Here is a 72089-nt window from a genome sequence, read left to right on the forward strand (position 1 = left end):
ATCACTCCTTGGACCAGCATAGTTGATCAGGCTATGCCATTTCCAAGACTGACCATACATCCCCGAGCTTACCAGTGATACTTAACAATCGTAATACTTTTGTTCTTGTCGTTGTGACACTGATATTAGTATGAATGCAACCTAGTATACTTAATTAAATATTTTGGTATTTAATGTATAGACTCCTGGTCAGAGTGTTTTAATCCCAAATGGGTTTATAGTTAGTATATCTTTTATGGGTTGATATACTTAATTCACTATAAACAATGCTCTGATACCAATCTGTCACACCCCAAAACCAAGAACGGCGGAAACGTTCTGGGGCGGAGGACGTCATGTAAAGTATCACAACACAGTAAATGTAAATAAGCAAACAACATCATCCATTGCATTAAATATATAATTTTAATACAAGTGTGTTCTGTACAGTATAGACACCAAAAAAATAATGTAAGTCAAAATAAAGAGATGAGTCCTGAATGTGCTCCATCTTCTCAAAAGCTGGTCTCGGTACCTGTCTACTGATGACCTGAGAATACAAGTTATTTTGAAAGAGTTTATCAGCATTAAGCTGGTGAGTTCATAAGTATTTTAGTGTCGGTGTTTGTTATCAAAACGTTTGAACATGTCTCAAGTGTAAGTTTGTAAAATGTATGTAAATGTTTGTAAGAGTTAGTAAAATGTATGTAAATGTTTGAATCCCTCAGAAAAACCTATATTTTCTATTAAAAGTAGCCTTCTTCCAAGGCGTAACTGTTTTGTATGCTCGTTTATTGTAAAAATGTGTAATTTCCCAAGTGTAACTATCATTTAACAAAATATAGTTTGTACATTAATGTTTAAGTGAGATAATCACTAAATATATGTAATGGGTAAATCATTATAGTACTGTAGTGTTGTATTATAGGAACTACTACTGTACTGACTACCTTAAACCGGATTTATATTAAGGTATTATGTGATTTAATTGCACCATACTATCGAATGGTAACAACGACATAATGAATGGTCGTAACACAGAATGATGTTTGGCACCCGCAGACCTGCAGGTCCGGCTGTAGCTAGCAGCAAGGTGTAGGATAGTCAATCCAGTATAGATCTATACGCAAACTCACGCTCTCCCTCCAAGAGAATTCTAGTAACAACTCGGGCCATGACATTTAAGGCATGCTCCGATACAGTGGATCACAATTGTAAACGTATTCATATATATATATATATATATATATATATATATATATATATATATATATATATATATGTATTGCATTGTTACTTGTTCTAGTATCGTTGTATGTGTTCTCTTCCTAGTATAGTTGTATATGTTCTTCTCTAGTATAGTTGTATATGTTCTCACAGTAATGTAATGTATATATTCTCATAGTAATGTAATGTATATATTCTCATAGTAATGTAATGTATATGACTCATGAATGAACTGACTCATAGATCTAGCAATAGTATAAATGTAATTCTGTGTTACCCCGATGGTAACCTACTAATGATGTAACTGATACACATGAATAGTGAAAGTACTTTTATGTCTATATATGCACACATTATATATAATTAATATTGAAACGACCCTCGGACGGCTACCCGAAATCCCACCAGACCACATCCAAATCGAGGAAAAGGAAATAGGGCGGACGGCCTTCCTAAGCCTTTTAAACATTTCTTATATATCTATACATATATGGACATGCAATTTATAAGAAGTATAATAAAGTTTAAATAAAAGTATTTGATAAGTAAAAGGGTTTGTAAAACATTTTGAAGTAAAACAGTTTGGTAAACAGTTTGAACAGTGAGGAAATCATTGGTTTTCTAGTTATTAATCACATGTGATTGATGTAATAACTATAAGTATTCAACTTGTATTCCCCCCCCCCCCCATAAAAGCATTTAAAACATTTAAAAGTATTTCAAAGGTTAATTAAAGGGGTATAAACTCACCTGTAGTGAGTGGTTCTGGTGACACTGTTGGATTAGACGCTAGGTGCCAAGTGGTGACTTGAGTACACGTGCGAATCCTATTTAGCATATATAGGCACATATATGGATTTAATTAGTGTTATGAACAACTAATTGATGATTTTGGGACCACCTTAGGGACTAGTAAACACTTATAATGAAGTGTTATAATCATATATGATTGTATAAGGGTTTATAAGGCTACACAAGAGAGTGTATGGCCAAAATACACACTATATGTGTGTGTGCGGCCAGGTGTGCGGCCTAGTGTGCTGCCAGCACATGTGTGCGGCCATGTGTGCTGCCAGGTGGTGTGTGCTGCCATGTGTGCTGCCAGATGAAGATCTTGGTGTTCTTGGTGTTCTTGGTACCTTTTATGAAGATCTTCAAGGATAATGGATGATACTTGAGAGGATTTTTGTGTTCTATGTTTGAAGAAATGAAAGAAGTGTGTAAAAATGATTCAAGGGTGGTATATATGTGGGGAGTGTGCGGTTGGGAAGGGGTGAGGCCGCAAACAAGAGTGTGTGGCCGCACACTCAAGTGTATGGCCGCACACTCCATGTGTTGGAGTGTTTGGACCGGTTTTGATCCCTACACTTTGAGTTAACCCCTTTTTAACACTCCTACCTTGATTATATCACATTTAACGCTTCATTAGACTTTAAAGGGGTATTACCATATAGTAAAATAAGTCTAATATTGGAAAGAATTGAAGAGTGCACGCGAGAAGTTTTTCGGGTTGTCACACTCCCGCAGCTAGTGATACCAATGCACCAGTTGTGCGTTGAGAGATTTCATCTGCTCCAGATCTTCTACCTGAGACGCAACTTACGAATACATTAGCTAAGAATCTCCAATATGGATGGAGCAGCTTTTTCAAAGTCGGCGGATATGTTCCCTCGTAACTCATCCTTCGTAGTATCCTTTGAACATCTTCGATACCAATTTCCGTCGGATAGTTAGGTTGATCGTCAATTAATAATGCCTCACGAACAAAGCTTTCATTGATCACAATGTCTCGACCTTGCACCTTTGCCGTAACTGTGAAATTGCTGTCGTCATCCATATGCGACCTGGCAGTCGCCCAAAATTCACGTATAAGATTCTGATAAATCACCGGGTTGACTGTTATTGCCGATGCTATACAACATTCACGTAGTCTGTGAATCATTGATCGCATGTCTGAATGTATGATCGGTGGATCCGCAAGAGCAATCGCCAGGTTGTGCATTTCCGCAAATTTGAGATTCGCCATAGTCTGCACTCAAACACAAGTGTAAGAAACCAAACCAAAAATAAAATTTATTTTGACCCAAAAAAAATATTATAATAAAAAATATGATCAAAATAAAAATTTATTTATCAACACATTTGAGAATTTACTGCTGTCAAACCCAAGAAAATCGTGACACAAGAAAACTGTAAAGCAGATCCAAAAATTAGTTCTTGGGCCGTAAACTGGAGTTTACGGCCTAAAGATCTTTTCGAAAAAAAATTGATACATGATGTCGAAAAATTGATACACGATGATTCCTGAATTATCTCAATCACATATGGGCAGCAAACACATGAATTCATGGGCCGTAAACATGGGGTTTACGGCCTATGAATATGAACTTCGATTAATTCCCAAAAACCGACTATTTGCTTTGAGTTAACAACCGATCTTTACATATTCGTGAATTTAAAGACAAATAGCACCACAATAAAATAAAACCAAGTCGAAAACTTCAAGTTTCGGAGTTTACGGCCTATGATTACAGCCGTAAACACCCTCGAATCGGTTTTTCTAACTTTTACACACAATGATATGGTAAAATGTGAAACAAAATACATATTTGTGATCTACAAGATATTACCTTTAAGATGATGTATTCGTTTTTCCGAAAATCGAAAAAAAATTTCAGCGAGTTTGGGAGTGAATTTGCGGCCGGAAACTCGTGAATGAGGAGTTTCCGGCAGTGAACTCCCTTTTTACCTTTTTACATTTCCTTACCTTCTTACCTGATAACAACCCAGTATATCCAACTTCCACCAATTAAATTAAATTAAAAACTTTTTGAGGATCAATTTAATTTCGAAAATAAAATAAACTAAAACAAAATAAATATAAAAATAAAAAATTAAAAATTGAGATAGCAAAAACCACAAAAATAAGATTAGAAATTAAAAATTAAAGTTAAAATTAACATTCTTTCAAAAATAAAATAAAATAAAAATAAAAATTAAATTAAATTAAAAACAAATTAAATTAAAAAATAAAATTAAAATAAAATTGAGAGAAAAATATTTTAACTAAAATAATTTTTACACACCAAATCTAACCACTTTAACCTTTGTGATGCTTGGATCAAAGTTGTTGGACGACCTTATTCCGCTTGTCGGTACCCTTATCTTCACATCTTCGTCTGACCGATTGCCAGTATTGTGGTTCACTTAAGCACGAAAGATTTGTGACATTTTTGGATATTTTACCAATGACACGATTCAGGCATATACCTAATTGTAAATTTCTGTAATTATGATAACTCCTAAATCTTAAATAAATTCACCTTATGACCATTTAACTGACTACTACCAGGGATATTGTTGTCCACCTAAATCGAGCAGCGAGAACTACAGACAATCTGTATGTGTTCAATTTTTAAGTGTACTAGAACGTGTTTCCCGCTTCCTGATATGCCCCAACCATCAAGAACTTCCAGAGTACTCGTTACACTGGGTGAGCAGACAACCATTCAGAGAGAGAAGAGATTCAGAATTCTATTTCTAACTACTTCAGAGGGGTTGAGAAGAAGAAGGTTGCATATGTTGTGTACCAGGTTGGATTAGAAGTCGCGCAAAGGAGACATCATATGGCTAACAGATGAGAAGTATTTCACACATATATTTCACACACACACACACACACACACACATATATATATATATATATATATATATATATATATATATATATATATATATATCCTGCAGAGAAATAGAGTCGCATATGTTGTTTACCAGGTCGGATTGGAAGTCACGCAAAGGAAACAACATATGACTAACAGACGGAAAGAAAGAAAATGATATTCTACAGACCTAATTTATCGGAATTTACCAGTCGCCCCATCCAACCGGAATTAAGGACAAAATCCGCACATCGAGGAAAAGTTAAGCCACGGTTCCAAGTACGGGTTCAATTAATGTGACGAGTAGATTCTCATGTTTATCTCCCTGCTCAACCTATCCGAGCGTCGTGACATCAGGTTAAACGGATCTAACTAGGTCAAAGTTTGTCGAGTCCTCAAATTCATTAGGTTCAACTTTCCTAGTCAAGTCCATTTTAAAATCTTTTGTGCCTACCAGCACATCGAGTACAGAGCATAGCCGATTCAACTTAGGTACGTTACGCCGATTCAGGTTGCCCTTTATCACTTGTTAATTTCATTTCCCATCACAGTACTTACAACCGAGGTTGTCAACAATAAATTTTAAAATGCTGAACAGAAATGACACTATTTTTGGATTTTTGTAATTTTTTTTTGTTGGTTTTGGATTTTATTTCTCTCCCTAAATTTGGGTGAGAATACGAAACAAAATAATGCGCAAATTTTAAACTATCCTGAAACAGAGATTAAAAAAATAAACTAACAAAAACCAAAAATAAATTGAGAAGAAAAAGAAAAAGAAATTCAAACTTAAAAAAACTTAATCCTCAAAACGTATCATTTTCAGAAATCCAACAAGCACATCGAAACGAGCTTTGTTAAAAGGCTTTGTGAACAAGTCTGCCACATTGTTATCAGTGTGGACTTGTTCGATTCGAATTAAAGATCGTTCATAACAGTCTCTGATAAAGTGAATTTTAATGTCGATGTGCTTGGTTTTAGAGTGTTGGACTGGGTTTTTAGCTATTTGAATCGCCGCTTCATTATCACAATAGATAGGGGTTTCGAAGTAATTCAAACCGTAGTCCAACAGCTGATGTTGGATCCAGATAACTTGAGAGCAGCAAGCTGATGCAACAATGTATTCCGCCTCTGCCGTTGAAGTCGAGACAGTGTGCTGTTTTTTGCATTACCATGAAACTAATCTGTCACCTAGGTATTGACATCCTCCTGAATTTGATTTCCTGTCAAGCTCACAACCTCCATAATTGCTGTCATTAAAAGCATAAAGATCAAATTCAGAATTCTTCGGATACCAAAGACCCAATTTAGGGCTTCCTTTGATATACCGAAAAATTCTTTTAACAGCAATAAGATGAGAGAGTTTAGGATTAGCCTGATAACGTGTGCATTGACAAACTGCAAACATAATGTCTGGTCGACTTGCGGTAAGATACATCAGGGATCCGATCATCGATCGATAGAGAGTTTGATCTATGGGTTCGCCTTCTGGATCTAGAGTCAGGAGAGGTCGTTCAGCCATCGGTGTAGAAGCAGATTTAGCATCGTGAAGTGCGAACTTCTCAAGAACATCCTCCACATACTTGGCCTGATGTAGTAAGATTCCGGTTGAATTTTGTTTAACCTGAAGCCCCAAAAACATGGTCATTTCTCCCAAAGAGCTCATTTCAAATCTTTTCTTCATTACACTTTCGAACTCCTTGCAAAGTTGTTGGCTGGTTGATCCAAAGATTATGTCGTCGACGTATATTTGAACAAGTATCTGGTCCTTGTCGACATGCTTTATGAACAATGTTTGATCGATAGTACCGCGGGTGTAACCATGTTCGAGCAAATGCTTTGTTAGAGTTGCATACCATGCTCTAGGAGCTTGATGCAGTCCATACAACGCTTTGTACAACTTGTAAACATGATTAGGAAACTTCGGGTCGACAAACCCTGGAGGTTGATCAATGTAGATTTCTTCCTTCACTTTGCCATACAAGAAGGCAGTCTTGACATCCATTTGAAAAACAGTGAAATTCATATATGAAGCATATGCTAGGAAAATACGAATTGCCTCCAAGCGAGCTACGGGAGCATATACTTCAGTGTAGTCAAGACCCTCGACTTGTCGAAACCCACGAACTACCAGTCTAGCTTTGTTTCACACAATAACCCCTGCATCGTCCTGCTTATTACGATAGACTCACCGTGTGTCAAGAGACTTTTTGCCCTTTGGTAGCTCAACTAACTTCCAAACACCGAGTTTTTCAAATTGATGCAATTCCTCATGCATTGCATCCACCCAGCTAGGTTCATTTAGAGCCATTTCTACATTCTTGGGCTCAATTTGTGAGATGAAACAAGAATACAGACATGTATTAACGTCTCCACTCTGGCTTCTAGTTTTAACCCCATCCTCTAGCTGGCCGATGACGTTTTCGATCGGATGATCGCGTTGAGCTCTTGAGGGTATTTCCTGGCTGATATCATTTAAGGAGACAGGGAGAGTGTGAATGTTGATCCCTCCTTCATTTGCTGGTTCGGCAGCACCAGATGGTTCTGCGACATAGTCATCTGCAATAAGATCAGGAAAGAGTAATTCCATGAATATTGAGAAGACAGCGGAAGCATCGTTTGGAGTTAACTCTTTCTCTATAGACATATGAGGTGTCGTTCCATCATTAGAAGAATCAGTATGGACTGATTGAGGACTATCATGTACCACGAACGGATACTCTTGAGGAGTAGAAGATGATTCCCCCGATAATGTTGAAGAAGACTCCCCCTCAGGTGTAGCAGGAGATCCTCCCTTATGAGAACCAGAGGTATCTCCCTCAAGTGAGGCTTTAGCTTTCCCTTTTGATGAACCAGAAGATTTGGATACATGCTTGTACACGACTTCTTCGTCTTCATCTTCAGAAATGCTCTTCCCATGCGAATCAGCTCGAGATACATTGTTTGAATACATGTCTAAGGATTTAAAAAGTGACGTATAATCAAACAACCAATCCGGACCCACTCTTGTGTCTGTCTCATTCTCTTCCAACCAACACACGTCATAGGATTCCACAATCTGCTTGGTTTTCTTATTATAGACTCTATAAGCGGTGCGAGCAGCGTACCCCACAAAATAACAGTCATCGGCTTTGGCATTAAACTTCGGGTTGGCATATAGGTGAAGAAGGGTGCAAGGACAGCCAAATACTCGAAAATGACTAACCGATGGCTTGTGACCATAGTAAATTTCATACGGGGTTTTCATTTGAGCTTTGCTGATGAGCACTCGATTCTGAACATAACAAGCAGTGTTTATCGCCTCCGCCCAAAAGAAAAGAGGTAGCTTGGAGTCACACAACATCGTTCTTGCAGCGTCTTTGAGTGTTCTGTTCCGCCTTTCAGCAACACCATTTTGTTGAGGTGTATGAGCTGAACTAAATTGACGCAAGATAGCCTTTTCAGCACAGAAGTGATTGAGAACAGAATTCTTAAACTTTGTTCCATTGTCGGTACGAAGCGCCTTCACCCTTTGATTGGTCTGATTCTCAACAAGTATGATGAACTTTTTGATCAATTCAGTGACGCCAGCTTTATTGGATAGAAAGAAAACCCATGTGAATCGAGAGAAATCATCAATCACAACTAAACAATAAGAACTTCTATTGATGCTTAGCACGTTCACTGGACCAAACAAATCCATGTGAAGTAGTTGAAGAACCTGACTTATGGAGTTAACCTGTTTCGGCAAATGTGGCTTTCGATGATGCTTTCCTTGAGCACATGACACACATTTTTCAAACGTGATCAAGTCTTTGACATGCAATCCACGGACCATCTCATTCTTTGCAAGACGATTTAGGTTCTTGGCGTTAGCGTGACCTAATCTTCGGTGCCACAGCATTGCAGTTTGCTCGGAGATCTTGGAGAACAAACAAGTAACTTGCTCTGGGAGATTGCTATTCATATCGATAATATAGGCGTTCCCATCCCTTTTCTACTTTACGAGAATCTATTCATCCGGGATGACAAAGCCTGGCTTTAAGATCATGCATTCCTTGTCAGTGAAATGCGGAGAATAGCCCTTGTCACAGATCTGAGAGACGCTTAACAGACTTTGTTTTAACTCGGGAGCGAAATTCACATTTTCAAAGCTTAGAACTCCATTTGACACCGTTCCCTTTTGTGTAATTTTTCCTCCATCTCCACCCGCAAAAGAGACATACCCCCATTAAATGATTGAATGTTGCGCAGTTGGGTGATATCTCCCGTCATATGCCGGGAACAGCCACTGTCGACAAACCAGGGTCTGACGACATTTCCCCGCAACTATCCCTACAAAATGTGCGGGTTTAATCAGATTTGGGCACCCAGGTTATGATCTTCCTGGGTGATCCCGATGCCTTTTCAGGTTTATTGCACTCAAACTTCTCTGAGGACACATATGATGTATTGGGAGCAGGTTTGGGCCTCCATTTATAATTAGGTTTTCTGAAAAACTCAGTCAACTTTGTCATTTTATGTCTAACAATTTGCTTAAAGCATGTGTTACTTCTACCAGAGTTGGTTGAAGATCCACTACTGCTTTGGGATGAGCTTGACCTTGGCGTGGCTATCCTCCTTTTTGGCAGACTGCTCGGGACAAGGTGATTAAAAACCTTTTTATGTCTGTGAAAAATATCCCTTTTTCTATTTCGTTCAGCTGCCCAATCATCATTTCGAGAGCGACTTCTAGAGGAATTTCTATTTAAAGACCTTCCTCTGAACTCGTTCTCCCCTCTTGGAAGATTATGACTCACAAACATTCGATTAAGACAATTTCTAGCAATATGACCTCTAGTACCACAATTAAAACAAATCTGCTTGTTATTGTTAGAACTTGTGCTGCATGTATCAGATTTGTTTTCCCTACAAACACCCTTGCTTGTCTCATAGAAACATGCAACGTTATTAGGTTTTGAGGCAAGTAAGGGTGCTATACTTATTGAGGGTTGTGAAACTAGTGGTGTCTCAACATTTTTATCACAAACATTCAAATTGTCAACCAAATTGTTCAAAAATTTATCAGACATATTAGAAACACTCAAAACTATATCAGAGGTAGTAGCTACTGTATCAAAATAATTAAAAACACCACAAGAAATATTGTCACTTAAAACATTTGAAAAAGAATTGTCTTTATTTAAAATGAAAGCTTCAGGTTTGGACTCGATTTTATTTTCAGAAACACATCCTTCAACTTTGTGCTTTGACTGATTCAAGGATTGATCTGCAGGAGAATTAGAAATGTTAGTACTTTCAATATTAATAAATCCTCCCGAAACAAAACCGGAGGGCTTGCCATAAATCATAAATGATTCATTGACAATCTCTTCTTTGGACAAAGGCTTGGACACATATGAATGATTGAAAGGAGGGGGTACATGATTATACCCTAGACCTTTTGATTGATTCCTTTTAAACTGCATACTTTGGTCTATCATATTTGCAACCACCTCACTTGAGAAATCATATTTTCTAACATCAAGTTTTGCGGTCTCAAATTTTCCTTTCAAAGATTCAACTTCAGCCACTAGCTCAGCATTTTGTTTGACTACATAATCATAGTTTTCACATTTGTTACTGTAGTCTTCCTGGAGTCTCCTAAAGTCTTTAATTTTTTATTCTAGTTGAGCTTTAAGTGGTTTTTGTCCTTTTCGAAGTCGGTACCCTTCATATCTAAGGTCTTCTATGTCTCTTATTAATTTGTCATTGAGTTCACGAAGAATCCTAAGATTTTCTACTTCATTGCCTAATGTCTCAATTTTATCCTGTAAAGTTTTCACATAATCTATACAAGCCTTAGAGCATGATGGGAGACTTACCTTGGACGAATTAGGTTCATGGGAAGAGGATACCATTAAAGCAAATTGTAGCTTCATCACACTATCTTCAGCTGCTTCAATCCCTGCAGTAGTATCATCCCTTACCTGTGCCAGATGAGCATTTTCTGGTCCTGATAAGTTGAGAGCTTGTATTTGATCATCCCAATCAAAAGATTGTGCAACCATAGCCTTTTCATTGTTTGCTTGACTACTGCTTCGGTTGTTCCCAACATCAACCATTGTTCTGTCATTATTAATCCTTCTATCGGGGTGAGGGCAATCATGAGCAAAATGCCCTGGCTCGTGGCAATTGAAACACCAAAGCTTTCCTTTGTTGAATCCAACTTTCTTGTCAGCACTCATTCCCCAATTGTTCTTCCCTGTCTTTTTGGCAAACTGTTTTGCCCTAAATACAGCCATGGCAATTTTCCATGTGATGTCCATTTCCTCAACGTCCTCTGGATGGATTTGATCAAGATCTGCAAATGACAATTGAGGCGGAAGCTCCCCAGCTACAAGTGCATTGTAGCAATTCACAAGCCCTGCTGCAAAGACAAGGTTTTCATCACCCTCCTTTCCTTTTGAAGAGGAAGCCACATTTGAGGATGGGGCAGTTTGGGTAGACACGAGAGGTTGACTTTGTGGGTAGGGAATGACTGGTGCAGAAGAAGATGAACCTGCATGGGTATAAGAGAAAGAAGAAAGAGCATTATTAGTTGAAATGCCAAGATTGGCAGCTGAGTAAGAGTTCACAAGATTGATCTCTCGCTGCTTGTCATTAATATCACACGCTTTGATGACAGCCATCACTTCAGCTAGAGAAAGGCGATTGAGATCCTTAGTCTTCTTAATCACAACTACATTCATGTCCCAAGATTTTGGGAGAGCATTTAGTAGCTTCTTATTAATTTCTGACTTTGTATAGAAGGTCCCTGCCACAATCATCTCTATGTTGAGAGTTGTGAATCGCTGCAGTTGAGCTTCGAGAGTCTCTCCGGGAACATAATTAAACATGTTGAAACGTTGCCTCAGCATATCTTGGCGGCTTTCTCGCATGTCTTCATTTCCCTCATATACTTCAATAAGGGCTTCCCACAGCGCTTTAGCAGAAGTATACTCTCTGAATCCTTGAGCAATGTCTGGAGATAAGGCTATAGTCAAAATGGCCAATGCCTTTTCTTGTTCTTCTACACTCTCAAAGTCTTCATCAGTGTAGTTTTCAATTTTCTTGTCAACCACCTGCCCCCCAACTGTAGTGGTGATTCTGACTGGATCCTTTATAACACATTTCCAAATCTTGAAGTCCTTCATCTTTATATATTTCTCAATTCTATATTTCCACTCGGGGAAACCATCAGCGGACATGAGTCTTGGAATGCGCGTGGTTGTTCCCATCACAGCATCGAGTTCTTGATATTGATTAGGACTTTGTGATTCCATTTTTAAAATAAAGTTAATTATTTATTTAATAAGACAAAAAATTTAATTAATTAATTTACTGTTATGAACTCCGAAAATTAATTAATTAAGATTTTAAAAACGAGTTTACTGCCGAGAAAAGGTTTACTGTCGAGAACTGTTTACGGCCGTAAACTCCTTGTTTACGGCCCGTGAAAAATTTGAATTCTGGAACAAAGAAATTGATGATGCAATTTTTAAAGTCGATTATCTGATAATCGATTTACGGCCAATGATTTTTAAAAGAACTCCGAGTTTACGGCCAATGATTACGACCAATTATCTGTTAAAAACTTATTTTGTTTGAGAATTTTAATGCAATGAAATATTATTCTGAAAGCCTTAAGTCAAGAACTCGATGTGCTGTAGAATAGATTCGATTGCGGTGTATGAACCTTGAATAGCTTGCGGCCGTGAACTTGGAGTTTACGGCCGTAAGCTCGGACCGTGAACTCTTAAACACACGAAAATCGACTGGAATAAAACCCTTCTTTCGCTGCGAATATCGTTTTGAGCAAAAACGCAACTGTAGGACGTCTTTGACACTGGTCTTGCTCTGATACCAATTGTAAAGCCCGAAAACGGATCTACCAATGATCAAAACGAATAACAGATGCACAATACGAATCAATAAACAATAATCGAATGAAACCAAGCTTGCATACGCTTTAAAACAACAAAACGTCATATACAACTTGGGAAAAACACGAAGGCATCAACAACCTTAAAAGTCTGACACAACGCCTTATTTATAGCCATGACTTACAACCGCAAGGAGTTTACGGTCGTAAGGAGTTTACGGCCGTAAACACATATGGACTGTAAACTCAAGACAAAAGCAATCATCCTACACACCCACTACCACTAACTACTATGCCTAGACTAAACCATTATTCAGGGTCTTTCAAAAATCAAGGGAAAAATAGTCTTTTTAGGTAAGACAGGGACCAAGTGTGTAACAAAACAAATAGTAGGGATTTTCTGAATTAAAAAAATAAGTTAGGGACCAAACATGCAAATTACTCTAAACTATAGAGACCATTCGTGTAATTTACTCTAATCTTTATTCTAATAAATGAATAGTTAATAGTTTTAATCTCTTTTTGTCAAATGTCCCTCTAATACAACTCTTCATTAATATTATATCATATGTTATGTAGATATATTAGACAACTCATTTCAAAATTCAAATTTACATTTACTAATTATATGTTAAATTTGAAGTTATAATAAATTTAAATTTTTGATATATCTTTTAATTAATACCTTATTTATAATGATTTATATAAAGTAATTAATTAATAATTATAAATTTTTATTATAAAATTTTAATTAATTTTATAAGCCATGATTCAAATAAATGTTGTAAACTAGTATGAAATAAAAATAGTGCTTCATGACCAAACAATTAATGTTATTTCCTTGCCGACATTAAACGACAAAATAGAATTATGAAATTATTTATTTAAATCAGAAGCTGTAGCAGTGGTCGTCAAAATTTACTGGTCATGCTTCCTCCGTTGAACACACGCGATTAGTTAACAGTTAACACATATGAGATATTTATAGACGTATAGATATAAGGAGAAAGTCGACAGAAATTAGGTCTAGAAACTTCGCCTCGCCGGGAGAGAAACAATGGGGCGGAGGAAGCTCGAAATAAAGCGGATCGAAGATAAGAGTAGCAGGCTAGTGACGTTTTCGAAGCGGAGAACAGGTTTAATTGAGAAAGCACGACAGCTTTCCGGGCTCTGCGACGTCGATGTCGCCGTCATCGTATTCTCCGCCCGCGGCAAGCTATATGAATTCTGCAACGGCCGTACTGCTAACAGGTGCCTTTCATCGTTTTGTTATGTTACTTCGATTTTCTCTCTGAAAATCTGTTCGTATATATATATATATATATATATATATATATATATATATATATATATATATATATACTCGTTTTCCTGAGCATCACCTTTAGTTATATAAACTGTGTACGAGATTTTTAGGGAATAAACAAATGATTTTAGGTCTAACCATGCATATATAACATAACACGCAACCACAATATGGTCGAAGGCTCCATTGTTTTGGTGGTATGGGGAGTTTCAAGTCGTTTGTAGTGCGTGAAAGTAATGGACGTCTACTTAGATTCGATTAATGTCTTCTTCTATTTAAGTTGTGCTTGCTTCCCACTTGTTTCCATTTCTGTCATGATAATAACTAACAAAGTAATTAACAACACATTTTTGAATGTTTATAATTGTTCTTTTGCTAAGCTATTTTGGTTCATTGTTATATATTAATTACATGATTTTTAACGTTTTTCCTCAGACTTGTTTTTGTCTTTGAATAAGAAAATATAAATTTTGTAAAGACTGTTCTTACTTTAGATTTTCGGTCATGAAATTCTCATGATACGAAGCAAAACCATTCTTATCATACAAGTGGACATAACCTTTATATCTCAAAATCTTCACGATTTGTAACAAGTATAATATTAAATGCCTTCAGATTTTATATGGACCAATATCACTTTAGACTTGTGTGGGCCTCTCTCCAATATAATATTTAGATTTTAATAATAAGAGATTATTCCTTATAGAAATACTCAAATTAGTAGGGAGATGCAAAAAAAATGTATATAATAATAATAATAATTCAATACTAGTTTGCTAGGGTTCTTAGGAGAGATCCCAGAAAATGGCCAACCATTGTGTTTTGTTTTAAAATCATTTTAATCTATCAAATTGGTAATGTAGCATCTCTTTCTTGAACCATGCATAAGGATACAGAGTGTCATTTCCTATTAAGGAGGAAAATGAGTAGAAACTAATAAAAAATAAAATAATATTTAATTTCTCTTATTTAAATTCAACATATATATCATGCCCTAGCTATCATATTGGTATTATAGTCCTCTATTTCTAGGATATATATATATATATATATATATATATATATATATATATATATATATATATATATATATATATATATATATATATATATATATATATAGAGGTGGGTTCAATTGAAAAAATAAAAAAGGTTGAGAATAGGAGAATCATTGTCAGCCACTCATTTAATCTAAATATAAAAAGACACAGTGACAAACTTATAATTATGATAATAACCTTCAATTTCAAATACGTAACTGTATGATAACAGTTCAAACTCATTTCTAATCGATCATTCATCATCCAAATTTCTCCTCCAACCTTCAACAATCATCCAGATTTCTTCAATTAAACCATCATCAACATCATCCAAGGTTAATCAATCATTGATCTTCGTCAATAACATGTTTATCAACACGATTAAACGGTTAACAAAAAAAAATCATTTTTGGTTCTTTTAATCCAACCTTCAATTCTGCTTGAATACGATCAGATCTTCAACATCCACGATTAACTATATTTCCAGCGTCATTAGATCAACATCATCGATAATCAACAAAAAATCCACTTCACACCATTCATTCAACATCGATTATCAAATAAAACTTCAAAATTGAGGTTAGAAAAAGATCAAATCGTTTTTTTTTTTTGAAAATTTTCATATAATTCTCTATCAATCTACTATTTTATAAGATTTAAATAGTCAATTAACATTTTGAAAAAAGTTGAATTGTATGCACTCTAACTGTTTGATGCAATGCATAAACTAAATTACCACGTTATATTCATATATTAATATGTTTTCTCACCTGAATCAGTATATGATTATTAAAACAAAAAAACAAATATGCAAATTTGTATGTTATTCATATGTGAATAACATATAAAAATTATATATATTTGTGAAAATACATTGTAATATTCATATGTGAATATAGTGTGTAATATTCATAAGTGAATATATCATCTAATATTCACAAGTAAATATACTATTTAATATTCACATGTGATATACCATGTAATACTATGTAATATTCAGATATGAAAATATTATATAATATTCACAAGTGAATATACTATGTAATATTCACAAGTGAATGCATCGTCTAATATTTAAATATAAATATACTATGTTTATTATATGTTATATTCATATAAGAATGATATTTAAATTGTAAAAAAATTAATCATATTTTTTATTCATAAGTGAATAATGAATGTACTGTAGTAAACATCTGATTCATTTTTATTCACTTATGAATAAAGATAGCTGAAAATATATAAAAAAAAGTTATTTTATCTTAAAACTATATCAATATAGATGTCTATTTGTAGAGAATAAATAAATCATGAATTTTGGTATATTTAAAATCATTTTTCAATAAAAATAGCTTCTTAAAAAAACGAAAAAACTATGTTTTCGTATATATTAAAGTAATGTTTAGCATAGTTTAAGGAAACATGTTTTGTTGGAAAACACATGTTTATTCCTTTCCCATTTCCGCTGATACGACGGAAGCTTTTGCGGCAAAAATAAATGGGTGGGTGAGAATGATTCCCCTATTCTCAATTTTTTTTTCTCAATTGAACCCCCCCTCTCTCTCTCTCTCTCTCTCTCTCTCTCTATATATATATATATATATATATATATATATATATATATATATATATATATTATAATAAAAGAATAATTTTATTCTCCTTTTAACATATATCACCTTATTAAACTTCTTAATTAATGCATATAAATTATAATGTGATATAATTTCACATATTTATTTAAATCAATAATTATAATTTTATAGAACTAAAAAAATCTCTTAATTAATAACTTATTTAAAATAATTGATTAATAACTTTGAATTTTTAGTATAAAAGTTTAATTAATTTTGTAACCGTGGTTCCCACGGTTTATAAACTAGTACTCTAATAAATAAAGATTTTTTTGTCACATGTCGCACTCTCATTCATTTTGCCAAATGTCATTTTGTGGTTATTTTAAATTAATTTATTTTACATATATCATTTTATGGGTTTTTCTATTTTAATAAATTACATATAATACTTTAATGTAATAATTACAATAAATATAGTAATAAATGAATATCAATTTCATTATTGGACTTACCTTATTATTTCAAAATTTTCAAATTAAAGTTTATTAGTTTATTTTGTTTATTTATTTAAATTTAAAAGATAAAAAAATCAATTTTAATAATTCATAATTTTTCTTATTTTCTTATAAATCCAAAGTTCTTAAATATTTAGACATTTATATTTAATTTTTTGAAATTAACCCATGTAATACATTGGTCTTACACCTAATGTGTGTGTGTGTATATACATATATATATATATATATATATATATATATATATATATATATATGCGATTGTATAATATTATTTTAATAACCTAAAATAAAAGCAGTTAATTAAGGAATTTTGCGAAGATCGTGTTTATTGGTTATATGAAGATCATGGTCAATTGATTTCTTCTTCATCATATCATTAGGCTCATATTACCATATTCGTATGTCGAATTAAATGTCAAATCAACAATAATGATTGGTGTATAATTGTAATGAAAGATCAAGTAACAATTGTTGAGTAAAATGCTAACGAGCAAGAAAATGAATTTTGCAAAAATCAGAAACTTCAAAAGCTAAAATTAAGTTTCATGTTGATTATAATGAAGGAGGTTAAGAATATGTTCTTTATTTTTTATTTTCACCTTTAACTCAAACTAAACAGCCACACCCTATGCATCGTTATTCTCTTTTCCAGACCTGTTGGTTTATTAGAAATAATGAAGGGGTGGGTCTCCATCAAAAGCTAAAATTAAGTTTCATGTTGATTATAATGAAGGAGGTTAAGAATATGTTCTTTATTTTTTATTTTCACCTTTAACTCAAACTAAACAGCCACACCCTATGCATCGTTATTCTCTTTTCCAGACCTGTTGGTTTATTAGAAATAATGAAGGGGTGGGTCTCCATCTTACTTGAGGCTTACCTAGTATTCAATTAAAAAATATGGAGGGGTTGAAATTTCTTTATTGTTGTTGTAAAAGACACATATGCATCAGTCTCGAAAGGTAAAAATGATGAGAATTATCAAGAATGTCTTATTCTTTAAATGTCGGTTTTATACTTGTAACTCCTATCTTATTCTTTCAATGATGAGAATACAACTTGTACACTTGTAATTTATGTCTTATTCTTTCAATAATGTCTCTTATTCTCTTAAGAATGTCTTTTATTCTTTCTCGAATTATATTAGCACCAAAAAAATAATTCTCACATATATAAATTCTCAAATATGATTTCAGTTTTATACTATATTCTCATATAATGATAATAATGATAAGAAGATCAATTGGAATGATACTACATAATGATAAGAATGATAAGAAGATCAATTGGAATGTGATTCTCATTCTTAGAGAATGGTTTGTGCTATATAAAATTACATCTATCATTCTCATGACAATGTCTTTTTTCATTTTATGATTGATTAAAAACTCATATAAGAATCGAAATTGATTAAAGCTTATGTTAGAACAAAAACAAAAATTGATTCAAACGTGATAAGAAAATCAGTCAAATTTGTATCCTAAGGAAATCTCACTTTCCATATAATAAACATAAAAAGTCCATACAAGCCTTGAAAATCACACCCATTTCTAATTGGGATCCCCTTGGTGGTAAAGTTTACTAAATATATATCAAATATATATCATACTTGTGATGTTATCAACTAAGACACTCAACTTTCAACCAATCTAGATACACATCTTATACATGTATCATCTATATGCCTTCTTAAGGTTAACATGAATGAAATGTATTGTAATCCCCTTCTGAAACCCATCAACCAACTTTTAATGTCATTACAAAGGGTCTTCGCTACCCTTTGATTACTTTTACAAAATGTTAAAGGTCAGACCTCTTGAAACATCTTATGTTTTTCTCTTTCTTCTTGGACCCTTACACGTTTCTTTAAACATGTAAACTTGGAGCATAATCCTTGCACTCTTCTATTTGCTCTCATAATTCCACATTTTTGTTAAAATTTTCTCATATTTACAACCCTTTTTCTAAAACAAAACTTGTATACTTTTCATTTACATACCATATTACATCATTGGGCACTTATTTATTTTTAGGATGTGTCTAATAGTTGGCTAACCTACGACCAAAAAGATCTAGTCAACTATTATTCCTCCTTTCCTTATGACTAAATTAAGTTTAAGAATAAACCTTCATATGCATACTTTTTTTTAAACGACAAATGATTCAGCGGAAGCCTCACCATAATATTTCAATGGTGACCCCGAGTTCGAGCTCATTTATGGGGAAAACTCAGACCCCAAAGGGATTTCCAGGGAAAGCTTCCCACACATGGGATATGCATACTTCTCTTAACCCACGACTTCCATATCAACTTGTAACACTCCAATATCAAAACAAAGTATGCATAAAGAGTTTTCATTTTCAAAACATCCTTCATACAAAATGGGGTACTTTCATACTAACAAAAGGATACTCGGTTATACCGTAGTGTCATAGAAACAACAATAATATACAATGATAGGTCAAGCGTTACTTTATATTATACCAAAACTACAAAAAAGAATAAAACATTTACGTCTAAAGATCCATCTACATGTTAAACTATTTCCTTACCTCATAATATATTTATAATCATACTAACATGACAATGTAATAAGAAAATATGTTTTTATCTACAAGAGAATATATATACACACACATGTGTATATATATATATATATATATATATATATATATATATATATATATATATATAGGGCTAGATTAATGTGTTTCTCACATTTATTATGTGCTAGAATACCTTAATAGAAATTTAATAATTATTTAGTTAAATAAAGATAGATATTAAATGATTTCCACAATTGTATGTGTATTAAACGATATCCATAATTATAATTTTCTTTTTATGGAAACTAATTAAATTTGTTATTAAAGTCAGCAATAACATTCTTTCAGAATGAATTCGCATCTAGGTTTTTATGTATGTGTTCGTTTTTTGTTTCAGGACTCACTCACTTAAAATACAATAAAGTTGCATAGAATATGAAGAACGAGAGTGTATTATACTAGAATACACTCTTATTCTGCTAGAATATACTCTTATTCTTTTAGATGCAATTTATTCTAAGAGAATATTATTGTTGACATTAATAACGAATTTAATTAGTTTCCATAAAAAATAATTATAAGTATGGATATCATTTAATATACTAGTAATTTTTACCAAAATCTTATTGGTGCATTCTGACACACAATAAATGTAAGAAACATTTGAACCTACCTCTCGCTCTCTCTCTCTCTCTCTCTCTCTCTATATATATATATATATATATATATATATATATATATATATATATATTACCATAGTAGCATATATTTCATACATTCATTCCCCAAGTGAATTGTAACATCCCAAAATTGAAGACGAAAAATTTCTTTTAGTAAAACATTACTTTAAGCAGATTCATCATTTCAAAACATAAATAGAGTATTAGTTTCCCAAAATACATGTTCGTTATCAGAGTAAACATTCCTAGGCTATCTAAACTATGGTGTGTGCCATGCGATCACCCCGAGCTCCATCATCCGCTACCGGAAGTACCTGAAACCAAAACTGAAAACCGTAAGCACAAAGCTTAGTGAGTTCCCCACCCTACCACATACCATGCATAACCACATAATGCACATACTGGGCCACGCCCGCTAACCTGGGCCTCGCCCCCTACCTCGGGCCTCACCCGCTATAATGGCCCCGCCGATCCAGGCCCCGCCTGGCTTCGAGCCCCACTCGGATACAGATCTGTTTCACTTAGGCCTTGCCTATCACAGGGCCTCGCCCACTAACATATAATAGCACATAAACATATCACATCACATCACATGATCTAAACACATACTAACGGATCTTTTCCTAAGGCCTCGCCTATCTCTGGGCCCCGCCCTTGTCCTGCTACTGATGAGTCATGGAACCCCATCCATGCTCCTACTGATAGTGAGGTACGGGCCCAACCCACCCTCACTCCTTCCCTTACTTGGGCCTCGCCCCTGCTCTGCTGCTACTGAGATGTGGAACACCATCCACACTCTGCTATTGGTGAGATACGGGACCTCGCCCACACTCACCTCCCTACCAGGCACATACAAGTATCACACAGACAACAAGTATAAACTATCACATAAACCATTCCTTGGGCACCCGCCCTCTATCATTGGACCTCGTCCCGAATATCATACTAGCATATTGTGCCTAGGGCTAACCCCCGGGTCTTCTACTCATAACTACATGGGCCGACATTGTGGCCGTAGTCCCATTCATACAAAGGGAAACTCACCTGATACTGCTGAACTGCTGCTGCTAATCCCTTTGACCGCTACTTGACCACTGACTCCGAACTGCTGCTCCACTAGCTCCCCGAGCTACCAATATCAACATAACACTTAGTCTAACTTACCTTCAAAGGTCAACTAAGCCAACTCTTGCCAAAGTCAAAGTCCTGGTCAAAGTCAACCTCCCAGGTCAACCCTACTCGCCGAGTCACCCTATTGACTCGCCGAGCTCATATGTTCAGAGTCCTTCTATTCGCGACTCGACTTGCCGAGTCAGTCCATGACTCGCCGAGTCTACCGATTACCGAGTCCTGACCTGTCCAACTCATCGAGTCTCCATTCGACTCACTGATTCGAGTCTCGACTCGAAGGGTTTGGGGTTTCGCGACCTGACTCGCCGAGTCCAAGAACAGACTCGCCGAGTCCAAGACAATCTTCATCCAACTCGCCGAGTTGTTCTTCCAACTCGGCGAGTTCATGCCCAACTTCATCCGACTCGATGAGCTGTTCATCCCACTCGTCGAGTTCCTCCTCATCTTCAAGCTACTCGCCGAGTCCACTCAAAGGACTCGTCGAGTCCATCCGATCCTTCATACATGCAGAGGAATTTTGAGACATGCAGGGACTCAAATCTGTAGATCTACCCTTCCCAAGCCTATTCCTCACGTAAAGTTGCAAACTTTACGTGTAGAGAATGAGATCTAAGCAAAATACACCGTAAACTAGGGTTTAAGGCAAGGAGGCTCCATAATCAACTCAAGGGCTGCTACTTTATTACTCTTACTCCTACATTTATACAATTCATTAAGAACGAGACTTGAATCCTCAACCTTTGAGTGATGGAAATCTATCCGTCAACTTTTGAATTTGCTAGGCCAAAGGCCCGTTGGTACTATCATTTTATGTGTATAGAGCTTGAATCTATAGAATGCAATATGTTTCCCTGATTACGAAAATATAGAACAGTAAACAGAATCTAAAGTGTGTTTTTGCTTAACTAGAAAACATGAATATATATATATATATATATATATATATATATATATATATATATATATATATATATATATATACACACACACACACACACACTAAGGTGTTGCATATTGATACTAAGGTGTTGTTTGTTTTTGGAAAAAAAACTTCTTCAAACCTTTTATTGTTGCCTGGCGCAGCACACGCGCAACACTTTTCATCTCGCAGTTGTTTGTTTTTTTTACAAGTCTTCTGAGTCAAAAACCTCTGCGCATGCTCTGTTTGACGCAACACTTGTACTGCCTCTTCCAACCTCTTCTTCTTCTTTTTTTATTGTTGAAATTTTAATTATATATTGTTAAAATTTCATTTCACATTTTTTTTTGTTTATTCTTGTCGAATTTATTTTTTGTTTTTTTATATTCAATAATGATAATTTTTTGATTAAATATCATTATTTTTTACTAAAATATCTTTATTTTTTACTGGAATATCATTAATTTTTACCGAAATGTTATACGTTATTAAATTTTACATATGAAAAAGCTATTTTTGGTTTATAAAATTAGTTTATTTTAATTTTTTAATATCTGCAACAGTATGCAGATATTAAAAAAACAAACACGCTTCTTATTACAGTCTGCAACCATTTGATCCACCTCTTCTACTACAGAGGGTTGCAGCGGTGGTCATCAGACTTCATGAATTTTTGCTTCAGAAAATCAAACAGCACCTAAAACATAATATCCATTTTTTGTAAGTATTTTCACAAAGTAAGACAAAAATATATTTGTAAGGAAGAGCTATGTGGCACTATCTTCGTCTTCTAAAAATGTATATTTTTATGTAGTTAAGTAGCCCAATACTAGACATCTGGCCCACATATTTTACCCATTATTTTATCTATTTTGGTAATACAATAGGAATATAGTATTAATCATAAATGTTTATATGGACTACTAGTTTATAACCCGTGGAAATCACGGTTACAAAATTAATTAAACTTTTATAGTAAAAACTCAAAATTATTAATCAAACATTTTAAATAAATTATTAATTAAAATATTTTTTTAGTTATATAAAATTATAATTGTTAATTTAAATAAATATATAAATTATATCATCTTATAATTTGTATTAATTTTATTGTAATGTTAATAATTTAATATAATTAGAATGAGAAATTTAAAATTTAAAATTGAAAATTGAAAACTAATATGTGAATAAATAACATGCATTAATTAAAAAGACTAATAGGGTGACACATGTCAAAAGTAGAATAAAATATGTATTTATTAAAAGCCTAATAAGATGACACATGTTAAAAGGAGATTAAAACTATTCTTTTATTAAAATACGAAGATTAGGCCTTGATTTTGTTTTCCCAATGTGTTTCTTTTGTAGTTTAACTAGTTGGTTGATCCTTGTACTTTTGTGAATTGCTGCAAAAAAAACTGTTTTTGTAAATTTTTTGGAAGGAAGTATGGTATTAATTTGTATAAGTTAAAAAAATCTTAAAAGAACCATGAAAAAAATATGTAAAATTCTCTAGAAAATAAAGTTTAAAAAAAAGTTGTCCAACTTAAACCACACATCAACTTCGTTGATTTTTCTTATAATCTTATTATAAACACTACCTGAAATATAATATAACAAAACTTATGTCCATTCTTTCATAATTGTTAGTAATGATACCCCTCCGTACGTTGCCTAAAGTTTTCCATGTAAAAATTAGTGGGAAATAGGTGTTATTATGTAAAAACGAAAAAGTGTTAAAAGAACTATGCAAAAAGATAGATGTATACTTCATAAAAATAACAAAGGTGTAAAAACACGTAAACAAATTGTTTAGGTAAAAAAACTTATTCTAAAGAACATAAAAACTAAAGTTATTGTTAGATTTTGGGTCTAAGAATATCACTATTAACTTGTATAATTCAAGGATTGTGATTGCAAAACTTTCCAAAATATGTGATTTCGACCTTATAGCATAAGGTATCATGAAATCTAATTTGGGATAATCCAAGAATAACTTGGAATTCAGACTACTTCTAAATTCGAAATACAGAAAAGTATCTTGTTGTTTTGCGATTTTGGTGAGATAGATAAATGAAAAGAATCAATTTTGGGTATCAAAGTTGTTAACCATTTTCTTGAATATTCGTCTTCCTATTATACAAGGAAGAAGGTGGTTAAAAGCAGTTACACACCAAACTGGCCCCAAAATTAGTTGTTGTAATGGTAGTTTTAGGACAAACTCGTTTCTTACATCATCATGATGTCATTACCTATTTTTGGCTGGACATATATGTTCGAACGCTTTCCTGTTATAGAAATTTGTTTAGGTTTTGGGGCGCTACACCGAGCCCTGAAGGGGCTTTGCCCCTCGGACCCCGCTAGGGGCACTGCCTCTAGACCACGCCAAGGGCAACGCCCCTGGACCCACTATATACCTAAATCAACATTTAATACTTCGAGTGTGCACCTCGCACCTCCAATCTCGGTTAGTAAACTAAAGTTAGCATTATAGAAATTATGATTATACTAAAATATGCTGAAAACACTAAATCACCAACAATTATTAAAAAAGTTGGGAAATTTTTGTTAACGGATTCTTAGAAAATAACACCTTTTAAAAAAGATGTAACCGAAGTTGCAAAAATATTTTCAATTAAAAAAAAAACTAAGCATTTTTGAAAAAATAAGTTTCAAGAAAAGTTTATGTCAAACTTGTAAAATTCAAGGAAAAGTCGTGGGGAATTTATAAAAGTGTTTTATACTAAATTTGTAAAACAAATTAAAATCAAGGCCAAAGTTGTAAATAATGAAAGTTGGAGGGGGGGAAGGAGGCGTAGTCGTGTATCTTCGTAAAGAGGATGGAGTCTTTCCCTCTCAACTTATTCAACCCAATGTCACACTACCTTTTGTTGTTTTTCTCTCTTCCATCTTTTTCAACCAACAACATATGTAAACCCTATATTTCTCAATTTACTCAATCCATTTGCCTCATCATTAATTGTCATTTAATTAAATTAGAAAATATAAAATAAAACATTACATTTTTTCTTTAAAAAAACTTTTGTTAATTTAAATAAATAAAAAAATCTAAAATAAAAAAAAAAGAGAATTTCATATATACCCTTCTTTAACATTAAAATATCATATTTACCCAACTTAATTTCTAAATATCATATTTACCCTTGATAAAATTTCTATATATCATATATGTCATTTTTAAACATCAAAATATCATATATGCCCTTCTTAAATATCAAAATATCGTATATGTACTTTTTAAACATCAAAATATCAATGGTAATATTTAAAATATCCTCCATCTACAACATGATAATAATCAACAACAATCAAAATTAAACAATCAAAATATACATTTCATAGAGAGGGTAGAAGATGATTCTTTTTGTTTGTTAAGAGGGCGACATTCCAACAACTTTGAAGTTCACATTCCATTATCATAGACATAAGGATAATATGGTTAAATTTTTTAATTATTATAATAATTCTATGGTATAAAAATGATTATAAAATATTAAAAATATTATAAAAAAGGATTTGGGAAAATATGATATTTTGAAGGTTTATGAAGGATAAATATGATATTGAAAAATTAAGCTGGGTATGATATTTTGAAGTTTAAGAGGGACATATATGAAATTCCCCCGTTAAAAAAATCATGCATTAAAAAATGAAAAGTTTACAAAATTATATACCTAAAAAAACAAAAGAAAAAAGAAAAAATGAATCATAATGAATCACATGTAGGGATGAACATATGATCCGTTGGACCGGACCGGACCGGAAAAAACCGGGACCGGACCTAGACCGGAACGGATATACATATTTATGGGCCGGTTTTCGGGTTTTGTTTTTACCGCTAATCGGGTTTCGGGTTTGGACCGGACCGTACCCGGAATACGGGATTTAACCCGGACCGGACCGAAAAAAAATTTCTCTTTAAAATATATAGATAAGGATATTGAATTATTAGTTAAAGTTATATATAACATTATGTATAAAACTTGATGTTTTTATTGTAACATTATTTATAGATCTTGATCAACGTTTGTTCCTATCACTTTACAAGAAAAAATGTATCTAACATGCTATTTTTTGTTCAAACATGCAAATTTTTTTTTATAAAAACATGCAAATTTCTTTATAAAAACATGCAGTTTTTTTATAAATAATGTTGTTTTTTGTTGTTTTTTACCCAAAAAAGCTGTTAAAATGCAATTTTTTTATTAACAATGTTGTTTCTTTTTTGTTAAAACATGCATTTTTTTATAAAAAGTGTAGTTTTTGTGCTAAATAGTGTAATTTTTATTTGTTCCAAATGTTAATAAGGTTTGTATTTTTTTGTAAACACCTCATTTGCACGTGATCTAAGTAAAGTCCCGCATTGTCCCAATTTCAAAGCCTAGTTCGGTCCAAAACCCGAAACCCGGTTTAGTATCCGAGATCGGACCGGACTGAACCCGAACCCGTACATCCAAAAACGGTCCGGTTTTCGGGTAAGAAAATTCACGATTTTCGGTCTTCGGGTAAGAAAATTCATGATTTTCGGTCTTCGGGGACCGGACCGAACCCGAACCCGTACATCCAAAAACGGTCCGGTTTTCGGGTAAGAAAATTCACGATTTTCGGTCTTCGGGTTTTCGGTCTTCGGGCCGGTCTGGTCCGGGTTTGGCCCGTTGCTCATCCCTAATCACATGTATGCATTTAATATTTATATGCTTATTATTATCATAGAGGTCTCAATATGTTTTCTTTGGGATTAATTACATTAGAGAGAGAGAGAGAGAGAGAGAGAGAGAGAGAGAGAGAGAGATTTGTAAAACCTGTACAAAAGCTCCAAAAATGAATCCACATGAGCCCGCAAAATCACGGAAGCACAACTTGGAGGTACTGGCGATACCTCCCAAAAAAATCGATGGCTTTGTGCTCCCTATATAATAAACAATAAGGAAGAGCGAAAGAGATTCACACCTTGCTCTCTTTTAGGGTAGAAGGAGTTATTCCCTTCTAACTCACTCAACCCACTAATATAGCTTCACATGAGTTTTTTTTTTCTCTTCTCTCTTTTTCATCTTTCCGAACCCACAACCATAGAAATTCTATCTGTTTCAACTCATTCAACCCACTTACCATATCATTATTTTTTATTTAATTAAAGTAAAAAAAAAAATATAAAATAAAACAAAACATAACAAAGCATTTTTTTCTTTAAAAATAAACTTTTGCTAAAGTATGTTTTATCATATTTTAAAAACGTTTATAATATTTGCTTTATCATATATCATATACAATATAATTTTAAATAAAATATGCACAATTTATTAAAAAAATAAGATAGAAAATAAATAAATATGTTTTAATAAAATCTATAAACTATAGGGACTAAAATAGAACATGAACTCATTTAGATAACCTTTTGAAAGTTGTAACCATAAACCTACCTTTTCCTAAATGAGCCGCCTCCATCATCTACAAAGTGTAACTATTTTTAAAAAAACACCCCTCCATGTTTGGTGTGTGTAGAGTATAGAAAAATAGTAGAGAGGGAGAGACAGAAGCATCAAGCAACCTGCTGCCTTTAAGATTTGCGGGTGTACCAACTCGCTCAATCGACAGCCCACTCCTCCAAGGGTGGAGCTTTATAGGGGCAGGGGGGGGGGTTGTGGCCCTCCTGATTTTTTTGTTAGAAATAACCTCTCTACTTTAATTTTATACATATTAGACCCAAAAATATAAAATTTTGGCGCCCCCATGTTCATCGATTTTTATATGTATTATATTCGCATACAATCGGAAACTGCCGGTACCGTCTCAATCCACTGTCGCTCAGTCGACAACTTGCTCCTTTCGCCTTCGCATGGAATCGAAAACCCCTGGTACAGTCTTAACCTGCTGCACAAACCACCATTAACTCCCTCCTCCCTTATAGAAAAGGAACGTGCAAACCATTAGACTAAACATTAATTACATCGGCAATTCGTCTTTGCATTGGGCATGGAAGATGACTCATAAAATGAGTATTTGTTGTGGCCATGGAGGTTCGCCTGCAGTGACTCCAGGGCATGAGGCAAAGTCTCATGTTTGCAGCGGGGGATTAGTCGGTGCGCGTAAGCTGGCCCGGAAACCCTCGTTAGGGAAGTTCCCTTTCCAAAAAAAAAAAAAAAAAGAGTATTTGTAGAGTCGAAGCGAACTACACGTGAATATCTTTACATTTTTGCTAAAGCTTTGATTATCCTTTATCGTGACCGATACTTTCACAAACCTAAAATTAACGACGTCAACCAATTGTATATGATACATGAAAGACAACCATGGATTCCATGGAATACTAATGTGCCATAATGTATGGCCCAGTCAATATATGTGAGGTGATAAGAAACAGTCGACAATAATTTTAGAAGCATTGGCGTCACATGCATGATCTTTGGATATGACATGAAATTTTTGATGCACCAGATGCCAACGTCATCAATGTTCTAGACCAATCATCAATATGTATTCAACAATATCTACCTTGAGAAATCGTATGATTTGTCGTTGCAAGTGAATGGAACACCATACAAGTGTGGGTACTACCTTGTGGGATACATCCAAAGTTAACTACATTTGTGAAAACATTCTCATGTCTAACCGACGAAAAACGATTAAAGTCTAAGGCGGGCCAAGAATCAGCTAGGAAGGATGTTAGACGAGCATTTGAAGTTCTTAAGAGACGTTAAGAGGCGTTGGCAAATACTTAAAGTCCCAACACAATCATATGAGCATACAAGAATGCATAGCTTGATGCATGCATGCACCATTTTGCATAAGGTTATTTTAGAAGATGAAGGAAAAATGATTGGCCACTACAACGAAGACGAAAATTTACCAATAATCGAAGGAGTATGTATTAGTACGCCGGAATTGATGGCGAGCACAAGGGAACTATACGACCGCATTGGACATCAAAACCGTCATGCTGATTTGGTAGAACACATTTACAATACTCATCTAACTCTTATCGATGAAAATTTGTAGGACGATTTGTTCGGCAATACAAATAAGGATTCAAAACATATATTCAGACGACGATATGACCTAAGATGAGGTGTGACGTACTATTTTAATATGCTTCAGTTTTGTTTGAATTTAATTAATGAAATAGTTTTCTTTTTATTAACTTTATATAATTGTTATATTACATATTTATACATTTATTTATTTTTATTTTTAAAAAGTAAAGGGTAATAATAGGTGATTATTTTCTATGAACGAGGGATAAAAGAAAATATTGAAACAATAAGTTGGCAGAATAAAAATAAAGAGATGTACAAGAAATAATGAAGCGATATACTTGTATTTATATATTCATATTAAACAACTGTTTTTGTTTACAAAAAGACTAATTAAATGACGAGGTTTTATAACATATTTTAGAAAATAAGGCAAATTAGTTAAATTTATGAAAAAAAAATTATCTAAATAAGTTTAACCATTGAAATAGTAGTTTATATAGAGGTCAAAATTACTGAAATGGCGATGTAACATTTATTTTAAGTAATAACATAATATAGAGATGCCTACATACTAACATCCTAAGCTACTTTTTATTTTTTTATTATTTTTTTTTTGTATGGGAACTTCCTTAACGAGGGTTTCCGGATCAGCTTTCGTGTATCGACTAATCCCCGCTGCGAAAATGAGGCTACGCCTCATGCCCTGGAGCCAATGCAGACAAAACTCTATGGCCACAGGGGCTAAATAGTGTCAGGATTTTAATATGGGTCAATAGATTATCCATCCTATCTTTCACATGTTTTACAAATTCACCACAATCCAGTGGTTTTATTATTTATATAAAATACTTATGAATTTATATCAAATAATTCTTTTAAACTATTTCATAAAATTGTATAAAGTTGGAAAACAATTTCATTATTTTACGCATGTGTTCAGGGGCAAGCCTAGAAAAAAATCTTGAGGGGTTGCACAATTTTTTTTTTCCACATAACAAATGGTATGTCCGGATTTCAATATGCTGGGGGGCATAAAACCATCAAATAATATTTGTAGGTTAGGTCAAAATGATTTTCGGGTTATTTTTTTTAATAAACACTACCTCACCTAAAACTCAAATATAGAAGCTAATCTTAATAAACACTACAACACCTAAGAAGTCCAAAAATAAATGGCACCAAAAAACCACAACACCCTAATTAAGGACTCCAAAACCAAACTTTTGCAGCTGATGAATCTGACATTACAAAAAAATAACAAGTACGAATATGATTGTAAACGAATCAATCATTAATAATTTATATATGTTCACCATGTTTGAATGTTGTTATGTGAACCGAGGTTTAAAATTAAGCGGTCACCATGTCAATTGTCACCATGACACCAGAAAATCAACACACGAGCAACCAACAAGAAGCAGGGGTAAAATCATCCGAACCAAACATGTTACATATAGATATAAATTATAGATAACTAAACTATATCATGCCTTGTACAAGACATCCACACACATGTTCACTTTCGCTTGTGAATATTAATATTAATATCAACTAAACACCTACTTTTTAGGACCTCCAAACTATATGCTAATTATAAGTCGTTTGGATTCAAGATTTCTGAAATTTTTGCCTTCTAATCATGCTTATTAATTACTTTGAATTTATTTTCTTTCTACATTTCATGCTTATTTGTTACTTGTTTAAATGTTTTATTAATTACTTTGAATTTATTTTCTTTCTACATTTCATGCTTATTTGTTACTTGTTTAAATGTTTTATATATATATATATATATATATATATATATATATATATATATATATATATATATATATATATATATATATATGTTCCAGTGTGGAGCATATTCTTGCTAGGTATGAAGCAGAAAACAGAAGCATGAAAGTAGATGGCCAAGATTCAGTAAGCCTCGTGCAACTTCTTAATTCCTTGTTTTCACAATATATACATATTTTGTATAAATATGAGTTAATAATTGAGATGTATTACAGGAACTTCCATTGAAGTGCACAAAATTCAAAACATGTAAAGAGCTTCTACAAATGGTGGACAGGTAATACGTAAACATACAACACACACACACACAATGGTAAGTTAGAAGATAATGATTTTAATGATACCCAACTCTTTGCACAGGCTTGTTGAAGAGAATAATAGTAATAATGAGGAGCTCTCTGTGGTTGAGATGACACAACTTGAAGAAGAACTTGATACTGCTCTTATGCAAACAAGGTCAAGAAAGGTGATCCTTTTTCATTTGTTGCTACTTGTTCAAAAGATACCTATCTATTTTTGTTTTTGAATTATTTTCATCATGTTTTGCATTAGTCACTGATTAGTAGGATCTTATTATGATATTGATATATTGAGAGTGATTATGGTTAATGATTGATGCAGACACAGTTGATGATGGAGTATGTATCCACCCTCCAACAACAGGTATATAAAGATGCAACAATTTGAACTACATAACTAAAAGACATCAATTTTATTTTCTGCTGCTGATTGCAAATTAAAGAACCTGAAGACAACATTATCGAACCTTGATGCCACATTCCTTTGGTTGCTTACTGCATATGACCAAATAGATAAAGAAAACAATCATTCATCTTTTTAGAGTCTTACACAAATAGAGGCACTTAATCATATAATTATTCAGTGGATTGCTAGTGAAATCCAACCAGAGTCTTTATTTTTTGTATATATGATGAGGCTAATTCATCTGGTTAACTGCAAGGTCGTTAAGATCATACACATACATGATGCACCCCTTCTCCTTCTCCTGTTTGTGTATGTTTAATACCAATCATACCAAGTAACAACCTGCATAAGCACAACATCAGTCTAATCTACATTTATCATTGTGATTGTGAACAGGAGAAGGATTTAATCAAAGAAAAGGAAGAAATCATACAACAGGTAAATCTATTACCCTTGGAAATTGAAACAAGTTTCATTTTTGTAAAGATTTGAGGGTGAAATATTCTAAGTTGCTAGAATTTACAAAATCACAATGCTTTTGGCTACCAAATACCCTCTGTTTTTTTTTAACCATTGAAGGGGAGAAATTAGTCAGTTATTTGCTTATCATGATGCCTAAAAAGTATATGATCATTTAGATTCATGTAACTAAAGAAAAACTAGCATAACTTATCAGATCTTCCTTGCGTTTATAATCAAATAATTTCCAAGCTTCTTTTTCAAGTATTCTAGTTTTTAAAAGAAAGACAAAGTTGATGTCTTCTTGCTTTGCTGCATACAGTTTATGTTTGCCTGTTTGGAGTGTGGTAGCGATTTCTATTGTTGTAAATATAGTTTATATCAATTGAATTGAAAGTTAAACTATAATGAAATTGCAAAAATTAAAGTGGATCTTTCGCTTACAGAATGCATCAGCGGAGAATGTGTTTGGGATTGGGGGTGGAGGTGGAGGTAGAGGTCGGAACGACGACCTTTCAGTTAACCAGATGGATTCGCCGCAACATCTGACTCTCCCTCTTTTTATTACCTAATCCCTAACCTCTTCAATTTCAATTTCATCCCTGCAACTGCAAATCAGATTCAGATGTTTATAATGGGAAATAGTATAACATAAGCCGATGGCAATAATAATCCGATGAACGGATGAAATATGTTTGGATTGTGTTTGTGTGTGACTACCAGATACGTAGGTATCTCTGTAAACCGTGATCCAATGCTTCATGGTCAAGTTGATTTATTTTTTTTTTTTAGTCAAAACTACAAAATTGGTCCTTCGGGTTCTAAGAAGGTTCAAAATCAGAAATTTTTTGTTAATTTTGTCCTAAATTAGAAATGTGATGTGAATTTGGTCGTAACAAATTTAAAAAGACTACATCACCCTTATCATTTATTTTTTACATTTTATTTATTTATTTGAGTGTTTAATCAATTATATAAAAAAAAAAGTAAAAAGAAAATCCCACCCCACCCTACCTATCTCCAATCTCCGTCTTACCCCACATTCTCCTAGCCTCTATTTCCCATCTTCTTCATCACTCATCACTTGCAGATCAAAACTTACACTCATACATATGAACATAAAACCCAACTAAACCCATATAATTCAACTAAACTATCATCATCGATCTAATGAAAAAGAGAAAACCAAACTAGAATCTCCATTATAATTCAACTAAGCTGCAATCTTCACAAAATAAAATAAAAAAATCAATTTGATTAAATCTCTGTTACAGTATTATCAAAATTAGTATAATTTTTAACATCTCAAGGCCTCCTCTTCAAATAAACAACACAGAATCATTATCTCCGATCCTTCATCTTTGTTCACCATCAAAACCATTTCGAAATCAAAATAAAAACATCAAGAACACTTGGGAGTATCAAACCCTAAGCCATCAGTTACCCCAATGATCGCTTCGGAAAACCCTAAAGCCCCATCACCGGACCTGATAGACTTCGCAGATGAAGCTCCCATTCCACCGCCTTCGTTCCAATGACGGTAAAGTCTTGACTTTTAGTCAAGGGTCAAACTTTCCCTCTAAGAACATATACAAACTCTAAAAATCTACAAACTAAAAGTAATTGACTCCAAGATGTACACGACAACCAGGTTCTTGTGGTGATCGGAGAAATGGGTTCCAAGAAGACAACTCAGGTGACTCTGTATCTATGTACACTACCAAGGGTAAAATTGGGCGCAAACAACCCAGTAGAGTGGCTACAATGTCTTTCACAAAAAGAGTTGCAGAAGAATTCGGTGTCGATTGGATGAAGAAGTCGGAACGCGATATTGAGTAGATGTCGCCGATGGAGGCTTGGCTAGAGGCGGAAGATGGCTTAGTCTCGTAGACATTTTTAAAGATGAAGATCGAATAGGCATCTGGGTTAGGTTAGAGAGAGAGAGAGAGAGAGAGAGAGATAGAGAGAAAAGATACATAAGGGATGGACGGATGGTATGACATAGGTAGGGTAGTCGGGCAAATTTTTTTCTTTTCATTTTTTATTTTATAGAGTATTAAAATAAAAATACGAAAAATATATAAAAAAGAAATAAAAACCATTTCAAGTATTTTTGGATCTAAACCACACAAAATTGTTGATTTTGGATTTGTCTGGGCCTAAACCATACAAAATTTTTGATTTTAGATTTTTCCAAATTTTTTTTGAACCTTATCCAAAAAATTTTGTAGATCAATTTAGCAATTTTGTCCTTTTTTAGGTTATACAGTTTGAGTTTTGATCGTGAAAAAACCTATTATATTTTTTCGGGATAATGAGTTGATATGTTAAGATATTTTTTTAAATGTACACATTTAGTCCTTATTCTTTTTTTCTTGCAAAATAAACCCTTATACTTTATTAATATGTACACATTAGGTCATTTTCACCGGATTCTATAGGTTTTGCTGACGTGGAAGGGTTTATTTTACAAAAAAAAGAATAAGGACTAAATGTGTACATTTCAAAAAGTATCTTACCCTATCAAGTCATTTTCCCTTTCTTTTATTTTGTTGAAATGAAATACCCAGGTGGCATCCACATATCCACAACGAGATTTTTCTAACTTTTATTCATCATGAAAAAGAGGGAGAACCCCGATCTCCGGCGACTCCTTTGTGTGTTCCTACACATCACTGGTAGCAAGGAGGAATGATGGCAAAAACAACAAGGTCGAATGGGGAGGCAGGAGGAAGTAGAGACGGTAGTTGGCGGCGAGGAGCTGCTCTGGTAGCCCCCTCATCGATTCTTTCTTCTTTTTCTGGCAACATATCTCAAAGATGGAGGCAAAGAGAGATAGATCGGAGAAACACAACAGGTAAAGGGTGTTTGGTTGTTGTTGTTCGACAGGAAGGAAGAGAGACGAGAAAGAGAAGGGTCGCCGCCCTTTTCTTGTTGCCGGAGGATCACCCACCTCCGATGACTAAGCTAATTAATTGTTATTTAATGCCACTTGTGCTTCCACATCAGCAAAACATGTAGATCCGGTGAAAATGACCTAATGTGTACATATTAATAACATATGAGAGTTTATTTTACAAAAAAAAAAAAGAATAAGGACTAAATGTGTACATTTCAAAAAGTATCTTACCCTATCAAGTCATTTTCCCTAAAAGAAAATTCGTATAGGACCGGTATACCGGGTATAGTCGGTCACAATGACTGCATTGTTACAAAAAATAAAGTATAAGGCTTATTTTACAAGAAAAAAAGAATAAGGACTAAATGTGTACATTTCAAAAAGTATCTTACCCTATCAAATCATTCTCCTTATTTTTTCCTAGATATGTTTTTTGTTGTCTTTTTTAAAGATTTTTGCGTAATTTAATAGTTATATATAATATTTAATTACCAAATTATAACATGGGTCAAAAGTGTCTTGAATATGTTTTATTTTAATTTTCAACATACATAGTAAACTTAAATTAAAATAATTATAATATTACCTCCGTCCCAAATTGATAGTCCAATTTTGAGTTTTTGAAGTCTTTTTTCTTCAACTTTGACCTTAAATATTTTTGTTTTTGATAGATAATATTTGATGCAAAATATATGAATGTATTGTATTTTAAATGTTTTTTCATTTTTATAAGTTTTATCAAGTAATATATAACACAAATAAAAATATTTAAGGTCAAAGTTAAAGAAAAAAGACTTAAAAAGTCAAACGTGGACTATCAATTTGGGACGGAGGGAGTATCTCTTTTTTTAAAAAATTCCCAATAAATATTCATAAAAATGAAAAATGATCCAAATAGCCACAATTTTTGTAGATAATCATCTGCGAATTTTGGTCATCTACGATTTATTTATTTATTTATTTATTTTTACCAAAACAACTTATTTAGATAGACATGTTAACTATGAAAATCTATATAGATTTTCACAAATTACACTTATGAAAATCTAGGTGATATTTGGTTCGTATAATGTTTCTTTAGAAAAAGAAATTGAAATTGGAAAAAAATCTATAAGGAATTTGAATCTAATTATATATATCCTCATTTGTTGACTTGAAATATAATTAGAATTAATTTCAGATTTTGTTTGATTTGTAGAATATGAAATTAGAACTAATGTAAAATGACAAGATTTTTTTTGTCTGTTTTGTTTAATTTTACTTTGTTTTCTACCTTATATGTAAAATAACTCGTTAATGTGGTCATCAGATTATTTTATAATGTTTTATATGTTGGGTACATTTATATTGTGTACCATAATATTGTTGTATGACATATCAGGTCCTAGGATTTATTATATGTAGTATGATGGATATGACATTTTTTTTAAGGGATCAAATCTATGTAGTTCTAAACCTTTTCTATAAATCAAATCTATTTGATTTGTAGAATATGAAATTAGAACTCATGTAAAATGACAAGATTTTTTTTTTTTGTCTGTTTTGTTTAATTTTATTTTGTTTTCTAACTTATATGTAAAATAACTCGTTAATGTGGTCATCGGATTATTCTATAATGTTTTATGTGTTGGGTACATTTATATTGTGTACCATAATATTTTCATATGACATAACAGGTCCTAAGATTTATTATATGTAGTATGATGGATATGACATTTTTCCATTAGTTGAGGGATCAAATCTATGTGGTTCTAAACCTTTTCTATGATATAACTGATAGATTAAACACATATATATGAGGAGGGGCATATGTTTTGAGACTTCACCGGGTTCTTTCTTTCACACTCTAAAATTCCTTTCTATCACCATTGTCAAGTGTGTAATTTTATCTATCGAAATTGATCCATAAACCACCGTTACAGAAAGTGAAAGAATCACAATATGGAATTGTCATCTTCAACATCAATAAGATACCATATACTCCAAGTAAGTATTTCTCAATTGATTTAGGGTTACTCATGTTTATATATAAATTGATCTTGGATTATGCATTTAAACAAGAATATGTAAAGATATATTATATAAATTATGAAAGTACTAAAATTTTATTTTACTGATTAAGCATTCATGCCAATATATTACGAAAATCATGTTAATAAACATCATAACTTAATACCGTCATTCCACTTCACATCCCAACAATTTTGACAACATTTGTCATAACAAATTTTCCAATGTACAAATAAGCAAGGAACAAATTTTCCAGCATAATGATACATTATAAATCGATAAGGAAAATGTCGATTTAATTGGTTGCTCCCCTAGAGGCAAACATAGACTCGGCTAAATTATCTTTAAATATGGTCCCTCGTACTGATCATTGTCACATGGATCTACTTCTATTTATTGTCTTATCAAATTATGTAGGACACAACATACCATTATGATCTTGTTTTTTGTTTCAATTGGATAACACAAAGTGTTCTTTAATGTGACAACCAAGAAAATTTTCATCACCAACCACCATTGGGAAATAGTAGGGATAGATAAATGTAATAGCTTAGTATTGTAATGTTTGAATTTATGAATAAATATAATCAAATATGATGTTACATTTAGAAGTAATTCGACGTTTAGACTAAAAAATAAGCGTCCAAAATTTTGTACCATCTTTTAAAATGGTTATTTATATTCAAAAAGTACTCGTCGACATGATTCCAAGAATATAAAATTGGTAAAAATCCGACTCTGATTAGAAGAGTTATGATTTTTGTAAAAAGTACAGTCAACAATGTAAATAATTATTACGACGCCGAAACGGTACGAAGAGATTGGTTAAGTTTTGACTAAAGTTATAAAAAGGAGGATCATAGTACTCCTCGAGATAAGAAATTTAGGAAAAAGAATGTCGAAAACAGAATTTGTATGAGAGAGATATGATTTTTGTAAAATCATTTATTTTTACCCCCGTTAGGCAAAAAGATGAAAGTCAAAACTAGCTAAAACAACCTAAAGGAAAGTTGTAGTACTAGTTGAGATCATCACATAAATATAAAGAGGGTAAAGATTGGAGCTCGTATGCATAAGATATAGACTTTTTCAAAATTCTTTTGTGCGCGCGAGGTGTGCGCCATTACATAGCGTGAGCCTGAAGATTCAATTGGATTGCGAGTGACGTGGTCCATGGAGAGAGTGAAACATGGCGAGTCCCGGATGGAGCCACGATGATCACAGGCGTCACACACAAATATTTGCATCTCGTACACTCCAAAAACTCAGCCATAAATTGCAGGGTCTGCAATCCCATTCTGCACACCCTCAAATTCAACTCTCTCTCTCCCTCTTATTGATCTGTTGCAAATCCCGAGGTGCCCCGAAGTCCGGAGCCCGAATAAACCCTACATCAGCGGTACCACGCATCGACGGTGAGTTTCACGGCCCCACTTTTACGGTTTTAAAAGATTTTACCTAGGGGAAGGGGGATACATGTTTATCAAACTGCTTTACCAAAATATATTTTGTAAATATATTAGTAGTTTATATATTGTAAACATGAAACGATAGGATAATATGTTGATACAAACTCTACCTAGTCTTAAGCAATAGTATTATGCCTTATCGTTATGCTAACTGATTATTGTGATATGTACTCCGAGCTTAATGTCGTCTCGTGGTGGTTCCATATGGGTTAAACCCTGTAATCATAGCAATGAAGAAGAATGTCAGTCGACATCTGGGAGATGGTCTTGGGATGAAGCTCCGCCTGTCTAGTTATTATGAGTGTCTGTGGGAATATGGAGAATATGGTTTTAGACAAAAGGAGGCGATCCCTTCCTTTGGAGGAGAAAGGGTTACTTTTATACATGTCCTCTTCTGAGCATGATCCCAACAATATCATTTGTCTCGTTTGTGCCGACAAGATGTGGAGGAGTCTCATTGGTCGATTGTGCACCACTAGTGGTCATCTACTATTGGTGCAGAGGAGACAAAGGACATCACTCTAAGCGCTACACTTGTCGCCAGGTGATATGGGCATATTTAATCATATAATTCATGCATTATCTTAATACTTTATGTTGTTTTTGTCTCAAATATTGAACAAAAGGTACTTAATTAGTTTAAAATTTCATTTTCAGCAACAAAGACATGCTCGGAAGGAAAAGGAAGCGGAATTAGCGATTGGAAGCTTGGATCTTGGATTTTCAAGAAAGAAGATGAAATTGAAGAAGAACACGACGTGTTATCCTTAAACACGACGTGTTGTATTGAAGAATCCCAATAAAATTGTCCCTTGTCGTACGCACGTTTTTAATGATAAACACATCATGTTGAGTCCAAAAACATGACGTGTTGCGCCTATTTTTAGAATCTATTGAAGGATCATTTATGTTCGAAACCCTAACGAATGCTTGGAGTTTTTAGCAACTTTTGGAGGCCAGAGACATCCCTAGGAGTTGTGGATTTCAGAATTCGACTAAAGACTTTGAATTGAAGAGACTAACGCAAACAACATTAATAACATACTTTTTTTTGAACCGGCAAATACAAATATACTAATCTACTTCTAAACTAACACCTAATTCTACCTATGTCCACGACGGGACTTGAACCCTCGACCTCAAAGAGGGAGGGCACCACCTGATACCGCTGGGATTCCTTTGTTTACATTATGTTTGCATTGATGAATTTCATTTTTATGATTGTTTCTGCTAAAGTCATTGGCTAATCACCTTACTTTCGTTTAGAGTAGAGGATCTTATCATTATGGTTTGATGTAGTGGCTTTGGATTATATTGATTGGATTGTTTATCATGTTAATCTTGTTAAAAGAACCTTATATGTTAATGACAAATATTTTATGTTGATTAAGGAATTATTGAGATTGCATGAACATCTTTCTTGATTGATAACCTCTTATGATTTTGTGAAAACAAGATTATAAGCCTAGTGCTGTGAACATAACCTAGGGTTAACTAAAAAATAAGTAAGTTAATGTGTGAGTTATATACGATGACCAACCATATATAAGTTAATTGAACTAACCAATTTAATTAACTACTATTACAAGTCTTGCTTGTTTCGAATTGAACACTAGTACACTCTTTAGTTTAATCACTTGATCACTACTTGAACTGATTTGTTTGCTAAAGGATTAATAATAGTGAACATGAACCTAATCACATTAGAAATCGGTAATTTATGATGTATTAATCCATTGCACTTGTGAATTGAATATAAACGAAAGTCTCTTTAATATTATTGAATCTAGTTGTCTTTTGTTCCTCTTTCTAGTCGTTAATTGTTCTTGCTAATTGTTTAAGAAATTGCTTAAGTTTCTACTCTTGTAAAACTAGAGAAAAAACCCCTCTTTAATTCATTGTTAAAATTAGATAATATTAGTAGTAACTTTAATTGTTTACCGTTCCCTGTGTTTGATACCTTACTTACCTTCACTAAACTGCTAACTGATAGGTACACTGCCCATCGTGTGTTTGTTTTTGTGTTTAAGTTTGTTAGGATTAAAACTAGTACATTCTACATGTATCAAGTTTTTGGTGTCGTTGCCGGGGAAGAAGACGGATATTGATTATCCTTTTTCTTTGTGTTGGAAGTGTTTAAGACAATTTTATTTTGGTTTTTTTTTGGTTGTTTGGTTTGGTTGTTTTAAAAACTGATAGTAATTAGGGATAAAGTAGAAACTTGTAATTTAATGTTTGTTTTCCTTTTATTATGTAGTTTTTGTTTTTGATCTTTACAGAAGTTAGGTTGGGAATAGAATGAGTATTTAAAGCGTGAGAGGGACAAGTGAGGGGTCGAGTCATTAATGAGAGATTAGAAGATTTTGAGGGCAATTTTTGAGTCCAGTGATTATAATTGCAAGAAAGGAATCACATTACAGAAGACACAAAAGGTGTATTGCATAAATACCCTCTGTGAACCAAAGAATCGCTGTTGGAAATGAAGGAGTAAAAATTTCACGTTCTGAACATTAAACACACCATGGTCATACCACAACACGGCGTGTTCCAAAAGAAAAACGTGATTTATGTTTGAATAAAAATTCAACACGACGTGTTTCCCACTGCAACTCGACGTGTTGCTACCCAATCAGTTTTCTCGAGTCATTGATTTGATCCTATCCAAGACGGACATTATCCACATTTCTGAATTCCATTTCTAGGTGTTCCAAGAAGCTTTTCCAGTTGTGTTACGAGTTGTCAACCACACGAGACGTATGACACCCAATGCATGGATGAGTTGTTCCTATGCTAAATTCAGCTGAAGAATGAGCTAAAAAGAAGAGTTATCAACCTCGCCACTACTATCCCAGGGGAGTCCATTCCTTTTCTCCTCTTTTTACTTGGTGTTTTATTTGTGCATAACATGCAATGGGGACATTGCATAAAATAAGTGTGGGGTAGGGGGTTTGTTACATTAGTTACATTAGAATCCTAGGTAATTGATGATATATTATTCCATTTCACTTGCCACGAAATCAACCATAAGAATAAGAGAATTGAATATAAACGGAAGTCTCTTTAATATTATTGAATCTAGTTGTCTTTTGTTCCTCTTTCTAGTCGTTAATTGTTCTCTTGCTAATTATTTAAGAAACTGCTTAAGTTTATAGTCTTGTAAAAATAGAGAAAAAAACCTCTCTTTAATTCATTGTTAAAATTAGATAATATTAGTAGTAACTTTAATTGTTTTTCGATCCCTATGTTTGATACCTTACTTACCTTCACCAAACTGCTAATTGATAAGTACACTGCCTACCGTGTATTTGTTTTTATGTTTAAGTTAGTTAGTATTATAACTAATACATTCTACACGTATCAAGTTTTTGACGACGTTGCCGGGGAACAGGTCTAAATAGTTAATTTTATATTTTCTAGTGTTATTTTTTTGTTTTTACGATTGAAAACGTCGTGGTCAAATCTGAACACGACGTGTTTGACGTATTTCTAGTTTTCATTTTTATCGTTTTTGTTCATTTTACGTGTGATTTTCTGTTTGGTTTCAGTAAGTTTATGACCCGGAGCTCTAATCAAGTAGTTGTGAGGATATTGGACCCAGAGCTCTAATCAATCTTGCGCAAAAAGAAAGGAAAAGCAATCGGGGAATCAAGCAGTTGTGAAAGCTTCAAGAAAACTCAAGAAGAAAAGAAAGCGAATCACGAGCCCAAAACACCCAAGTCACCCAAACCAGAAGTAGAGATGGTGAATATTGCGGACGTATCCATGGAAGAGTACAACAAGAAGATGTGTGAGGATATTGGACCCGGTCTTGTTCAACCCACCATTCTAGCCACAACAAATTTTGAATTGAAGGGACACATACTCTCTCAACTGAAGGACATCCTATTTTATGGGAAGGGTTACGAAGATTCCTATAAACACATTGACGAGGTCAACGATATAGGCGACTACTTCAACATCCCCAATGTTCCACGTGAGACTGTGCTACTTAGGATGCTACCAGTTACGTTCAAGGGAGCCGCGAGAGATTGGTTAAAGGCGCTACCTCCAGGATCCATAACAACATGGGGCAAGATTCGCGAAGAGTTAATTTAGCAGTTCTGCCCTCCCTAGAAGGTCTCAAAATTGAAGAAAGAAATTGCAATTTTCGAACAACAAGGAGGCGAGTCGCTTTATGAATCATGGGAGAGGTACAAAGGTTTGTTGAGAAACTATCCACATAATGATCTTAATGTTCAACAAGAAGTCTCCATCTTCTATGATGGAGTGAATGTCACAACTAGGCAGCTCCTTGACTCCCAAGGACCACTCACGAAGAAAGCACCCACGGTGATAAAAGTGTTGATTGAAGAATTCTCTAAACACTGAAGAGAATATCATAATCCAAGAAACGACTCAACTCGAGGAACAATGAACTCAGATTCAGATGATATGGCAGCAATAATGGCCAAGTTGGAAAGCATGGATTGTAGGATGAAGAAGATGGATCAATCCATCCACGCCATCCGTGTGGGGTTTGATAATTGTAACGAGCCTCACCTAACCAAAGATTGTGACCTATACGAGAACGGAAACCAAAAAGCTCAAGTTTGCTATTTAAGAGAGGATAGGTATGATGAAGATTGGAGAAAACCTAAGAAGGAATGGCTACCCTATGACGAGTACAAGAAGGCGAAGCAGGAAAAATACAAGCAAAAGACGAAAGGGTTTTATCAAAGAGAAGAGTCGGTACAAGAAAAGAAGACGGATTTTGAAGCTATACTTACACGTTATGCATCCGTATCCAGAAAAAGACATGACAAAACCGACGTGGTGATACGAGAGCAAAAAGAGATGATGAAAGATCAGCAAGCATTGATGAAAATCAACAAGCCTCAATCCTCAATATCGAGAAGCAACTCGGGCAACTTGCAAAGCAATTCAATAAGTGGTCACCGGGCAGAATTCCGAGCAATGACGAGCAAAGCCCGAGAGGGGCACACATAAATGTTTTTACAACAAGAAGTGGTAAAATAATCACTCCTTTAGTGCCAATCCCGAATGAAGATCCTAAAGTGGTGTAGGAAGGAGGAAAAGAAAACCGAGAATCGCAAACTGACGACTCAACACGGCGTGTTCAGGAGAAGAACACGACGTGATTTCCACCTGAAGAAAAGAAAAACCCTGAAACCAAGCAATATCAGCCTTCATTTCCATTTCCAAGCTGAGCTAGACAAGAAAAGCAGAATGAAGATTACAAGAAGTTTCTGGAACATATAAATGCCCTCTAAATCAACATTCCATTCATCGAGGCGGTAACTTAAATGCCCAAGTATGCCAAGTCTTGAAAGACCTTCTCACGAATAGCAAGAAGATGGAGGAAGCATCCAAGGTGGTTCTAAACGAGAATTGATCGGCTGCAATGCTAAATAAACTACCAAAGAAAATGGGAAACCCGAGGAGCTTAACTTTTCCATGTCAATTTGGGAATTTGGCTACAAGTTACGCATTGGCTGATTCGGGGGCTAGTGTGAATCTTATGCCTTATTCATTCTTCAAGAAGTTAAACCTTCCGGAACCGAGACTTGTTTTTATGGCGATCCATTTAGCTAACAAGATGGTGATGTTTCCAAGAGGGATATGCGAGGACCTTCTAATTAAAGTTGACAAGTTCGTATTTCCTACAGATTTTATAGTACTAGATATGGAAGAAGACCATCAAGTGCCTATCATTATTGGGATACCTTTCCTAAGCACCGCTTGTGCCATAGTGGTCGTGCAAGAGTCCAAACTTACTCTCCAGGTAGGAGATGATTCAGTCACCTTTGGAGTCGATAGAGCCATGAAGCCTTCAAGGTTAAGGGATGACACAATCTTCACGGTGGACACGTTTGAAGAACTAATGGAAAAAGAATTGGTGGAATGGAAAGAGGACAAGGAAGTGGATTCATGTTCCTTTCAGAAGGAGAATTTGATGTTGGAAAAGATCTAAAGTAGATATAGAGATTACTTGAAGAAAGCGAATGTGAAGAACTCACAAGACACTCTAAAGAAAAAACACGACGTCTTGAGGAGACCAACACAGTGTGTCGAGTCAAAAAAATACGATTAGATAGAGAAAATGAGTATAACATGGCATCAACTTTTGATACACACGCCGTGTTCAATGTTCAGAAAACACAATTGGAGCTGAAAACTTTGTCGGAACACTTATAATATGCTTTTCTGGAAGAGGATGACCAAAAGTCGGTGATTATTGCTTCTGACCTCACACCAACTGAAAAAGAGAGTCTCGCTAAGGCTCTAAAGAAGAGGAAGAATGCTATTGCTTGGAAAATCACTAACATTAAGAGCATTAGTCCTTCTTATTGCTTATAGAAGATCAACTTAGAAGAAGGCGCGAAACTGGTAGTACAACATCAGAGACGACTAAACCCAAACATGCAAGAGGTGGTCAAGAAGGAGGTTGTCAAGACTTTAGATGTCAAGATCATATACGTTATTTCTAATAGTCAATGGGTGAGTCCAGTTCAACTAGTGCCAAAGAAAGGAGGGATGTCAGTCATAACAAACGAGAAGAATGAGCTCATACCAACACGAACGATAACTGGTTGGAGAGTGTGCATTGATCACCAAATGCTAAACGATGTCACTTGCAAAGACCATTTTCCTCTTCCTTTTATAGATCAAATGCTTGAGAGATTGTCTGGCCATTGCTATTATTGTTTTCTAGATGGTTTTTCAGGTTATTTCCAAAATCCCATCGACTCAATTGATCAAGAGAAGATGACGTTCACTTGTCCAAGTGGAACATTTGCATATCAATACATGCCTTTTGGGCTTTGCAATGCGCCAACTACTTTTCAACGATGCATGACGGCTATATTCCACGACATGGTGGAAAAATGTATGGAAGTTTTTATGTATGACTTTGCTGTCTTTGGTTCTTCTTTTAATGATTGTCTTACTAACCTTGATTTGATGCTTGCTAGGTGTGAAAAGATCAATTTTGTATTAAATTGGGAAAAGTGTCATTTCATGGTGAAGGAAGGAATCGTTTTAGGTCATAAAGTGTCCAAATCTGGGATTGAGGTGGATTGAGCAAAGATTGACACTATGGAAGTAGTAACTTTAATTCTTTACCGTTTACTGTGTTCGATACCTTACTTACCTTCACTAAACTGCTAATTTATAGGTACACTGTCTACCGTGTGTTTGTTTTTGTGTTTAAGTTAGTTAGGATTAAAACTAGTACATTCCTCATGTGAAAAATTGCTAGGTTGATTCAAAAAATTATGGTAAAGCAATTAGGATTCCATGCTAGTATTGTGTTTGATGATTCTTTGAGGACCTAAATGTTTAGTTGAGCCAATATATGTTATAATGCATTTGTGGCCTCCTTTATTCTAGTGAAATCATGGAAAAAAAACATAACCTTGATTAGTTTTAGGTACGCAACATGTTTAGCATCATGTACTTGAAATGTATCCAGCAAAGCTTAAGTAGTCATTGCACACTAAGAATAATACCTTTAATCAATAAATGTTGAAGTTAAATCCCCTTGTGTAAGCATATGTTTTTCTAGGTTTTTAGATTTGAGTGAAAAAAGTTTGTTTGAAAAAAAGTGCTTAAATGTTTGAAAGAATCTACAAGTATGAAGATATGAAGAAAAGCTACAAAGTATTAAAGATTCATAGCAAAAGTTGTATTTTTATTTTGTTTGTCATTTTCTTTTCTAGTTTATTTTTCCATATATATGCTTAGGGGTTTAACCAAATATACCTTGGGGTTAAGAAAGTTTTATGCGGATGGATTCAGAGGGATGCATAAAATGAGCGTTGTTCGGAAAAAGTGGGCGAGTGTTTATGAAGATTGTGAGTATTTAGGGTTAGGGGTCCTTAAGAAAAATTAGACACAAATGCATGCGTTACAGTCATGACATAATGGTTGGGTTCAATTAGGATTGTCTTATGTAGTATTAGTGTGCTAAAATTTAGTTTTCTTGGGGGCAAACAAAAGTCAAGTGTGCGGTATTTTGATATGGGCATATTTAGTCATATAGTCCATTCATTATCTTAATACTTTATGTTGTTTTTGTCTCAAATATTGAACAAAAAGTACTTAATTAGTTTAAAATTTCATTTTCAGCAACAAAGACATGCTCGGAAGGAAAAGGAAGCGGAATTAACGATTGGAAGCTTGGATTTTCAAGAAAGAAGATGAAATTGAAGAAGAACACGGTGTGTTATCCTGAAACATGGCGTGTAGTATTGAAGAATCCTGATAAAATAGTGCCTTTTTGTACACGCATTGTTAATGATCAACATGGCGTGTTGAGTCCAAAACTACGACGTGTTGCGCCTATTTCAAAATCTTTTTAAGGATCGTTTCTGTTTGAAACCCTAATGAATGCTTGGAGTTTTTAGCAACTTTTGGAGGCCAGAGACATCCCTAGGAGCTGTGGATTTTAGAATTCGAATAGAGACTTTGAATTGAAGAGATCTAAGGAAAAAATCATTAGTAACTTATGCAATTCCTTTGTTTACATTATGTTTGCATTGATGACTTTCATTTTTATAATTGTTTCTGCTAAAGTCATGGGCTATTCACCTTACTTTCGTTTAGAGTAGAGGATCTTATCATTATGGTTTGATGTAGTGGCTTTGGATTATATTGATTGGATTATTTATCATGTTAAGCTTGTTAAAAGAACCTTATATGTTAATGACAATTATTTTCTGTTGATTAATGAGTTATTGAGATTGCATGGACATCTTTCTTGATTTCTAACCTCTTATGATTTTGTGAAAACAAGATTATAAGCCTAGTTTTGTGAACATAACCTAGGATTAACTAGAAAATAAGTAAGTTAATGTGGGAGCTATATATGATGACCAACCATATATAAGTTAATTGAACCAACCAATTTAATTAACTACTATTACAAGTCTTTCTTGATTCGAATTGAACACTAGTAAACTCTTTAGTTTAATCACTTAATCACTGCTTTCCATGAAATTAACCATAGGAATAAGTGAATTGAATCTAAATGGAAGTCTCTTTAATATTATTGAATCTAGTTGTCTTTTGTTCCTGTTTCTAGTCGTTAATTGTTCTTGCTAATTGTTTTAGATATTGCTTAAGTTTCTAGTCTTGTAAAACTAGAGAAAAAAACCCCTCTTTATTTCATTGTTAAAATTAGATAATATTAGTAGTAACTTTAATTGTTTACCGTTCCCTATATTTGATACCTTACTTACCTTCACTAAATTGTTAGTACATTCTACATGTATCACTTGGGAAGTGACCAACATGTTTTGGTTTATTAGAGACCAGAGATTATCATCTAGAATTGGACATCAGCACGAGAGCACCAAGTACCAAGGTCCTATTGTGAGACCATGAGGGCGAGGGCCTGGGTCAGGCACTAGATCGGGTATCGACCGTTAACTAGGCCATCCTAAAGATAGCAGTTCTATTACCTTTAACATATTCCTAGAGGGATAAGTTAACAAGTCCCCTAGACTAGTAGACATCTACATTGGCGTAGCGTAACTGATTTGTTCTAGCCTTGGTCAGGACATATGTTTAGCGGAGATGGCCTTGACGTTTGTTGATGTGATGGAGCCTTCAGGACAAGCTGTTTCATCATGGAGACAGTTCAATATTCCTGCTCCTCATTTAAACCTTCCTTATCATGAACAGTTTTCTTTTTACTCTTTCGTTCTCAACTGCTTCCGACTTCTCTTTTCTTACTCTCTCTTCTTTCTCGTGTTTGCACTAAGTAAACAATGGCAACACCACGATCTGGAATTGAACCGACATCGAAAGAGTTTGAGGCTGTGTAACTTCGCTTTGGTTTCATGCCGGATCATGGAGTGTAGTTTCCATGAAAGGGGGCCATCATCATTCGGTTGTCGTTGGGTTATGGTTAGGGTCCCAGTCCCAATCTTTGAAGCAAAATTGCGGTTACCGACGACTGATTTCTTCAATGAGATCATGATTCAGTATGGTTTCTCTGTGGACGATCTGACCCCTAACTTGGTGTGCTTCCCCAATTTTGGGCATTTAAGGCTTACTTTAACTCGTCGACGCAGTCCCACTACTAGAAAAAAGGCCTTTTACGACGCGCAAAATACGACGCTCATTGATCTATGTTATGCAAAGGAGAGTGACATTAGAAAAATGTCATCTCTTCAAAAAATTTAAGGATAAAAGACACGTATTATTGCGCGCCCTTAAATTAGTGTCTAAAAAAAACACGGAGGACACCTATAATAAAATGCGCGTCGTCTAAGGATGTCGCTTTATATTTTTTAATGGAACGCGCGTTCCATCCTTTAATAGTGGGGGAAAGGGGGAAATGAAATTCTGAAAAAATTAAAAACCCCGCCATGCTCTCCTCTACCTTCTTTCAATCGTTCTTCTCTCTCTCTCTCTCTCAATCAAATACCACAAATTAACTATTGTTGGAACTAGGGTTCCGGTTCTTAGTGAAATCGAAGGTTTTTTGGTCACCAGGCCATGAAATTGATCAAAGGGGTACAGTTTAGAGTGATTTCCATATCAAGTAGAACAGTAGCTCCATTAAAGTCAAGGTCTCGAAACTCCATGGTCAATCACCATCAACATTCTACTTCTTTATTTGTTCCAGAGGTTTGTCTTCCTTTATTACGAGTTTTATAACCTTTTTAATCAAACTCAATTATCCCTCGATACCTAATGTTATCTTTTGCGTTGTTGCTTCTGCTCTGTTCTTCTTGAAACCTCCCCACACTCTCATGTCGAAACATAATTTATGATATCAAGGTGGAAATCAATAGAAATGGCTATGAAGGTCGGTTGGGTTGGACGATTCTCTGGAGGATGAGAGAGATTTGGACATGGCAGATCGTAGGGCTACAGAGATTGAGCTTGATACCATGGAGGGTTTTGCGTCAAGGGAAAAGCTCCACCATCATCTCAACGACCAAGGTTGGTTAGGGTTTCTGTTTTTTTTTCTGTTTTTTCTTTTTCTCCTTCCCCAGTTGAAAATTCTCTTTGGTATGTGCTAGTTCTCTCTCCAGCTTCTCATTTTTTAAGATTAATTGTTAGTGGAAATAGGTTTTAGATTCATTGAAATGTTCTCTTTTGCTTCCTTTTCTCTAATGAGCATTATCTGTTCTATTTCATATCTAATTTATATGGTCTGATTCTCTTTTTGTTTATTGGGTTTTATGTGTTAATCTGTGATAAAAATAAGTTCACTTTTTTGTGCAGGTTTCTTGACTTGAAGTTTAGTTTGTCTATCATATTTAGAGATAATAAACGAGTCTCTGGGAGGTATGCAATGAGCTTTAAGTAGGTCAATTAATAGATCCCATGAATCCAAGTGCACCACTTGCATGAGTTGGATGAAGTTGTGGGTTACATGAGCCTGTGTTACCCTTTTGGGCTAACTGCCTCGGTTCTGTTTGGAAGACATCATAAGGCCATATTACAATCTCCAAAAAAAACTTTCCTTGTTCTTCTTTGCTTTAACTTCATCAGCCTCCAGATCTAATATTAATTTTTCTCTTAGATTCAGAAATTGATAAATCTCTTAAACAAGGTTTATCCCATTTTTTTCTTCAGTAGTGTAGAAAGACATGTTGCCAATGTATACGGTTGTTGAATTTTGGAGTGCGTGTTCATATTCTTATTGTGTTCCTGGAAACCTTTTGTCACGATACGCTGAAATCTTTGTTGGATCCTGTAACATTAACATAGGTAATGAATAGAATGCACACTGATAAGTGATATTGGTAATTTAGTAATTTTAAAAATAGGAAAAATATTGGATATTACCTTGAACAGCAACGCCATTGCACCTTATCTGAAAATGAAGACAAGTAGTATATTGTGTTGTTACTCTCGAGTTAATAGTTACACATGCTTATAGAAACAAATCTGATGATGTTTAAATTAGTATGACTATCACATTTGTTGCATGAAATTATTCTTACAGAACCAACTCTGATGATGTTTAAATTAGATGAGAAGCTGAAGTTGATAGAATCTCGTCTGGAAAGCAAAGTATTTACTAAACCACCTCAATACTCAACCCCTTTTACATTGTTTTCGTCATATTGTTACATATAACAAGATACACTTTTTGTTATTGTAGAATTGAGGGCCCACTTCAGGCTTACATCCTCGTTGACGTACATCACGTGATATTCCTCCGGTGTGGAGTTAAGAATTTGGGGGTTTCTTTCAAGAAGCAAGTAAAATGTACAGCAACTAAAGTTTACTTGGTCTCAAATTCTTCTTGCCCAGGTTGTTTTTCTTCCCTCATTGTACTTTTAGTTTTCCCGCATCTTCTTATAGTTCCGAGATGCTTTCCATGTGCTTATAAGCTTGCTGGTGTTTACAAACTTATTGGCACGCATAAACTCATTTATATCTTGTAATCAGCTTCATGTTTAATAAGAATATATATTGCGCATTTTGATTGTAGTCTGAGGCTTGTAAGGTTTTCAGGTCATATTGAATTAAAACTGCATAGGCTAAGTTGATGAACTGTTGTGAAGTGTATGTTGCTTTACGCTAATATATGTTTATGTTTTCGGGTTCCAATGGCTCCAAAACAGCCAAACACAGGACTCTTTGTGGGTCTAAATAAAGGGCATGTTGTCACCAATAAGGAATTAGCACCTCGTCCTTCCGACAGAAAAGGGGTAAGTAACAAATCATGATATCTAAATTGTGTTGAGTTTCTTTTGGTTAAATTAATGGTTGTGTTTCTTTGGATTATATATAGAAAACAAGCATAAGATCACACTTCGTGAGAAACCTTATCATGTATATTTGAGATCTTTTGTCTTTAAAATAAAGGGCTTTGAATCATACCTTGAGCTATAGAACTCAAACGGAATCACGGGTGCCTATGATTCTGTTTTCCATCAGATCTATAGTCATATTGTAAAAATCATACCTTGAGCTATAGAACTTAAACGGACCCCAAACCAGTTCCCAAAGTTCACAAATTGAGTTGGCTAACTTTCTTAATCAGGCCAACCTCATTGGTAAGGACTTTATCTATGTGCAAGAATGGAATCTTTGCTGTTAGGTCTGATTCGGGTCTGTTCTGATATGTCATTTTGTTTTCATCATTTATAAGGCTTGGAAAAGGATCCAGAGTGATTCCAAGTTTCTATATGTTCCTGATATTATGAATTTAAGATCTGGAGCAGATGGGGTGTTATTTCCAATTATAAATTGGTTAGAATTGATCCAGACTCCAGATCAGTGGGCAGTCACCAGCTTTTACTAGTGTTGTGATTGTCCATAATGTGAATTTTATATCCGTAGCTTGGGAAATGCTTTTCATTCAATTCCAACTCTGAGACTTTCATTTGTATGTCCTTTACTTCTCTTATGGACGAATTCTACTTACAAGTTGGGTAGAATTGGCCAACCTCACTTGACTGTCTTGTTGGAGATAGAAGTGATACACCTTTTTGTAAAATTCATATTTAATTCATCCTTTGGAGTTAGAAGGAGTTCTTTATAGTTCTGGAATCCTGAACAATCATAGTTTTCTATAAAATTTAGTTAAAGCTATGTTTCTGTTTTAGATTTTGGAGTAAATCCGTTTTGAACAGCAGGTCTGTTTTAGAGACCTTGCTGTGATTACTCTTTTCTCAACTCATAGCTTCATTACTTCTCCTTTCTAACCTTTAGTCCTTCTAAGATGGGTTTTAAAAGTTTAAAATTTTTGCAAGTGTGCTATTGAAAATGAATAGCTGTACAGCTCTTTGTTGTATCTCAGTATCAATGCATGTTTCATATCTGTCAATGTGTGTGAAATTAAATATTATCAAATTTTGCATATACAAAAAAAAGTGTAGCTCCTATTTATTATAAACTCACTTACTGAATATTGCCCAGATCTGGTTTTGTAATTCGGGATCTGGTGGTTGAGAGTGCATCAAAATCTTTGCGTATGTTGAGAGAAGAATGGATATTGTTGGAGTCCTGTAGAAACAAAAAAAAATAGATGATGATCACAAAAGAAAACATAGATGTATAGAAATAGAAATACTCACGATACAGTAGGAAGCTTCTCATGTATAATGACAAAAATGTCCTTTGGGCTACACCCAGGTCGTCTGGCCAAAAGATGGCTGTATTCTCCAAGCAGATAAGCGCTAACCTGCATAATGACATCAGCATACAATTGTCTATATTTGTGTAGGAAATATAAGATATAATCTACATACCTTCACCATTATCTCATGTATTGCAGGCTTATCAAGATATTCTCTAGCTTTGAGAGCTGCATAAGGCTAATGATTAAAAAAAGAAAAGTGCGTCCGTAGTAAGTCCTATGAACTTTAATAATGCAGATACCAATCTACATTCTACAATACCAAATTAATTAGAATATTCATGAATCAGAATGGAGATTCTAAAGATCATCATCCAAATGCACCAAAATTTAGAGTAAGATCGAACCACTATTAATGAAGGTATTCTACTGGGCTAGGATGCTTGTTGTTTGGATATGGAGCCATGGAAGAACTTGGACCCTTCCGTGTTAACAGTGATGGAAAAACACTCTACCCCAACCACTATGCATGGAACAATGGTAACAAAAATTCCTTTAATTACTATGTCCCATTCACATCACTTATAATCTTAGTCCCTGTCTTGCTGGTGCATGCCTAACCCTATAAAACCTTTGCTTTTGAGGTACTAACTGTTTTCTCCTGGAATTTTTTTTGCCTGAGATTTTTTGCTGCCAGCTATCCCTTCGGGACCACTCTTATGTATTATGTTAAAAGCACCAATTCAGAAATTTGTTGATTATGTAAGTCAGCTTTCCTCTTCCTTTTTGCTTTTTATTATTTATGCACCCTTATGCCACAAATCTCTTTATTTATCATACTAAATATGCAACCATCCCTTATTTTACTCCTAACTTGTTGTATAATTCATTCATGTCAGCTGCATATATGTTGCATAAAATAAATTGGTAAAAGTAGACATGTGAATTATGCATCTGTTATCTCAAATCTTACATTTATTTTTATTTATGTTATTGTTTTTTCCAGCTTTTAGGTGTTGGTGTCAAGCTTGTTGGCAATACAGTGTGGAGTACCCTCTTTCATCAATTCTTAATAGTGATGTCACGTGAGAAATCATTTTTCTTTTTGTTAAACAAGTCTTTATTATCATGTATTAGGTCATACCATGGGTAAAAACAGCCTTGCCCCTGGTTCCGGGGTTGTCACAAAATACTTGACTTTTTAACTTTGTTTGTGGTTTCATTTAGTAATAATCCTTCTGAGGGGGTGCTTGTTGGGCTGCTTCTTTCAATGTCATTAACAACAGTGGTAAGTAAAATCTTACTACTATGAACCTCTTTTGCTTAAACCTACCTTATTGACCTGTAGCTGATTAAACATTAAATTAATTATGCAGGTTTTGAAGTTTTTGATGGAAAAGAATAGTGTTAATGCTCTTCATAGAAAAGTATGTTGGTATTTTAGGAAATTTGGCTAATAATTTAGTTAATTATATAAAAAATGTTGAAATTAATCTTACATTTGTCTACTATTGGAATGATTATTTGTAGTATTACATTTGTCTACTATTCGAATGATTATTTGTATAACATTAACTTTTGTGCAATGCATTGTATTATTTGTATATGGTATTTTATTTTCCATTATGTGACATAAAATGCAAATTTAATATGAAAATAAGTAAATCCATAAATAATTTTTTTTTTAATTTAAAATTACGATACGCAAAAATGTGTGTCATCTTCATTTATGACATGGCCTTTCTTGACAGGGGCTTTCTTGATACGCATTGTGTGTCATTAACACGCGCGTCGTAAGGTTACGACACGCGAATGCGTGTCGTCTTCCTTTATGACAGGGCCTTCCATGATACGCATTGCGTGTCGTAACCGCGCGTCGTAAATGCGTGTCGTAAATGCGCGTCGTAAATGCGCGTCGTCTCTAGACGACGCGCAAATGCGCGTCGTCTATCTTTATGACATGGCCTTCCTTGACACGCATTTGCACGTCGTCTGAGCCATTTACGACGCGCAATGAGCGTCGTAAAAGGCCTTTTTTCTTGTAGTGCCGATGTTCACACCTTCTCTCAGAGGCAGAACATCAACGTAGTCATCATCAACCAGAAGGTGCCTAAGAAAAACTGACAAGATAAGTGGCTCTGGGTTAACTACAACCTGGTTGGTTTTGGTTATCCCCGAGTGACCACCTTCTCTGACCTGGAACCACAACTGTGGGGTGCTAGTCTGACTGTGGCGCAAGCGTTGAAAGTTATCCACATCATCGGTGAAGATTGGGAGAATTGAATCTTGGCAATGGCGGGAATGAGTGCCGCCTCGCGATCCCGAGGGAAGATGCCTCAGTTCTTTGTGGAGTGAGATAGTGATTACTCTTCTCCTTCCCCCCTTTTTCTTTTTTGCGAGATGAAAGAGGGTTGCTAACCTGTTTGTTGTTTGTGTTTGTGGAGTATTGAGAAGGTGTTATCCTTCGAGATGGTTATGCGAAGCAAGTAGAAAGGTGATCTTCAGTATCATGAGGTGGACTTGGTGGAGACTTTTCCTCCACTTGTTAGTGCCGATCGGGCGCTGGTGCTCGCTGCTCCTTCTGCCGTCAAGGGTGAGAGATCCACCACTCAAGATGACCCTAGTTTTGGTGGATGTACCCATTGGTGGTGTTTCCTATGACGATCTTCTGCCTCAAACCTGTGAAGATGAAACAATGAAGGAGGTGTCAATCGATGATGGTCGTGTAACGACCAAGCAGCAGATAACCTGAATGGACTCCCCTATTATGGAGGATGTTGGTGTCAATACCATTGGCAGACACCTTCGCAAGAAGCGTCACATTAACTTTTTCCGGGGGTCCATCACATTATTTGACATCCTCGATGATGTCAGAGGGGATGGAAAAAGAAGCAATAGAACCACCTCAGGAACCAAAGAAAGAAATGAAGGATGTCACCGGTCATGGTGGTGGCGAGTTTGGGAAGAAGTCGGAGGTTGATCTCCAAACTGTTGGTTTTTGAGCATTACAACATTCCTATGGTGCACATGCAACCCTAATTGCTTTGGATCTAGGTTTTTCTTAAGTTATACATGCAAATCAATTTTCCAAAGCAAAAACCCTAAACTAGCATACAATTTTTGGATTCAATGAATAAACTAGGGTTAGAAGAATACCTATCTTGTTGATTGCTTGATCTTGACCTTCAAGAGCTTAGTGCCTCAAGTGTTGCACCTCTAATGGAGTCACAAACACCACTTAGCAATGGATGAACAAGAGAGAAAGGTGGAGGCTGCACAAATCGGCCAGGGTTTCTTCTAGGGAATCAAGTGGCCGATTTTAGGAGCCTTGGGGTTCCTTTTATAGTTGAGCTGCTACTAGGGTTTTCAACTTGAAACCCTAATTCCCTTGCTTAGGCCCTAAGCAATCCACATACCCACATGATAGGCCTTGGACAAAAACTCTATGGGATTCCCATAGATTTTCGTCCACCCTATAGCAATAAGATCCATTAGCCCAAACTACAACTATTATTGATTTACATGATCAGTCCTCGTTCTTTTAATCAGTCTTTTCTGATCACTAAATTAATTCCAAATTAATTTCTGATCAATACTAATTAAATAATATGATTTGCCAAATTTTATATTATTCTTATAATATATTAATAAATCATTAATTAACCTCTTTCTCCAAAACTCATCTTATCAAATTGCTATGGTGCAGGCAACCCAAAAGGACAATGCTACTATCGGGTCAAGTACATACCAATTATAGTTATGGGATTAGACACTTAATCCAACAGTCTCCCACTTGGATAAGTCTAATAACTATAACTGCAAGTATGACTTCAAAATCTGATTAGCAATCCTAGCTCTTAAAAGCCGCTGTCGAAGTCTGACTTAGTCAATGACGCGTCCTTTAGATAAGGGATCATATAATCCTCCTTTTGCTAGATATCGTGTGGACAAAGCCATGAAACATAATCATTCTCATTGCCCAACAGTTTGTTTCCTGACTTCTGATTTGTTTGGCATAGAACTTAATTGAACACATCAATTCAGTCCTGACCGGGCCCGACACATAAGTCAACACAAAATCATCAAGGGGCCCAAGATATTGCTTTTACCCTCTTAGGATGAAAGGAACAAATAAAATTTAACTTATATTCTTGTACTATTTACTCGTTAAATCATACACAACAACACATTCTATAACATCAAGTTACTGATGCGTTTACGCATTATCAATGCACAACCAACATGTAAACAACAACTCATATATCTCGGTTTAAAGATTATACGATATTATCGTCTCATAATTACTCGTGATAAATTTCATGAAGTGATTCACATGAGCGTGAGTTTAATCCAATAGTTAAATCTTATTTCAGAAGTACTCATGAACGTTGCAGAAAACCTTTGCTATGTCTAAGCACTTAGACAATCTAAAAACCAATTCATGATAGTCTAAACTCATAAATTACTCTCAAAGTATGATCGACTATGGATAATTTGAACAATCTAATTATTCTGGAAGTAAAACATGCAAAAGTGAAACAATAGTAAACAATTTACACAAGATAGTAAACTTTACTCATAAATAAATCTCCATTACTTAATCATCAAATGTCAATTACATTTATCTATTACAAGATTCTAAACAAATATCTAATCACCAAAACTAATATCGTCCTTCAGACCAATGCTCCTCGCATGTTGTAAGCGCTTAACCCTGCTCATACCCTTTATGAGAGGATTTGCTAGGTTTTCCTCTGACGATACCCTCTGGAAAATGAGGAGTCCTTCTTCTACCTAATGTTTGATGAAGTGGTATTTTCTGTCGATGTGTTCGGATCTACCATGATCCTTTGGTTCCTTGGTTAAGGCAACCGCTCTTTCGTTATCACAGAAAATCTCATAGGCTCCTTTATGGTTGGTACAACTCCAAGGTCTCCAATGAAGTTCTTCAACCATATCGCCTCCTTCGATGCTTTGCTCACTGCTATGTACTCTGATTCACACGTTGAATTACCCACGGTCTCCTGCTTGGAACTTTTCCATGTAACCACTCCTCCATTTAGGGTAAATACCCAGCCCGACTGAGAGCGGAAGTTATCTCTGCGGTCTGAAAGTTGGCGTCATTATACCCTGTCACTCTCAAGTCATCACTCCCACCAAGTGTAAGGACCGAGTCCTTAGTCCTTCGCAGGTACTTAAGAATGTTCTTAACTGTTGTCCAATGAGATCTACCCGGGTTCCCTTGATATCGGCTAACCATGTTCAACACAAAAGCCACATCACGGCGAGTACATGTCATAGCGTATATGATAGAGCCAACGGCGGAAGCATATTGTACTCGACTCATTTCTGCTATCCCGACATCGGTACTCGGACTCTAAGTCTTACTCAGCTTGGTATTGCTTTGGATTGGCAGTTCCCCTTTCTTGGAATTCTCCATGCTAAAACGTTTCAGCACCTTGTCCAAGTAAGTACTTTGACTAAGTCCTATTAGTCCTCTACTTCTATTTCTCAAAATCATTATCCCTAGAACATAAGAAGCTTCTGCTAGATCCTTCATAGAAAAACACTTCCCAAGCCAGGACATAACCTCCTGCAAGGTCGGGACGTCGTTTCCTATGAGCAGTATGTCATCAACATACAAAACTAGCAAGCTAACTATACTCCCACTAGCCTTGACATACACACAGGACTCATCCTCGCTTCTCGAAAATCCAAACTTTTTGACTTTCTCATCGAAACAAAGATTCCATCTACGAGACGCTTGCTTTAATCCATAGATGGACTTCTCACGCTTGCACACTCTATTAGCATATTTAGCATCCACAAACCCTCTGTCTGACAGATGTAAACATCTCCACCCAGCTTCCCATTAAAGAAAGCGGTTTTGACATCCATCTGCCAAATTTCATAATCATGAAACGCAGTGATAGCTAACATGACCCTAATAGACTTGATCTTGGCTACTGTAGAGAAGGTCTCATCATAGTCAACCCCTGGGGTTTGAGTAAAGCCCTTCGCAACCAGTCGTACCTTGAACGTGTGCACTTTCCCATCCATGTCGGTATTCTTCTTGAATATGCACTAGCACCCGACCGTCTTACGACCCAGTATATTGTCAAGCAAGTTCCAAACTTGATTGTCATACATGGAAAGAATCTCGCTATCCATTGCCTCCTTCCACTTTGTAGACTCTGGGCCCATCATGGTTTCCTTCTAGTTGTTAGGCTCATCTAAATTTATCAGTGTACTATCACTGATAAACGTATCACCTTCAGGAGTTATATGGAAACCATACAGCATAGGTGGAACACTAACTCTACTGGAACGTCTTAGAGGTAAGGACTCGTCCAATGGTTCAAAATGAATCTCTTCCTCAAGTTGAGCGCTAGTGTTAGAGGTTCCTTCATCTCTTGATTCTTGAAGCTCTTCGAGATCAATTTGCCTCCCACTGTCCTCTTGGCATAAGAGTTCTCTTTCACGGAAACCCCTCTCCTTAGTACGAAGACCACGTTGTCACTAGGTCTGTAGAAAAGATATCCAAAAGACTTCTGTGGGTAGCCGATGAAAATACACCGCTCATTGCGAGGTTCAAGCTTGTCATGAGTCTCTCGTCTTACGAAAGCCTCACGACCCTAAACCTTGATGTGTGCCAACAAGGGAACCTTCACTGTCCACATTTCATGAGGTGTTTTGGAAACCTTCTTGGTTGGGACTAGATTAAGGATATGGGTAGAAATATCTAAGGTATACCCCAAAATGAGATTGGTAACGAAGCTCAACTCATCATGGAACAAACCATGTCCAACAAGGTTCGATTGCGCCTCTCAGCCATACCATTCACCTGTGGTGTCCTAGGTGGCGTCAATTGTGAAACAATTTCACATTCTTTAAGATAGTTGTGGAACTCGATACTAAGATACTCACCACCCTTATCGAATATGAACATCTTTATTTTACTGCCCAATTGATTCTCCACTTATTGTTTAAATTCTTTGAACTTTTTAAAGGTTTCCGACTTGTTCTTGATTAAGTAGATATACCCATATCTGCTATAATCGTCGGTGAACATAACGTAGAAGCAGTTAGCATCCCTTGTGGTTGATCTGAAGGGCCCACACACATCTGTGTGTATGAGATCAAACAAACCCTCACCACATTCACAAGTACCAGTGAAAGGTGATTTAGTAATCTTTCCAAGTAAAAAAGATTTGCACATGTCATCTGAATTTAGGTCAAATGACTCCAAGACTCCATCCTTTTGGAGTTGGGCTATGCGCTTCATGTTGACATGTCGAAGACAACAATGTCACATGCATGCCTTGTCTAAACCATTAGACGAATCGATATGCAACACATTATTTCCTAAGTTGTCTACAACCATCACAGTTTCATATACACCATTACAAGGCAATGATTCAGAATATAAAGTACCATTATAGAAAGCATTAATAGAACCAACTTCATTATTAACTGAAAATCTAAAATCTTGTCTGTACAAACCATGAAAAGAAATAATATTCCTCGTCATCTCTGACGAGTAGCAGCAATCATTCAACTCTAATCCTAACCCACTACTAAGCACTAAAGAATAAATCCTGATCTTGGTGACAGACGACAATTTCCTATTCCCCATTATCAGGTTCATCTTCCCATGCGCCACATTACTACTTCTTCTTAGCCCCTGCAAATCAGAACAAATATGAAAACCACATCCTGTATCCAGGACCCAAGAACTAGCATGTGATGAGTTATTAGATTGAATAATATAAATACCTGCGAAGTAGGGCTTTATTTTCCCATCCTTGATGTCCTGCAAGTATTTCGGGCAGCTTTGTTTCCAATGCCCCTTGTCGTTATAGTAGAAGCACTTTGGTTCTTTAGGATCAGATGAGGGAGTGGAAGAACCGAATTTACCTTTGGATCCATTTGAAGTTGATCCATCATGGGACTTTCCCTTATGGATCTTATAGGTAGCTTTCCTCTTCTTCCCTTTTCCATGTCCTATAGCAAGGACAGGGGCAGCAGCAGTAGGGGTGGACTCGACAGCTTTGCCTTTAAGTCCACTTTCAACAGTTCTCAACAAACATTGAAGCTTGTTGATAAGTCATCTTGAACTGATCATGACAAGGAGGTAAAGAGTGCATGATTATATCAATCGCTAGCTCTTCGTCAAAGTTGACATTCAACTTGAGCAGACAATCCATATACCTTTGCATCCTTTGCAAGTGGCTCATGATGGACTCTCCATCTTTCATATTGGTTGTTATCAATGAGGCAAAAATCTTGTACATTTCCTGACCACTACTAGAAAAACAGCCTCTAAGGACGTGCAAATAATGACGCACAGTGATAGAGGATGCGCATTTGTGGGTGCCCTAAAAACGAATGTCAGTTTTCCAAAACGAATGAGTGCCCTAAAATTAGTGTCAGAAAAGAAAAGAAAAAAAGAAATGCGGAGGGCGCCTTTCATAAAACGTGCGTCATGTAACTGTGTCGCTTTATAATTTTTAAGTGAAACACGCGTTTTAGGTGGGAAATGAAATCGACAAAAATTACCCCCGCATACCAAAAATTAAACCCCCGCCACTTCCATTTAGCAAGAAAAAGCCCTAGGGACTTCGTCTTCATAGCAGCATTGCACCACCACCCAGCCTCCGATCTCGCACCGCCAAGTGTCTCCGACCATCTTCTCCAACCATTCTTCCCTGTCGCACTACACCGATAACAAACCCCCCCTTCATCATGATATGCTACTCTTTGTATTTCCGGCTTCCAATTATGTCAGGTGTCTTACCTTCAACCTGGCATAAAGTAAAATCCATCGTTCGCCTTCTTCTCTAACCATTTGGGAGAAGTTAGTTTCCAAACGTTTCAACATTTCATTGCGTTTGACCAGCTTCTAATCCAATTTTCCCTTCCATCTTACGAACACATCCTATTTTACTTCTTCATCGATTCCCTTCTCCTCTAACCACTTTCCCTAATTCTCCCCTGACTTAAACGAACCACAACATCGACAAAAAAACCTAATCTCACTTACAACAAGAAACCCCTTATTCTTTCCTTTAACTCATCTTGGTAAGATCAAGCACATACAACCATCATCTATGAGAGAATGTATGGCTTCTTCCTCTTACAATCGCTAAGCCCTAACATCGAAGATTGAAAGTCAATTGACCCTCGGTTCGATGAAAAAGGTAAGCATTTTCCTTTAGTTATTCCATTCTGTTAGTTCAACCTCATATTCTTCTATTCTTCGTCTTTTTTTTTTCCAGATTATCAACTCTAGCCCTATACTGTGTTTTCTATAAATGGAGAACCATTCAATTTAGGGCTTGATTGCAATTTCCTCCACAAAGATTATATTCTATTTGAATTTTTGTTTATATTGTTTTTTGTTAGAAGAAGCTAATACAGAACAAACCTCACCATCTGATTTGTTATTCATCTGTTTTGTTACAATTTGAACAATAACAAATCAGATAATCATATAAAACTTTTATCTATAATCTATCTCTAAATTTAATCATACAAACAAACCTTCATCAACTTCAGATTTTTCTTTTTCATTTTCCTTTTCGAGATTCGTATTAACAATGATGCTTTTGATGGAATCAACTTTTTGTTGATGAGCAACTGCATTTCTTACTCTTTTTTATCCGCATGAGAGAAGATGGAAGCAAACAAGTGTGGATAGTGGGGTTGCAAGAATACAAAGTCTCAAATGTGGAAACAATCAAGGAGTTAATTGATAGAGGAAATTCAACAAGGATCACAGGGACAACAGGGGCAAATGAGGAATCTTCACGATCACATGCCATTCTTCAACTTTGTGTCAAGAGATCTGTTGATGGAAGTGAATTGAAACCTGCTAAATTTGTTAGAAAACTTTCATTTATAGATCTTGCAGGAAATGAAAGTGGTGAAGATACAACTGATAATAATAAGAAAGCAAGGTAAAGGTTGGAATATGGAATGGAATGAGTCATTCCATTTCATTTCTTCCGTCTCTATTTTTCTCTTTTTTTTTTCTAATGCTCAAAGTTCTTGTTTTTAATATCAATTGCCCTATTCTTTTTTATACTTGATGCACCTTTTATTCGTAGGTTTGGCCTATGCATACTCCAAGGCCTATTGCTTCCAAGCTTTCTGCTGATACCCCTCTTCTTACTGGACAGCTAAGTTTCAGATCTTTTATGTTATTGCAGATTAGTTTGTGGTTGCATGATTTTATGATTTTTATTTTTTATTTATTTTTTATGTCAGCATGTCCTTGATGCAACTTTTCCCTTCGGTGCTTGGTGGCACATGTACCATTCCTGGTGCCTTTGGATGTGGGAAAATTATTATAAGTCAATATCTATCCAAGGTATATTATTTTGTCAATTACTCATTCTAAATATTATATGTTGAAACTATTATTATTATTATATTCACTCCCACCATTAATTGTTATGCAGTAGTCAAATGCGGACACTGTTGTTTATGTTGGTTGTGGAGAAAGAGGAAATGAAATGGAAGAAGTATGATTTCCTTTATTATTGTTATTTTTATTTTTTAGTGTTGTATATATAAAGTGCTTCTTACTTCAAAAACAATGATATTACCATGAGCAAAGATTGTCCATGTCATGTGCTTTGAGGAGTATCTGATAATCTTAATCTTAAGCTGGTTTCAATGTGACAGGTATCAGGACCAGTTGTCATTGCAGATGGAATGGTTGGTGCTTTTCTTGTAGTCGAAAGTATTAAAAAGGGTTTGAATAGAATTATTTGTTAAGGATATATGGAGAATGCGGAGTGTAGGATCACAACCAATCACTCAAACGAGGAAGAAATTGATCTCCTAAAAATCCTTGTTAAATTGATTGAGTAAGTATAAATTTGTTTCTGTTAACTATTTATCTTTACCTTCATCATTATTAAAAACTCTTTTGGCAAATTTTTATTGGATCTTTCATTCTTTTTGTTGTGGATTTCTTATAGTTTGTTTTGTCCGTAATAGTACAGAAGGGCTGAGAAGCTCTACTTAGATCTATTAGTTGAGCGCTTGCTTGGTATGTTTATTTTTTCTATTTTTTAATGAAATTGAATCTTTTAAGGTAATTCAGTTATTGATAGTTAAAGATATTTCAGGAAAATGAATGCTAAGAGGTAAGGATACTTTACATAGGCATGCCACAGGTGTGTTTTATAAGCTTACTGAAACATCCCAAAAATACAGTATGAAAATTTCGTTTTAAAATAGTAATAAAACCATATTCATCAATCGTCATATAAGAATCATAAAGAATGTATCTCAAAATATCTTAACAACTGTCAAATATATCAGAGTATAAACATTCCAGGCTAAACAAATGGTGTGTGCACTGCAATCTTCCCGAGCTCCTCTTTTGAAAACTGAGTACCTGAACCAAAACTGAAAACCGTAAGCACAAAGCTTAGTGAGCTCCCCCAAACTACCACATACCATATAATAACATATAAAGCATCTACTGGGCCTTGCCCACTGCATCGGACCGAAGTCCGGAAACTAACCAGGGCCTTGCCCTCTGCATCGGACCGAAGTCCGGAAACTGCATCAGACCGGAGTCCGATACTAACCAGGGCCTTGCCCTCTACATCAGACCGAAGTCCGGAACTAACTGCATCGAACCGGAGTCTGGAACTAACCAGGGCCTTGCCCTCTGCATCGGACCGAAGTCCGGAACTAACTGCATCGGACCAAAGTCCAGAACTGATTGGGACGTTGTCCCCTGCATCGGACCGAAGTCCGGAACTGACTGAACATAACGTAGCATAAACATATCAACTAGCATGAATACATATAATGCATACTACATCAGAACAGAGTCCGGAACACATAACACAAAACATGCTTGAATCACAAATACGTCAAGCACTCTAACTACTGCATCGGACCGAGGTCCAGAACTAACTGAACATAGCATAACGTAATCATAGCATATAATATAAACACATATACTGCATACTGCATCGGACCATAGTCCGGAACACATAACTCATACCATGTCTGTATCATAAAGACACCAAGCATACTGAACTACTGCATCAGACTGAAGTCCGGAACTACTGCTAACTAAACGGATCGGCATTGTGGCCGTAGACCCGTTCCTACTGGAAGGAAACTCACCTCGCATTGCTGAAGTCCCGTGAATAACTCCCGGACTGCTGGCTGACAGATCATAAAGTTGTCAACATCAGATTAAACCCAACTAATAATTGGATCCCAAATACATATCCACAAGTCCTTGCTTGGGTAAAAGACTACTTTACCTTAACTTAGCTTGATTCTAGCCCAAGACCCAATAGTCTGATGATCAATTAAAACCCAACTATGGCGCAATTTTCTAAATTGGGCCCAAATCCCTTACATGATCTTACTTTAAAGGCCCAACCATTCATTTTAATCCAAACTCTTGGAAATCCAATAGTCCAATACCTTATAATTTTCAAGGCCCAAATATGGCTCCTCTGTGGCCCAATTTTCCAATTAGGCCCAAGCCTGTCCAGCGGGCCTTATCCTAAAGGCCAGTCCAATACTCTAGTCTGTATACGTGTTATTAGGTAAACCCACCTACTTATAATTCGCCATCTCCTCATCAATATTCATGTTTAACTCCATGACCTAATATTACCGGGTCTACATCGAATAATCATGTTCGTATAAGAGATTACAGCTAGCCGTATTTAATTAAATATGGTCCATTTAATTTTCATATAACAATTCATGTGCTAATTGATATATATAACCGACCCAATTAAAGTTTTGCTAGTGCACTCAATTTTCGAGTCCAATACTAGATAGCTTCATCGTTTAGCCCATTGGTTTACCAGCCTAATAAGCAATTCATTAGCCCAATAGGAATTATACCTAAGTATCCAAACAAGGGGTTAAGGGAGGTGGTACCTTCATCGCTTCCAGCTTTGATGCCAAACAGCTCCTTCCTCCTTGATTGTCTCCGCATTCCCACCCCAGCGATAACCTCACCATCGGCGAAGCTCTCATCTCCGACCCACAATGGTCGTTTATCGGAAGCACTCAGCAGCCTCCATCATCGTCCTTGGAGAGGAACACGGCTGTCTAATCCATCTCCTGGTTCTCGATTCTTTGAAAGCGCCAATAGCGATTTCCTCAAGTGCAAAGCGAAGGTCAAACATCCTGCTATTCATCATTGCCATTGATGGCTTTAAGCACCACCTTCAGTGAAATAACTCGCTGGAACCAAGCTTGACTTAGAACCTCACCGGAACTCGAATCTTCCTGAACATTGCTATAACAATGCTAAGCCCTCGATTAGGAAAGAATAGAACGACCACTGCTTTCAATCGCTCCCTTCTCATTGATAGATCACAACTCTTTCCCCCTCCGTATCGCTTCTTTTCTTTTCTTTTTCTCGATTCACTCACCGCTTCCAGAGCTAATGATCGGAAAATTACCGGAGGGCTCCATTCTAATTCTTCTCTCTCTCTCTCTCTCTCTCTCTCTCTCTCTCTCTCTCTTTTTACTACACACACACAAATCGTCCCACACAATCAAAATTGGGGCTCTATTTAAGGTGGATGGTGCACGATCGAAGGTAGCAAAGCTGCAGGTCACGACAATAAACCTTCAGAAATCTCCGATTCACGCTTGTCGGCTATCAGGGGGAACATGGAACCCAATTTCCAAAAATTGGCAAAAGTGGCCCTCGAGGTTTTGGCGCTATTACAACTTTTCCCCAAAACTTTGATTCCCTCCTTAAAAGAAGTTTCCCATAATTACTATGTGGACCCTGGACTTAAAATATATACAAACCATTTATTGAAATTAATAAATCTCACTCACTTACCTTATTAATCACGAACACGAAGCATTAATCTTACAAATACCCCCAGCTTCTAGAATCGTGACAATTAACCCTCGAGACCAACACCCTGCTACATAATCATTATTGATTTTAGGGCTGATATACATTTATTTATTTATTTATGAACGGGGTGTTACACTTACTTAGCTTCTTACATCAAAGAGTATAAAGCTTTCCCAACTTGTTCTAATAATTAAGAAAATGGTGTTTTTTTTGAAAAATGCTTCTCAATTTATCTTATCAGGAAGAATAGAGAACAAGCCTCAAATCTCTTCGTGCTGACCTCTTAAAAAACTAAACAAAGAACTCTATGAGGTTGAGAGAGAGGTATTTTTACATGTTTGCCCCTCGTAATCATTTGTATAAATATTTATATTTCAACTCCAAATAGTATCTAGTATCTAACTTTTTGTTGTCCATGTTCTTTATGAAGGTTTCTAAGCCAAACGATTTTGAAGATTTCTATTGCTTCTCGTTTCGTTACTCCTTAACAGGTAATATTTATGTTTTTTTTTTAACTCCAAATAGCATCTTAAATACCATTTTATTTTATTTTTTGAATTTCTATTACATTGTTGATCTGTAGTGTTTAGTTTAGTAAAAAGTCACTAAATCTGTCAAGGGCAGTTTGGTCTTTTGACAGCAGAGTCATCTAGATGCTGGTATAAATAGCAGGTCAAGGCAAACCTATTTTAGAATTCACCCTATACAAATGCCATCTCCATAGGAAATATTTTGAAGAAGAAAAAACAAGCTTGTTTGATAAAATTGTTCAAATTATTATTTCAGCAACTGAGGTAATTCCTTAAACAACGGTGAACAAAGAAATATCTAGATAGGTTCCTTAACTATTAACATTAAACTGTTCATATCTTATTTTATGTCCTTTTAGTATTTATTCTTTTTTTTGCAACTTATAGTTTAAAAATGAAAACATTAATTTATCGAATTATTTCAATTGAAAAGAAGGTTCACCTTATTTTACGGTCAAAACAACAACCCCCATATAGCATTTTGGTATTCAGGTAGTTGACCTTATGTACAGTCCTTTGACAAAGATTTACATCGGATTTCAATTGTTGGCTATATTTTGCTAAATTTTTCTCATCTAATTTCATTTACATGGTAAACATGATTGTGATTTGCAGCCTAAATACCTTGAAATTTTGATGCCACCATTGATTGCAAAATGGCAGCAGCTTTCAAGCTCAGACAAAGATCTTTTCCCACTTTTGGAGTGCTTTACATCCATAGCACAGGTATTGTTTAGGGTTTAGCTGTTTCTTATGAGTTTTATTGTAAAAAACTACAAAAAAATAAGATGCCTTTAGATAAAGCCCGCCCGGTCTAAAAAAAGCCCAGAAAAGGCCCATAATTGTCACATAGAAGATTAAAAGTTGTTATGAGTACATGCCAAACAGAAGCTTAGACTTGTGTTTATTTGGTCAGCATTCACCGAAGGTTAGCACCATTGAGAAGGATTAATGTGATTGATTAGTTGACATTTATATTTATTTCTTTTCTTGTATTAGGTACAAAGTACGATTTGGATTATAAATCTCCTAATAGATCAGGACAAAACTTCAAGTCAGGAGAAGATATGGTTGAGATGTTGAAGAAGGTTAGCACCATGTTCTGAAAAATAAGTCATAAAATTGTCTTGAGGTTTATTTAATGGTGATTGGTGGTTTTGTTTTCTTGATGGAGTTTAGCAATGGAAAGATAGCTCGATAGCAAATTTAGTACTTTCTTGTGTATAAGTTTTATTAGAAAACAAACATATTTTTGAACCCTTTGAGATTTATCCATTTATCTACTATTGGAATGATTATTTGTATCACATTAACTTTTGTGCAATGTATTGTATTTTTTGTATATGGTATTTTATTTTCTATTATGAGACATGAAATGCAAATTTAATTTGAAAATTAGTAAATCTACAAATAATTTTTTTTTAAATTTAAAATTACGATACGCAAAAATGTGTGTCATCTTCATTTATGACATGGCCTTTCTTGACAGCGGATTTAATGATACGCATTGTGTGTCGTAAATGCGCGTCGTCTACAGAGGACGCGCAAAAGCGCGTCGTCTCTCGTTATGACAGGGCCTTCCTTGACGCGCATTTGCGCGTCGTCTAAGCGTTTTACGACGCGCAATGAGCGTCGTAAAAGGCTATTTTTCTAGTAGTGGACGCACACTTTGATGATACTTTTCCATCAAATCTTGGCACGTGTCATAAGGCCAGTAGTCCTCGTAGAACCGCTGCAGATCAGGAGTCATAGAGGCTACCATAATACATGAAACCTTTGTTGCGTCTTTTTCATGAGCCCTATACTCAGCTATTTCTTCAGCAGAAGCTTTGGTTTCATCTATCTCTTTGAGCTCTTTGTCGAGGATGTATTCTTTCTCCTTGTATCGCAGGGCTATTCAGATGTTGTGAATCCAATCATTGAAATTGGACCCATCAAACGTGATCCTACCACAAATGTTGAAAATAGAATAGGAGCTTGAGGAGTTGGAGTTCGAGTTAGAAGCGTTGTTTGAGCCAGACATCTGCAAAAGAAAAGGAACAAAGTTTTGATTAGATAAGCAATACTTAATATAACACCCAAATGAAATATTAAGGCTAGGACCCAACACTATAATTCACAATTCGGAAGAGGGATGCCGTAATCCAATTGCAAATCATATGAAGGTAGGTAAATGACGATTTACCAATTCCACCACGAAAAACGAAATGAAGACTTAGGTTTTAAATGAAATGAAATTCCTTGATTCTTTTGAGATTCATTGAACTTTTCAATGGCATGTTTAATCTCAATTATGCCCTTCAAGTTTGTGACTGGGCTACTGAGGATTACAAACAAGGTGTGAATAACCATGCAAATTAGATTGGCACTCTTGATGTCATTTACCACCTAATCAATGTGCTAGTTAATCACACACGCTCCATTGATCTATGATAATTCTCGAGCTACCCTTTGCCACCCTTGTTAGTCCAAGTTAGTGTTCCGATTAACCACACACGCTCCACTAACGACTTGGCAAGGTGCAAAGTGCAATATCATGGATTAACATCATTTTCACATTTTTCCTAAAGTAACTAAGATTGGGAATTTATAAAAACATTTAGTTACTTTATAATATTCATTATACTTATTAATGAGGAATTAATGTCCTATCCTACCCGTTCGGCTAATGACACTCCACCAATCAAGGAAGTGGTGGGTGAGAGTGGACACCCATTCAACTGCCATTTTATAGGCAGTTTTCTTATACCCTCCTTATAGATTGACTTTGTGAATGAGGCCTACTAACGGTAAGACTGACTCATCTTATACATATATATACATATTAATCTTTTAATATTATAATAGTATAACCCTATTATAATAGTATAAGGGTTGTATTTTAAAGTTTCAAAACACTAGGGTTTTAGAATTTAATATTTCAAAATTAGAACTTTTAATCAAATTTTAAATTCCAAAACTCGAGGGAAAATTTTGAAACTTTTCAAAACTTCTAGATCAAATTTTAAATAATTAAATTAATCACATAATTTTGAACATTATCTTAAAATTTGACCATTATCTTCTAATTAGATGAGGATAATCACTACCATAACAGAAAATTTGAATTATTATAGTTAAAACAATTTAAGGTAATGATCCTAATCTAATTAAGTCTTGAAGTCCAAAAAATCCGCCAACAGACGAACCAACTCGTCGAGTCAGGGCATGGACTCATCGAGTCCATCTTATTACTCATCAAGTTCTGCATTCAGAGAGCCAAAATCGATTTTGTTCCAGCTTTGGCAAAACACAATAACATAAAATATAACATAAAAACACCCTAATCTCTGATGCCACTGATGGGTTTTGAGCATTACAACATTCCTATGGTGCACATGTAACCCTAATTGCTTTGGATCTAGGTTTTTCTCAAATTATACACGCAAATCAATTTTCCAAAGCAAGAACCGTAAACGAGCATACAATTGAATAAACTAGGGTTAGAAGAATACCTTTCTTGTAGAATTCTTGATCTTGACCTTCAAGAGCTTAGTGCCTTAAGTGTTGCACCTCTAATGGAGTCAAAAACACCATTTAGCAATGGATGAACAAGAGAGAGAGGTGGAGGCTGCACAAATCGGCCAGGGTTTCTTCTAGGGAATCAAGTGGCCGATTTTAGGAGCCTTGGGGTTCCTTTTATAGTTGAGCCGCTACTAGGGTTTTCAACTGGAAACCCTAATTCCCTTGCTTAGGCCCTAAGCAATCCACAGACCCACATGATAGGCCTTGGACAAAAACTCTATGGGCTTCCCATAGATTTTCGTCCACCCCATAGCAATAGGATCCATAAGCCCAAGCTACAACAATTACTGATTTAAATAATCAATCCCCGTTCTTTTAATCAATCTCTTTTTATCACTAAGTTAATTCCAAATTAATTTCTGATCAATACTAATTAAATAATATGATTTCTCAATTAATATATTATTCTTATAATATATTAATAAATCATTAATTAACTTCTTTCTCCAAAGCTCATCCTATCAAATTGCTATGGTGAAGGCAGCCCAAAAGGACCATGCTACTATTGGTTTAAGTACATACCAATTATAGTTATGGGCTTAGACACCTAATCCAACAACTACTCCAGGCTCTACTTCATCTCTGATGAGAGACATCACTATTTGTGGCGCTTCCCCTACGCCATTGGTGGCTTGTAACATACACGTTCAGTTATCGTGTTTTGTTTAAATATGAATAATATTATATGTTTTTGAGCAGTGAGTTCTAACAAGATAGTTTTATGAGAATTGAAGTACAGATATGTTTAGAATCATTTAGAAAAGTATTGGAAGTCTTATGAGATTCCAATCAAAAGTTAACTATTGAAATTAATGAAAATATAAAGTTGGAAATAAATAAAAATAATTTTATTGAAAGTTGTAGATTATCTCGTTAGAAACATTTAGGTGAAAACCTCATCGAAATCCGAGTTATAACGAAGAAGTTATGACCAATCGAAGATCCGCGACAAAGCAGTATTTAGCGTAAAAATTGAGTTTTGGGATAAACTACTTTTTAGCTTTAGTGCTCTAAGTGAAAGTCGTAGTATTCGTTAAACCGAGAATTTTCATAAAAAGAACGTCCAAATCTGACTTCGTATGTGGAAGTTATGATTTTTCTAAATTTCAGTATATCAACATACAACTAAAAACTTGAAAAAAAAGATCAAGTGATTTTTAGCCAACACAACCTAAACGATAATCGAAGGTCTCGTCAATAGTAGTACAACGGTAAAAAGACATACGAAAACAGACGTTGGATGAAGAAGTTATGAATTTTTAATATA

General features: G+C 35.1%; 2 protein-coding genes, 2 long non-coding RNA genes and 1 other non-coding gene across 6 annotated transcripts; 3 read left to right on the forward strand and 2 right to left on the reverse strand.

Moving 5' to 3' along the window:
- Positions 1 to 13675: 13675 nt before the first annotated feature.
- LOC145101172 (agamous-like MADS-box protein AGL27) lies at positions 13676 to 33168 on the forward strand. Of its 2 annotated transcripts, none has more exons than XM_079038344.1 (7): positions 13676 to 14001; positions 31341 to 31386; positions 31476 to 31537; positions 31621 to 31726; positions 31882 to 31923; positions 32362 to 32403; positions 32871 to 33168. In XM_079038344.1, the coding sequence occupies exons 1-7, from the start codon at positions 13808 to 13810 to the stop codon at positions 32994 to 32996; spliced, it is 618 nt and encodes a 205-aa protein (XP_078894470.1). In that variant the 5' UTR covers positions 13676 to 13807; the 3' UTR covers positions 32997 to 33168. The 2 variants fall into 2 exon arrangements, with proteins under 2 accessions (XP_078894470.1, XP_078894469.1); XM_079038343.1 differs by having other exon boundaries at positions 13679 to 14001; positions 31320 to 31386.
- On the reverse strand, positions 31954 to 33006 carry LOC145101173 (uncharacterized). Its single transcript, XR_013705504.1, has 2 exons — positions 32869 to 33006; positions 31954 to 32307 (listed from the first exon to the last, which is right to left on the reverse strand). It is a non-coding gene; the product is annotated as an uncharacterized LOC145101173 (long non-coding RNA).
- Positions 33169 to 42924: 9756 nt separating the features above from the next.
- LOC145103587 (small nucleolar RNA R71) lies at positions 42925 to 43031 on the reverse strand. Its single transcript, XR_013706670.1, has one exon. It is a non-coding gene; the product is annotated as a small nucleolar RNA R71 (small nucleolar RNA).
- Positions 43032 to 44227: 1196 nt separating this feature from the next.
- Positions 44228 to 44773, forward strand: LOC145098114 (uncharacterized). Its single transcript, XM_079035787.1, has one exon. It carries the CDS (start codon positions 44228 to 44230, stop codon positions 44771 to 44773), a length of 546 nt encoding a protein of 181 aa, XP_078891913.1.
- A 4885-nt stretch (positions 44774 to 49658) lies between these two features.
- Positions 49659 to 51240, forward strand: LOC145099992 (uncharacterized). The gene is made up of 3 exons (XR_013704749.1): positions 49659 to 50103; positions 50768 to 50835; positions 50927 to 51240. It is a non-coding gene; the product is annotated as an uncharacterized LOC145099992 (long non-coding RNA).
- The last annotated feature ends 20849 nt before the right edge of the window (positions 51241 to 72089 follow it).

This window comes from Lactuca serriola, chromosome 4 (assembly GCF_051521515.1).
Source record: "Lactuca serriola cultivar US96UC23 chromosome 4, Lser_US96UC23_V15, whole genome shotgun sequence".
Taxonomy (NCBI): Eukaryota; Viridiplantae; Streptophyta; class Magnoliopsida; order Asterales; family Asteraceae; genus Lactuca; species Lactuca serriola.

Coding starts and splice junctions, on each gene's coding strand:
- LOC145101172 (XM_079038343.1), top strand. CDS start 13,808: ATGGGGCGGAGGAAGCTCGAAATAAAGCGGATCGAAGATAAGAGTAGC. Junction 31,727..31,881: donor TGCAAACAAGGTCAAGAAAG/GTGATCCTTTTT, acceptor TGATTGATGCAG/ACACAGTTGATGATGGAGTA. Junction 32,404..32,870: donor AGGAAGAAATCATACAACAG/GTAAATCTATTA, acceptor TTTCGCTTACAG/AATGCATCAGCGGAGAATGT.
- LOC145098114 (XM_079035787.1), top strand. CDS start 44,228: ATGGGAAACCCGAGGAGCTTAACTTTTCCATGTCAATTTGGGAATTTG.